Here is a 72,089-nt window from a genome sequence, read left to right as displayed (position 1 = left end):
AATACCATCACAATGGAAGTTAAATTTCACCCTGAACCTTAGAGGGGACGTTCAAACCATACTATTTGCCAAAAATACCTCATGTTTTCCAACCCCATTATGTGTTTGCTTTCACACACAGTCACACATTGCTCAACAGCAGGATATGTTCTGGGAAATGACTTCATTAGGCAATTTCATGATGGTGCAAACATCGTAGAATATATTTACACAAACCTGGATAGCATAACTTATTACACACCTAGGCGTGGTGGTCTAGGCAGGATGAACAAACACAAGCACAAATCAAGCACAAGAGAAGATGAAACAATCAAGGGACACAGTAAACACGAGACAGTAAACTTGTTTGTAAGTAAAAGGGATACACCCTAAAATGGTGATAAAAAGTATACTCTGTTAAGTACATAAATAGTATAGCTGCTTATTATTATTATTATCAAATTCCATGCACTGATCATAATCATATGTGCTGTTTCATATGAGTAGCAGTACAGTTCATTTACACCAGCATCACCACAAACATGTGACTAATGAGTTGCACTTAGCTATTACACAGCTACAGCGCTAGGTGATAGGAAATCTTCAGCTTTATTATAATCTCATGGGACCATCCTCACGTTTGCAGTTGCAGTCTGCATTAATCAAATGTCGTTTGGTGCATCCCAACATGTATTCCTCTTGCAATTTCTAAAAATTTTGCAATGGGGTAGGAGAAGTTACTGGCCAGTCCCAGAGGCTTATGTCTTTCTGAATAGACTTGAAAACTGTTTTAAGTTTTGTTTTCCAAAAGTACAGGAAATAGTGTTGCATTTATTTATTACAAGGAGTTATCTTTATATTCTATCAGGGTTATATTTCAGTCCTTGAAAGCGTATTGCATTATAGAGACGCTTTTGTGAAAAGAGAAAGCTTTGAAGGATGCCAAGGGTTATCTTGGCAAAAATCCATAGTAAACAACAGAGCCGGAGCTCTAAGAGATCACAATATATAGCTGCCTGGATAGATGACCCTGGAAGAGGAGACCCAGTTCTGCATCTGATAGCTGTGTGTGTGTTTGTGTGCACGCTTGCACTTTTAATAGAAAAGTTTTGCTTGCGATTTCACATTAGTAAGTTAATAGTGATTGACTAGGACCTTAAATTAGGAAGTAGTGTAATGAGAAATTGTATCCATCCCATGAGGATGCTTCTCTTAGGAAAAAACAAAAACAAAAATAGATAAACTATAATTCTGCCTTGTCTTCCAGAAAATAGCAAATTCAACATTGAGTTTCTGTTATGTGGTGTAAATAAAGTTTAAATTTTAAAAAAAAGTCACTGATCATTTACTATATGACAATGTGCTATTCCTGTGAACTCACTTTGTCCATGATCATCATTAATTCTCATATTCAGTGGTTTAACTGAGTTTTTCTTTGCAATAGACCACGCCCACTATCAAGGAGTCAAGGAGAGAAAGAATCTATGGCCATTTTGCAATCCACCAGACCATATTTTAATCAGTTCTATTACTTAGTTTATTCATACACATTAAAAAAGATTGCATGGAATGTGACATTCTACTAGCTACTACTCTGCCTCAACAAGGTCAAAGTTAATGTAGCAAGGAGAATAACATGGAAAGGAGAGAAGACAAAGCCCATAGCCATTTATTTCACCTCTTATAGTAAATCTGGTGGTCTGGTCAAAGACTGCATGGACAAATGGGAGAAGGTTTTTAAATATCCAAAGTTCAAATCTGGGAATACTTAGAGTTCATTTTCTCAGAAAAGAAATTCTTGTACTTTTGCTAGGTTCAAAGAATATTTAGGTAAATTCTTCCAGTAAAGCTGTTTGCTTTTATCTCTTATGTCCAATTTTTTTCTACTAATAATGAAGCAATAAGAGGAAACTTGGAGCTCATCCAACCCTTTCATTTCAAAGATTTAAAACATCTAACACCCAAGCTAAATTATTCACCCCAAATCACATGGCTACAAAACAGTAAACAATGTCTAGAACTGTTTTACCAGGAGTTCCTAGAACATCACATTTCAGTGATTGATAAACATTACTTGAATGACTTGAATAAAGTTGAACTTCTTTGCTACACTGATGAGCAGAGAAATATATTTCTGTGAAGATGGTAACAGTATATTTCCGGGGAAAGTGGAAAACAGAGGAGGCTGTACTTACAGCCAGAGTAGAGGTCTTCTACCTTCAGCAAGAAAGTGGTTTGATTTGGTTTGGTGTTAGGAGGGGAAAGCAAGGTGCTCTGTCAGGTGCTTTAAGTTTTTGTTCTCTAGGATGCAAATTAGAGATTCCATTCAGCTTGAAATAGAAGATGGCGGTAAGGAAATGGACCTTTGTCCACTGCCAGGCATCACTGATCTATAACGTTCAAGGTCCTGGCACCACAATTCTCTGAGGTTGAGCCTAGAACTGGCACCAGCTCTCACAGCAGCAGGTAAATAAATCCATTCATGCAGTCCTTTGGTCTACATATGCATGCTCTTTCCGTCTCCCAGTAACAGTCAAACCAGGAGAGAAGGCTATTACATTCACCCGAGAAAACCAGCATTTGGATAATCAGCAGGTGATCAGAGATTTTTTTAATCATTGATTTTTCATTCAAGGTCTGTCATTGTTTTGTCCTGTATTTTGGCTGAGATTATCTCTGAAGACAAAAGATGGAAAGAATCGAATTCATATTACACTGTGGGATTTCTTCCAGTTAGCATAAATAAGCAATGAGAATAATAACAAAGCATTTAAATAACAAAGAAATAAGTCCTTGTCATTTTCCTTAATTCACAGTAGTACTACTAAATTCTGTGCAAGATATTTTATTGATTAACTCAGTGAAGTAGGCACTAGAAATTAGTTGTGCAGGGGAAAATATCTGATTTAGGAAAAATTATATTCACGTTCATTTTAAACCTCAAAGGGTGACTGGTAATGAAAAATTGAGGCCTTAAGCTTCTGATTAAAATTGATTTAGGAGTGGACTTATCCAAAGCCAAGGAAATGCAGAAATCCTCATTATCTCTCTCATGTGGTTGTTCCCCAATTAATTAATTAACCCTAATTGTTCCACATAATCCTCCTGTGGTGGAGGAACCTGGTGGAGTTACCATCATCTTAATGAGAAGGAACACGAGGCAATGGGATGTGAAATGATCTCTTAGGACACAGAGGGAGTCTATGCTGGATCGCAGGACAGGATGCAGAAGGCTGGAAAGCATCCTCTCCTGCACACAGAAAGGCTTCTCACAGATCAGCAGGTGGATGCTCTTTAATTTTTTTTTTTTTTTTTGGTTTTAATTGACATGCCATAATTTTTCCTATTTATGGAGTTTAGTGTGACATCTCAATACATGTACACATTGTCTAATGACCAGATCAGGGTAATTGGCACATTCGTCATCACAAACACTTAAAATTGCTTTGTGTTGGCAACATTCAGAATCATTTTGTGTTAGTCAATTGTTTGTCACCATGAGCAAAATACCTGACTAGAATAACTTAGAGGAGGAAAAGTTTATTTTGGGCTTGCAGGTTGAGAGATCCCATTGCATGACTGTCTGTCTCCATTGCTGTGGGTCTAAAGTGAGGCAGAATATCATGGCAGAAAGGCATGGAGGAGCAAAGCTGCTCAGCTCTTGGCTTCTGGGAAGCAGAGAGAGTAAGCAAGGAGTCAAGAACAAGAATAAAGGCACATTCGCCATGACCTCCTTCCTCCAACCACACCCTACCTGCCCACAGTACAGTGGTACTTCCAAATTATTAATCCATCAAATGGACTAATCCACTGATTAGTTGCACCTCTCATAATCTGATCATTTAGCCTCTGCATTGTCTCACACATGTGCTCTCGGGAAACATCTCGTTTAAACCATAGCACCTATCTACTTGGTATTTCAAACTGTAGTTAATTTATCATCAACCAGTTATTCTACAGTGTTACAGAACATTAAAAGCTATTCCTCCTTCTAACTGCACCCTAGTACCCATTAATCATCTTCTCTCCATCCCTCTTCCCCCAAGACTCTTCCCTGATTCTGGTAACCTCTTCTAATTGCTACTGCTAGGAGGTCAACTTTTTAGCTTCCACATACAAACAAGAACATGTGATATTTGTCTTTCTGAGCCCAAACTCAGTCTTTTCAACTTAAGGCAGGAGGAAATTAGACTGCACCAAATTATCTACCGGTTTTCAAGACAAACAGCCACAATGCCATCTAAGAATCATATTTCCAAATATTGAATATTTACAAAGGTCTTCAAAGGGAGAGAAAAACATGGACACACACGCATACACACACACACACACACACACACAGAATGATCTTTATCTTCTTATGACTGACTGCATCAAGCCATTTATTTCCTTGCCTTCTAAAGGAATCTAGAAAATTAAAGTTCAAAACATATTTTCAAAGCATTATGCAGGCGATGCACTGAGGGTGCTCAGCCACGTTCACAAATACTCTTTTTAAACATTTTTAAATGGTTCTTCCAAGCTGTCTTGAGGGATTGAACTAAATGAATGCATTGGTGAATCTAATACACTACTGGGTCCTAAAGCTCTTTATTTCAAGATTAAGGAGACGGAGAGAAAATATACTCAGAATAAATTCAGAAAACTGGAAGGAGTAGGTGCTCTTAATAAGTTGGCAGATAGAGCATAAAATCCTATCCAAAGAGCAGGAGCAACAGGGCTCTGCACTGTTATCCTCATTCACATTCATGGAGGAATAAATCAACAGCATTTGAAGTGCCGGAGAGCAAGTGTGAACGTGACAAGCCCTGAAGGAGCCATCGAAGGCATGAAGTCAGCTTTGTGTGGCAGGGTTGCTGGAATCCAGTTTATTTATTTTTGAACGGTTCAGAAAAGGGACACACACACACACACACACACACACACACACACACAAATATACAGTATAAGCAGATATTTCTTTTTCAGAGTGTTTGACAGATACTCTGGGCAATTGGATGCTACTGCTTCTCTTGGTCCACAAGAGCCAAGATGGCACTGTAGCTGGTAAACTGTGGGATAGCAAACTGTGGGCAGATTGCTTCAGTGTTGTTCCTCTACTGTACCCCATGGGTTCTCAGGGTTTAGACCTTGAAAACTTCCCCCTTTGTGTGAGTATGATGTTGCTGAAGAAAGCTTTCAGCTCCAGTTTAGAGGTATAAAGTTAAAGTTCCATGACGCTGGTAGAGGAATCCAACAGTCTTCCCAGCTGAATTGTGCATCCCATCTCCCAATCATATGTTGAAGCCCTAATGCCCTGTGCCTCAGAATGTGTCTGGTGGTGGTTTTAGAGATGAAGTTTCTGAAGAGGTAAGTTACAGTGAAGATGTTGGGGTGGGCTCAAATCCAATCAGACAGGTGTCCTTATAAGAAGAGATGATTAGACACACAGAGGGAGACCACAGGCATGGGCATGTGAAGGAAAGACCCTGTGAGAACACCACAGGAAGGTGGACACCTGCAAGCCAAGGAAAGTGGCTTCAGAGAAAACCAAACCTGCTGACACCTCGCCTCCAAAACTACAAGAACTAAGAGAAACTGAGCTGTGAGAAAATAATTTCTGTTGTTCAAGCCATGCATTCTGTGATATTTTGTTATAGCAGCCCTAGCAAACTAATACATGTTCCTGACCCTGTCTGCTGTTTAGCAAGCATCTAGAATTGAACACACTTCTTATATCTATGCAATCACAGCTCAAGAATATTTGGTGGATGAATGAATGGCTATTCCTCTCCTTCACAGTTTCCTCATTTTCTAAATTAGGCATGGTCATCCTATCTCCATCACAGGGTTATAGTTGGAAGTAACAATAAAGAATTTAGAATGTTAGCAGGCATATGGTAAACACCATTTAAAAAGTTTGTTCTTATGATTTCTACTATGAATCTTTATAATAGTTTTCATTTTTTGGTGGTTTTATAGGCAGTGATCCTTTAACCAGGCAGTGAGGCATGTTCTTGAGTGCTGTATTTTACTTCATGCTGTTCCACAGGCCCTGGGCAATTCTTCTCTAATACACTGAACTGGTTTGCTCACCAGAAAATCACAGAAATCAGAAATGAATGAAGTTGGCGCTATCACATCTGGCTCACTCTTTAACAGCTAGATTAGTTTGTTTTACGATTGGTCCAGGGATGGGAATAGAGGGTGGAAGGAGAGAACTGATAGTCTTTACCTTCTTCTGTGTCTCACTCCTGGAAACCCAATTAATGCATTGGACTCAGAGCTGGCAGGACTTGGACTTGGATGTACTTCAGGTTGAGAAGGAGAAAGGCCAAATTTCCACAACAAAGCTCTAAGTATCGTGAGCAGGAGAAAATTTGTGAATTTTGTTTTAAAAACTCTTTTGCGATGGACCAGATTTTATTTCTTGCTTAAAAATTTCCTTAGCTTCATGTGATAACCCATGTCCCTCAGAAGTAATCTTTCATGCTATAAGACCCAAATAAAGGGCACAGAGCCAACTTCTCTGCTCTCTCTATCTCATGATTTTGGAGCCAGCCTGCTGCATGCTCCATTAATCTCGCAAACCACTCTCAGAGTTGGGTTGTGCCCAAACTTGTTTCCAATTTTAACCTGTCTGCCTTCTGTGAGACTTTGTTATCAAACTATCCCAGAGTGCCCCAGGGTCCTTTGGTGTCCCTTGTGTCTGTTCCATTTCCTCATTGCATTATTTATTAATCTGGGGTTTTCTTGTTAGTAATATATGCATTTTCCCATATCTCCCATCCCCTGTAGGTCAGGAGCTCGTGGAGAGCTTGCTGGATATCGCTTGTGCATCCTATGACCTGCACCCCCCTCTGAGTAGAGAGTGCTTCATGAAGAAATGACGGGATGGGAGTAGCTGGTCCATCTCCACCTTCCATCCTGTCTGTAATACCTTTTTTCTTTAATTTCTCTCTTTGATTATTTTTCCTGAGTAGTGTAGTACATCAAAATTGACAATTATGCCAGTGAGAAGGAAGGCAGAAAGTGAGAATGTTTAGAAAATTTTTAGTTTTGAAATGCCATGTACCACCAGAAACAGCAAAACTGGAGGGCTTAGTTATTAAGCCTGAGGAAGACACCATACAAAAGATGTGTGAGCTTACAGCAGTGGCTGTACCAGGGAAAGTTAAAACAGAAACCAGTGGAGGAAGAGAAATACAGGCACTTTTCCCAACCAGCTATCACCCTGAAAGCAAAGGGTACCAGCTTAGAGAGCTGTGGACAGGGGACAGGAAAAAAGTGAATGTAGAAGAAATTTAGAAAGTACAGCTGCAGCACTAGCCTCCTGGCCTTTTACTCCTTGGTAAAGGATGCTCTGCCCTGCGACCCATTGATTGCCCCCAGGACTTGGGACACACAGGTGATTGTGAGCTCCAGAACAGAGGGCCAGCTTCCCCATGGGCCCTTCCCAGGCAACTGGAATTTCCTACAATGGCCTAACATCTTTTTTAAAATGTGATTTTATTAGAATATTAAAATCATAGGATATTTAGAGCTGTAAGTGGTTTTAGAGATTTTCTCGAGTCTAAAATCCCCTTTCACAAGTGCCCAGTAACACAAGGGAATGTGAGGATAGGTGATTGCCTACAGATGCCAGCTAGAGCTTGTCAATCTTGCATTTGTTTTCAAGTAAGCTTTTTATTAAAGTACGACATACTCAGATGAAAATGCACAAACCATGAGCATATAGCTCACTCGTTTCACAAAGTAAAGACATTGTACCAGGCAACCAGAACTCAGATTAATAATAGAAAATTCCCATCATCCCAGAAGCCCTCATGTGCATCCTTTCCCTACCCAGCAAGGCAGAGTTATCATGATTTCTAATAGGACAGACAAGCTTCACCTGTTTTCAAACTTACATTAAATTAAGCCATACAGTAAGATTAACTTTATGCTTTGCTCCTGTCACTCAACAATATATGAGATTCATCCATGTTGTTTGCATGTGAAAACAGTTTGTACTTTTCCATTGTTGTCCTGTAATATTACATTCAATGAATACACTACAATATTCAATTTCTTTGTCTATTATACTGTTTATGGACCTATGAGTAGTTTCCAGTTTGGGTTTATCATGCATATTGCCTTGAACATTCTAGTGAATTTTTTTTGTTGTCTTAATATATACATAGGATTTCTGTTGAGTATATATCTCAGAGTGGGGTTTCTGGATCACAAAATATGCCTATGTGCAGCTTGGGTAGATAAGTTCAAATAGTTTACACAGTGGTTATACAAATCAGAGGTGCACACCAGAGACTCAGAAGGCTGAGGCAGGATGATTTCAAGTATGAGGCCAGCCTCAGCAATTTAGTGAGAACCTGTCTCAAAATAAAAATAAAAAGAAAGAACTGGGGTGTATTTCACTGGTAGAGTGTCACTGGGTTCAATCCCTAGTAACCCCCAACCCCACTGTGGAAAGAAAGAAATTTAGGAAACAAATATGGACCAAGGACCAAGCTCAAAGAAAACTCACCACGGAACACAAATCATTCCCTAAGTACAAAGAAGAGAGAGATGGGAGAGCACAGGTGCTGGGGGTGGGGGAAGAAGCTTCAGAAACTGCTGCTGGGCCTCTAAGGGTAAGATGTTTGCAGGTGGAATAATCTAGAATATGTCATAGCATTTTCTGTCATGCACATTCCCATGTGTAACACTAAACAAATATTTTAATGTTGACAATGACCTAAATTTCCAACTTGGTCACACAGGATCAGAAACACAAGTTACGTCGACCAGCTCACTAAAGGTTTCAGAGAGTTAGTGCCACCCTTTGATGTTTCAGACTTTCCTCTTCTCTCTCGTGGTGGCTGTTTTTTTTAGTTGTTTACACCCAAAGAGTGAAATAGGCTTTGAAATTAGGGGAGGTTTAAAACACGGTTTGTATGCTGTCATCTTCTGTTTAGAGTAGAGAAATGGATTCAACAAAATTTACTTTCTACTTCTGATTGCAAGATATTGAAATAAATCTCTTCGTTTCTTGTAGGCAATTAGAAGAAATGTTATACAATTAAGTATCACTAGAAAGGTCTTTATACTCCATTTAACTTAGTGGGTATCTTTTTAATCTCTTATGTAGGAAATACGAGAGAGAATGCACCTTGCATTCAAATATTAACTTTCACATTTTGTCTTTAGAAAACAAAACCTCGGGTAACATCTCCTATTAAGAAACTACATCTCCCAGCCTTGTTTGTAACTTAGCAAACCCATGCAACCAAGTTTGGGCCAAAGGGATGTAGTACAAGTATACTTCGAAGTCTACCTAAAAGGCAGTGAATGAAGTCTTCCTCATTCATTCCTGTAGCCTGAGATATGGCTGAAATTCCAGCAGCCACCTTGGACTGCTGGGATCTTTTGAATGAAAACATAAAATCAAAGCAAGAAAATAGGTAACCAAAATGGAAGAATTTGTGAAACTTCCTGGGACTGTTGATCCTCACTTGTCATTTACATAAGAAAGCTTTATGAATTTCAACTACTGCCAATGAGTCATTTTGTTCACAGTTGAACACATCTCCCACTGATGCAGATGATAGAACTATATAATCCATAGTTTCCCAGTCTGCAGTTGGAGGCTGATGGGCAGGTCCTGATGTGTTTATCTCTCCAGGGGTTTCCCAGTGGAGAATCCCATGGGAATTGCACCTCCCCCTGCACTACTCACGAATGACACTATTGGTTCAGTTCTACTTATTTTCTCTTCCCTCAGTTCTAGATGGCTCTCTCCTTACAAAAAGATTGCAAACTTTGTTATGACCTCCATATCAGAGACATCCATGACAGAAAAGGATTGAGCACCTTGAGAAGATTCAGGATTGTGCTGACTCAATGTCCCCACCCAGAAACATGTTAAAGCCATTTTCCTCTAGAAAGCCCACATGTCAGATTATATTTTCCAAAAGTGGTCACAAGAATATCTCTGGTCCCACATGAACTTCCAGAAAATTTTCATTTCCCCCACCTACCTGCCTTTGAACCCTAGGAGTTCTTTGTGACCCTCCCAATCAATAGAGGACACCAGAAGAGATCCCATGTGGTTTTTTCAAGACTGGGTCATGAAAGGCCATACAACTTCTGTCTGATGCTTTCTCTAACTCTGAGTTGCTATGTAAGAAGTCTGCTGCTTAAAATCATCATGCTGGGAAGACCACACAAACATAGAAAGAGATGTCTCAATATCCAGATGCTCCAGTCCTGCAGCCGTTTGGGGTTTGGCAGCCTAGATGCCAGACATAGGAGTGAGGAAGTTCTCAAGACAATCAGAATTCCAGCCACTGTCTTAAACAAGAGACCCTGAGCGCGAACTACTTAGCTGAGTGCAGTCAATGCTCAAAACTATGAGAGATAATAATAACATGTTTTGGTTTAGATATGAGGTGTCCTCCAAAACTCATGTATGAGACAATGCACAAAAGTTTGAAGGTGAAATGATCCTAAATAACCTAATAAGTGCAACCCACTTGAATGAATTAGCTAGGCTAATCTATTACCTGTAGGCAGGTCGGTTGTAACTGGAGTAGGTAGGTCACTGGGGCATGCCTCAGGTCAGGGCTCTGAGATGCATTCATTTCTGCCCCACATTCAATGCTTAGATCCATACAGAAATGTCTCTAGTAGGTGATCCTTCCCATTGCACTTGACCTCCTCCTGTGACACAGACTCAACTGCCCATGAAACAGCCTGGAAAGTTTCAAACTGCTTTCAAAGCTGGAATTCTGTCACTTCTCTGTGACTTCTACTTCTTGGTCTTAGCTTAGACTTCTGGACCCATGCATCCAGCCAGTTTCTAACTCTACAAGTAATCTTTACCCTTCCTTGCTGCTTGTGAACTTCTGATTCTGTAAGTGCTAAAGCATTGTTTGGGGTGGGGTGGGGTAGGGATAGGTTACTAATGTCGTCCTGAGCCCCACTGAGATGCTACAAGTGTGAGGGAATTATGAAGCCAAAAAAAATTGCAGAGAAGTCTTCGGTGGGATGTAACATAACAGAAGGTAAAAACAAGATACAAAATTAGAATTGTGATTATGTAAAATAAACATATAAAATAGATTGCAAGGAAATACCTCCTGATAGAAAAATTATATTTAAAGGGTGATTTTTCCTCCTGATTTTCATAACTTTTTATATTACAGATGGAGTTAAATTGCTTATATAAAATGCACTTGAGAACTTCTAACGAGGAAAATGGTGCTTGTGGTTGAAGGAAGGTGGAGATACTAATGAAGGAGGATTTCTAGAGAAAAGGCTTGCCACTTATGACACACTTAAATCGTCAAGAACTCTCCCCCTATCCAAAACAACATAAAACCTATTGTATTTAATGCCCAGTTCACCTGCTTGAGCTTAGATAGTCCAGTTGATCTTTTAGCCAGCTGCCAGCAAATCAGTTTATCCAAAACAACCAAGGTTCACTGTTCACAGACCATTCAGATTTTCTTTCCCCTTTGTCTCATAAATCCTGTATTTGCTTTGGTTCATTGACAGCCCATGGATCATTTCCCCTATAAGGGTCAAGCTGCAAGCAAAAACTAATTAAAAATCTCTGAGTAGTTTCTTTAACATTTTGTTTAGGGTAGAAATAGGAGCAAACCTTCAATGACTCATTTTTTCCAGCATCAAAAATAGAAACAGGTCACCGATATTTATTTAAGTTTATTTCTTATTTCTTTTCAACACTAACATTCTGGTGTGGTCTTCTCATTTCCCCCTGAATATGAACTACATCTTTACCCATCCTGAGAGGTTTTCTCTTTGGTATTTATAATATAATTAATATTCGATCATACCATGCAGAGTCTGAGAAGATATACACGTATTGGAATGTAGAAATATAATTTGTAAAAAAAACATCAGAATCAGACATATATATTCTCTGCAGAGGACTCTGTAATGAAGCAATAGCTAGGGGACATTCCCCCTGGTGTAAATAACATGTTTGCAGCATCTCTAAGAACTTCATGGAGCCTTGCTCAGACTGAGAAGAAAGTGGAATTACCCAGCTTGCTAAGGTTGGAGTTACCCTGAGAGAGACTGGGGTGGAAGCAGATATTAAAGCAGGAGGTATGTGGGTGGGAAAGGCAGGGCACACACTGCACTCTGACAGAAGGTGGTGGTCCTCAAGTCTCAGAAAAGTAGACATGCCTGAGAAGTTTGTCCCAAAGGCTGTGGATCTGAGAAAGGTATAGCTCAGAAGAAAGCCCTTGAGGCTTTAACGACCCAAGCTCAAATTCTCCCACTTCTCTGTACTTCACAGAGCCAAGGCGTGTATCATTTTGAGCATTTCATAAATTTTGGATAGTAACACTTTTTAAGTGTCTTCTTTCTTCAACAAGCTTGTAACACTTAGGACAGCAGAGGACAAAGATACATACCTGTGGTTTCCACAATATAAAGAATGTGTTTATCATATATATTTATTTTTAATTATATATTTATATATTACATTTTCACATATATTTAATATACTATATTTTAATATTTTATTACATATTATACTTAATATATAATTTAATGTATTTAATCCTTGTGCTCTTTTAGTCAATTACTACTTTGGGAAAAAAATGGAAACCACTATTTCTAGCACCTCTATGTGCCAAAGATGTACTAGTTTCTTTCCTATAATTTATCTCATCACATCGATAAAAAACAAACAAACAAACAGGTGTTTTCTGACAGTATTACCGTTAGACAAATAAGGCTAGAGAAATCCTGGCTCTGCACCCTGTGTTAAGAATCCGCCTTAGATCATTGTCTAGCCACAACCCACCCAGTAACAAGGGTCAAGCAGATATAACCACTGGGACCTGCATCTGTTCTCTTACTAGATATGTTCTGAATTTGGTCTTGTCTTAATGGTTCTGAGTCTTATTTCAGGACCATCCTTTTCACTCCTAGGGGCAGGCTTTGATTGAATAGTAGCCTGTAGGTCACTTTCTTAGGGCAGGGACCAGTTAAGGGGACAGTGAATTGAATTGAGCTTGGACTTACCAACTGGGTTTTCCATATGCTTTCTTGTGAAGTTCCTGGAGTTTGGAATAGAGAAGAGAAGGGCCGGGAGAAGGTTGGGGTAGCACACTAGTCTCCCCTTGTACTCTGCATGGGGCTGCTTGTATTAAGGGTAGTTCTGAGTTTGTTTTTACTTCCTCCATTTTACAGAGGGAAAAGCTGAATCAGGGAGATCAAGTATCTTGACACACCTAAAAAGTGGAAAAAATTTTTACTTACTGTAGTAAGAAAGAAATAATGTAAATGATAATGATATGAAATCGGCTATGCAGAAAGCTATCAGTCCAATGTAGCTTTTAGAATGATTGACCTATCTAATTGTTGTTTGGCTGATAAACAGGATAAATACTAGCAGCATCATTGGAAAAGCGTGAAATAATGCCTTTCACTAAAGACCCCAGTAGATAAGACTACAGAGGATGAGAAAGCCTTCTTTGGTCTTCCACTTTTATGTATTTGTATATTAATTTATAAACTGGGAGTTGACAGTCAATGAACAGGAATGTCACTACCTATCTATATGTACCAATTCAAATATCATATTAAAAAGAATCACATACTCTGTACAAAGGGCCCTATTATCAGGCTAAAACCAAAGCTTTGCTATTGGGATTTAGGTTATGTAAGTGCAAAAAGGAAACTTGAAGGGGCCTTTAAGACCAGTAACTCATTTTCTGATAAAGGTGCCAAGGCCCACAAAGGGTAAGCTAATTGTTTAGTTCACATAGTTAGTATCATAAAACAGGGCCTCGACTTCAGAGGTATACTGCAGCTAGTCTGTATTAGCTTGACAGAGCCAATATTTAATTTTTTCATGAGCTTTTCAAGTCAGCAGATCACTATGGGAGTATTTACACCACAGGAACTGGCAAACTCTACAAATCAGGGCTTTCTTCCCCTCTGGTACCCATGGAGAACTGGTTATTCAACTTTCACCAGCACCCCATTGGCCATGAATTTTCTTACCTCCTACATCTTGAGAGATTGAAAGTAGGTTTGCACTCCACACTTTTTTCTCTGTTCTCACCAGTTATTCTGTGTTTGTCACTTGACAGGGTACAGTACCCAAAATATCTGCCAGATTTTCCTTCTGGAACCTTCAGACTTGCCTATCCAACTATCTGCTTGATCTCTCTGACTTGACATCTCACAGTCAGCTGAAACTTAACCTATGTAAAATGAAACCCTTTATTCCCAATTGCTTCCTTTAACTTGCCCCTGCTTCTACAGCGTCCACTACTATTTCCCAGGTATTTGCCCTGGGGTGCTCGAAGGTATTCTTGATTATTCCCATCTCCTCCTCATATTGAGTGTTGAATTGTGTCCCCCCCCCCAAAAAAAAAAAATACTGTGAATATGACCTTATTCGAAAATAGAGTCTTGCAAACGCAATCAACATGAGATCATATTGGAGTAGGGTAGATCCCTAATCCAATAGGACTAGTGTCTTTATAAAAAAGGGGAGAAGACACACAAAAACAGTCACATGGGGAGAATTCCGTACAGTGACAGAGACAGAGATTGAACATAGATCTACAAGTCAAAGGATGTCAGATTTCCAGCAACTACCAGAAGCCAAGAGAAAGGCATGGAACATATTCTCCCCTACTGCTTTCACAGAGGGGGCAGGGATAGCCCTGCTGATGGTTTGGTCTCCAAAACTGTTAAGAGAATAAATTTGTATTGTTTTTTAAACCCCCAGTTTGTGGTGGTTTTTTACAGGAACCTCAGAAACTAATAGACCTCACAACCCTCTCCCCTCCATGTTCAATACACCAAAAGGGATTGTCAGTTATGGTTCTAAACAGAACTCTAATCTGTCCACTTCTCTGCTGCCACATAGATTCAGGCACCCTCATCTCCAGCTTGGACTGCAATAATTTCCTAACTGTTCCAGACTTGAGCCCACAATCCATTCAGAAAGACCCATATAAAACACCAGATCATATTGTCCCTGCTTAAAAAACTGATTTTTATTACTCTCAGTATTGCATTCAAATGTCTTAACATGGTTTGCAAGATGCTACCAGACCTTTGAAATCTCACCTCAGAAAATCAAAGTCTCCCTCTCACATTTTGGGATCTAGGTACACTGGTCTTCTTCTCTTCCTCCACTTCCTCCTCCTCCTCCCTTCTTCTGCTTCTTCAAATTTAGCAAATTCCTTTCCATTTTAGCACCTTTTCAGGAAGTTCCTATACTCCACAAAATTCCTTCTACCTACTATTGTTCTATCAGCTCCTTCTTACCTTTATCTCTATGAATTCCCTCCTTCCACCATAAACAGCATCTCCCTTTCCAGAGCTGTCTACCATAGGAATTTGCCATTCCCATATCAAGAAATGGAGTCTGATTTCCTTCCCTTTGAATCTAGGCTGGCTTCCTAACTTACTTGTAACCAAAGGACTTGCTGAAAATTTTGCCATGTGACATCTCACATTAGGTCCCCAAAGTCACAAAGCTTTCACTTAATTTTCTTGGGATGCATGATCTGGGGAAACATGGACACTCTGTAAGAAATTCAGCTACCCTTAGACCACCAGGCTGGAGATACCATAAATGGGTGCTATAGTTGACAGCTCCATCTTAGCTAGGTCTTTCAGCCATTCCTACCACCAAACTGTGAGTTAACTGTTTGTATCCTCTAAGGCCATCCCATCCACCAGCTGAGTCCCACTAAGTGATTTTAGTCACTCCAAAGAGTAGAAGAACTACCCAGTCACACCCTTTCCTAAATTTCTGATCCACAGTATCTATTAGACAAAATTCAACAGGTTTTATTTTAGACCATTAAATGTTGGGGTAATTTGTAATGCAGCAGTAGTCATGGGGACATCTCTATAGTAGTTATTCACATCTCACAAACATTCACTCATTGTTCTGATCTCCATGAGATCAGAAGCTCTGTGAAAGCAGCAATTATGTCTGTCTTGTAGGTGCTCAATTAAAAAAACATCCCACAGTTTCAGTATAGCAAAGTTGGACTACTTAAAGCCAAAGACTTCTGGGACACCTTATGTTGAACGAAGGAAAGAATGAGCTCTTTCAGTTCTGGCCACTCATAATGGAATCTGACATTTGCAATTTCAGTCACAAAGAAATAACTTGGAACTAATTTCTTCCATTCTTCTAAACTGACCAGTCTTATACAGAATCTTCAACTGAGATGACAAAATGTATTAAAAGTTACATTAATATCTTTCAGGAGCTGAAGTAATTTGATACATTAAAGGTCAGAATGTAGCTTCATATGAAAGCTGAAAAGAGACTATGATTAAAGGGAGACTATCCAATATCAATAAAACACCATACTCTTTCTTGTTTTTCCACCATCAATTTTAATAAACTCATTAACCCATGTGATGATGTTTCTGCCAGTGGATATTATAGAAACTTACAATAGTTAAACTGCCCCACATTCACCTTAAACAAAATAGAATGGGAAGTTTCAGCCTCATTTACATAATTGTTTTGGATTCCCTAGACAGAAATAATTTTCAGGGTTGTCTTGTCCGAACATAATCTGCAATTCAAACTAGAGGTTTCAGAATTTTTTCATTCAGTTTCTTTATGATAAGAATCCAACCTGTCTCTTGAGGTTAAATCTTTCCTGAAATGTTTTATACATAGCCTGGTCTTTTGTTGTAAGATGATTCTGACCAACCTAAAATTAGAGTGTGAACATGATATTTCTTTATTTCTTCCAAACCTATCTCTAAGACATGTGAAAATGACACCAACCAGATTTTCTTCTCATCTATGCCTTAATGTATTTTCTTATATAGTCATCTTATACTGATGACTGTACACGTATGACAGTTCAACTTTACATTTTTTGACTTTATGATGTTGTTAAACATCACACAACCACTGTTTCTCACTTTCAGTATAATATTCAATAACTTAAATTAGACAATACTCTATGACTTTTCCCAATTATAGGATAAACTAAGAGTTCTGAACCCAATTAAGGCAGGGTAGGCTAAGCTGCGATGTGATAGGTTATGCACATTAAACAGTTTTTTCATTTATATTTTCAACTTAAGATGGGTCTATTGGGACATAAGTCAAGGAGTATCTATATAGTTGCTCAATACATATGGAATTAAATTAATAAAGTTTGCTCAAAATGGATCATACAGTTACAAATTGATTACCTTGATTTCCCCTTCAAAATGTGAGTCACCTCAGATATATAACTTCTTATGTTCTAAAAAACAGTCTGTAGTTGTAAAATAGCTTGCATACAATTCATTTGAACTTTCTAAGAATTATTTCTCAGAGGTGGTTTTAGTTATTGTATAAAGTTGGGATGGGTTAAGCTATGCTGCATTAACAAATACCTCTCAAATACCAGTTATTTGTCACTTATGTTACATGACCAATTTGACCTGGTGCTTGGGGGCCTAGAGAAGTAAGGGAGGCCTATAACACTTATAGTCAATCACTCAGGGACCTAAGTTTGACATAGGTTCCATGTTGGGATATGTTTCCAAGATCACAAAGACAGGAAACAGGGTTGTTGGCAAACTGCACTGGCTCTTAACACTTCTGCCTGGAAGTGCTACATATCTCTTGTTCTCACACTTTATTAGGCAAAGAACATATAGGGCAGTGCCAATTTTCAAAGGTTGTAAGGCATTTAAGACCCTCCACAAGCCTGAAAAAAAAAAATCGAATAATTTTGCAGAACCTTAATGAATATCACAAATTAAAAAGTGACCCAGGACCTCACAATCATTTGTTGAAAGGGAAAAAAATTCCAGAATTTCTTACTCTTACCTAAGATTTATTTCCAATTATCTAGTAGAAGGCTCCAGATAAATATCATCTCTTTTGAAATAGTTGATTTGGGTTTGTGTAAGAAAATAGTTGCTATGATTTAGATGAGGCTTGTTCCTTCCAAAACCTATGTGGAAACCCAGTTCCCATTGAAGGAGTGTTGAGAGTTAGGATCTTTGGCCAACTTCTATTGGGTAATGAAGGCTCTGGATGAATCCATTCTTGGATTAATGAATTAATGGGTTATCATTGTAGTGGCTTTGTTATAAACAAGAGCTGTAGCACACACTTCCTGTGTTTCACTGTGAGTTGCCTTCCACCACACTGTGATGCAACAAGAAGGCCCTGACCAGATGCTGACTGGATTCCAGTGGCATGTTCTTGAACTTTGTAGCCTCCAGAATAGTGATTCAAATAAACTTCTATTCTTTATAAACTACATAATCTTATATTTGCATTGGGAAATGGGTTAAGACAATAGTGTTCCATCTCTGACAGTATCTCTGTGCTTCTAGGACTATTTTGTAACATCTACTGATCATTCTTCAAGAGAAATCCTTAGGATCTTGGTACTCAAACTGTAGTAGAGGACCAACAGCATCAGCATCACCTGGAAACTTGCTATAAAGGCAGTTTTTCAGGCCCACCCCAGACCTAATAAATAAAAATTTGATTTTAGGGGGGTTTCAAGATGGTGGACTAGAGGGTGGCTGCATTTCATGTGGCTCCAGGACTCAAGATTCAAAAGAGGAGATACTGAGAGACTTGGGACCAACTCAAAGCAGCCGGTTGAGTCTCTACCATTGGGGAGGTGTCCCGGATGGGGCGGTAGTCCCGGAATGCAGGGAACGTTGTGAAGTAGACTGCCCGAGGAGACACCCCTCCCCCAGCTGAAGCAGTGAACTCGGACAACTGGGAGCATTGTAGATGAGGCCTCTCAGCACAGTGCTTGGACTCGGAGCAACCACTGGGGCTCCAGGCAGCTGCCCAGAGGAGGAGCTGCGAGGAAAGCTGTTTGGACAAAGAGCGACTGCTCCTGAATGCCGGGGCCTGCCCAGAGGAGGAGGAGGAGAACAGCAGGTTGCTTGGACTTGGAGTGACTGCACCAGAGTTCCAGGCGGCTGCTCAGAGGAGGAGGTGAGTGGTGAGTTGTTTGGACTCAAAGAGACTGCTCCTGAACACTGGGGGGCTGCCTGGAGGAGGAGCGTGGTGGGTCACTTGGTCTTGGAGTGGCCGCACCAGAGCTCCGGACAGCTGCCCGGAGGAGGCGTGAAGCGGGTATCTTGGACTCAGAGCAACCGCCCCTGAACACCCCAGGGGGCTACCCGGAGGAGGAGGAGGAATGGGGCGGGACACTTGGACTCCGAGTGACTGCCCAGGGCTACAGGCGGCTGTCCGGAGGAAGAGGTGTGTGGCGGGTCTCTGGGACTCAGATGCGATTGTACAGGGCTCCAGATGGCTGCTCAGAGGAGGGGCCGCATAGCCAGGCGATTAGGTGCAGAGCAGGGTCCCAGGACCTAGGAGGCTTCTTGGTGGAAGAGCCGCACAGAGACACGCTTAGGGGTGGAGCGAAGGTTCCAGGAATGCGGGCAGATTCTCTGAGGAGGGGCAGCCTAAGGAGATTCATCTGCAAAGGGTGAGGCTCCCAGGCCCAGGAGGTAGGGCCGGGCCTCTGGGAATTTTGCAGAGGAAGGCAGCCCAGCCCAGGCGGTAGCTGTAAATTGAGGGGAACCTCTAGGAGGGGAACTGACCAGCGAGACCTCCCCACCAGGTGAGTCTTCCGTGCCGGGTGAGGTTTCCACAAAAGGACGGTAAAACCAGAGACTCAGGCCCAAACAGGCCTTGCCTCAGCCCGCAGCCTAGGTCCCCTTTGGATGACCATTGGTCAACAAGTGGAGGCACCTCTGCCCACCTGCAGGGAATATACCCCACCTGAAGGCCACCACCCCTAGAGAGGCAGCTTCCTTGTGGAGCACCGCACTATTAACTTCCTCCAAGACTTCAGGCTACTGAAGGCTAAGAGGGGATATACTAGAAATCTTCAGGGACATTATAAGTCAATAGAGGAAATCTGCAATATCTCAGCGGTCCACTGATACCTGAACAATATGAGAAAAAAAGGGAAGAAAATGCCCCAAACAAATCTAGATGTTACATCAATAAAACCCAATGACAGCATGGCAGAAGAAATGACAGAAAAGGAGTTCAGAATGTACATAATTAAAATGATCAGGGAAGTAAATGATGAGATGAAAGAGCAAATGCAGGCACTGAATCATGAGATGAAAGAGCAAATGTAGGCACTGAATGATCGCACCAATCGACAGTTAAAAGAGCAAATACAGGAAGCAAAAGATCATTTCAATAAAGAGTTAGAGATATTGAAAAAAAACAAACAGAAATTCTTGACATGAAGGAAACAATAAACCAAATTAAGAATTCCATAGAAAGCATATCCAATAGGATAGAACACCTGGAAGACAGAACTTCAGACATTGAAGACAAAATATTTAACCTTGAAAACAAAATTGAACAAACAGAGAAGATGGTAAGAAATCATGAACAGAATCTACAAGAATTATGGGATATCATGAAAAGGCCAAATTTAAGAATTATTGGGATTGAGGAAGGTTTAGAGAAACAAACCAAAGAATGAACAATCTATTCAATGAAATAATATCAGAACATTTTCCAAATCTGAAGAATGAAATGGAAAATCAAGTTCAAGAGGCTTATAGGACTCCAAATACACAAAATTACAACAGACCCACACCAAGGCACATTATAATGAAAATACTTAACAAACAAAATAAAGACAGAATTATAAAGGCTGTGAGAGAAAAGAACCAAATTACATTCAGGGGGAAACCAATACAGATATCAGCAGATTTTTCAATCCAGACCCTAAAAGCTAGAAGGGCCTGGAACAACATTTTTCAAGCCCTGAAAGAAAATGGATGCCAACCAAGAATCTTATACCCAGCAAAACTTAACTTCAAATTTGACGATGAAATAAAATCCTTCCATGATAAACAAAAGCTAAAAGAATTTACAAAAAGAAAGCCAGCATTACAGAACATTCTCAGCAAAATATTCCATGAGGAAGAGATGAAAAACAAAGAAGCAAATCAGCAAAGGGAGGAATTATCCTAAAGGAATTGTCAAATAAAGGAGGAACCAAGTCATGTCAAATAAATAAATAAATAAATAAATAAAATTTAAAAAATGACCCAAATGACCGGGAATACAAATCATATCTCAATAATAACCCTGAATGTTAATGGTCTGAATTCATCAATCAAAAGACATAGACTGGCAGATTGAATTAAAAAGAAAGATCCAACAATATGTTGCCTACAAGAGACTCACCTCATAGAAAAAGATACCCATAGACTAAAGGTGAAAGGATGGGGAAAAAATACCATGCACATGGATTCGGCAAAAAAGCTGGAGTATCCATCCTCATTTCAGATAATGTGAACTTCAAGCCAAAGTTAGTCAGAATGGATAAAGAAGGACATTTCATACTGCTTAAGGGAAGCATAAATCAGCAAGATATAACAATCATAAACATCTATGCCCCAAACAGTGGCTAATCTATGTATGTCAAACAAATCCTTCTCAATTTCGGAAACCAAATAGATCATAACACAATAATACTAGGTGATTTTAACACGCCTCTCTCCCCACTGGACAGATCTTCCAAAAAAAAAAAATTGAACAAAGAAACCGTAGATCTCAATAACACAATCAATAATTTAGATGTAACAGACATTTATGGAATATACTATCCAACCAAGAGCAAATATACTTTCTTCTCAGCAGCACATGGATCCTTCTCTAAAATAGACCATATATTATGCCACAAAGCTAATGTTAGCAAATAGAAGATACAGACACTACCTTATATTCTATCAGATCATAATGGATTGAAGTTAGAAATAAATGAAAGAGTAAAAAATAGAAACTACTCCAACACCTGGAGATTAAACAATATGCTATTATATGATGAATGGATAACAGAAGATATTAGGAAGGAAATTAAAAAATTCTTAGAGGTAAATGAGAACAAAGAAACATCATATCAAAATCTCTGGGACACTATGAAAGCAATACTTAGAGGGAAATTTATTTCATGGAGTGCATTTAATAAAAGAAGTAAAACTCAACAAATAAATGACCTAACACTACAGCTCAAAGCCCTAGAAAAAGAACAGACCAGCACCAAAAGTAGTAGAAGACAGGAAATAGTTAAACTCAGAGCTGAAGTCAACAAAACTGAAACAAAAGAAACAATACAAAAAACTGACTAAATAGTTGGTTCTTCGAAAAAATAAACAAAATTGATAAACCTTCAGCCACACTAACAAAGAGAAGACGAGAGAAAACCCAAATCACTAAAATTCAGAATGAACAAGGAAATATCACAACAGACACGATTGAAAAACAAAACATAATTAGAAGCTATTTTGAAAATCTATACTCCAACAAAATAGAAAATTTCAAAGACATCAACAGGTTTCTAGAGACATATGAATTGCCTAAACTGAACGAGAAGGACATACCCAATTTAAATAGACCAATTTCAAGTGCTGAAATAGAAGAAGTCATCAAAAGCCTACCAACAAAGAAAAGTCCGGGACCAGATGGGTTCTCAGCCGAGTTCTACAAAACCTTTAAAGAAGAGCTCATTCCAATACTTCTCAAAGTATTCCATAAAATAGAAGAGGAGGGAACCCTCCCAAACTCATTCTATGAAGCCAATATCACACTGATACCTAAACCAGACAGAGACATATCGAGAAAAGAAAATTTCACACCAATATCCTTAATGAACATCGACGCAAAAATTCTCAACAAAATTTTAGCAAATCGCATACAAAAACATATTAAAAAGATAGTGCACCATGATCAAGTGGGCTTCATCCCAGGTATGCAAGGTTGGTTCAACATCAGGAAATCAATAAACGTAATTCACCATATTAATAGACCTAAAGTCAAGAAGCACATGATTATTTCAATAGATGCAGAAAAAGCATTTGATAAAATACAGCACCCCTTCATGCTCAAAACAGTAGAAAAAATAGGGATAGTGGGAACATTCCTTAACATTTTAAAGGCCATTTATGCTAAGCCCATGGCTAATATCATTCTAAATGGTGAAAAACTGAAAGCATTCCCCCTAAAAACTGGAATAAGGCAGGGATGCCCTCTTTCACCACTTCTATTCAATATCGTCCTTGAAACTCTAGCCAGAGCAATTAGACAGACCAAAGAAATTAAAGGGATACGAATAGGAAAAGAAGAACTCAAACTATCCCTATTTGCTGATGATATGATTATATACTTAGAGGAACCAGGAAATTCCACCAGAAAACTTTTAGAACTCATAAATGAATTCAGTAAAGTAGCAGGATATAAGATCAATGCACATAAATCTAATGCATTTTTATACATAAGTGATGAATCTTTGGAAAGAATAATTAGGAAAACTACCCCATTCACAATAGCCTCGAAAAAAAAATAAAATAATTGGGAATCAATCTCACAAAAGAGGTGAAAGACCTCTACAATGAGAACTACAGAACACTAAAGAAAGAAATTAAAGAAAACCTTAGAAGATGGAAAGAGCTCCCATGTTCTTGGTCACGCAGAACTAATATTGTCAAAATGGCCATACTACCTAAAGTGCTATACAGATTCAATGCAATTCCAATTAAAATCCCAATGACGTACCTTACAGAAATAGAGCAAGCAATTATGAAATTCATCTGGAAGAATAAGAAACCCAGAATACCTAAAGCAATCCTTAGCAGGAAGAGTGAAACGGGGTATCGCAATACCAGATCTTCAACTCTACTACAAAGTAATAGTAACAAAAACGGCATGGTATTGGTACCAAAATAGAAAGGTAGATCAATGGTACAGAGTAGAGGACACGGACACAAACCCAAATAAATACAATTTTCTCATACTAGACAAAGGGGTCAAAAATATGCAATGGAGAAAACATAGCCTCTTCAACAAATGGTGCTGGGAGAATTGGAAATCCATATGTAACAGAATGAAACTAAACCCATATCTCTCACCATGCACGAAACTAAACTCAAAATGGATTAAGGACCTTGGAATCAGACCAGAGACCCTGCAGATTATAGAAGAAAAAGTAGGTCCAGATCTTCAACATGTCGGCTTACGACCAGACTTCCTCAACAGGACTCCCATAGCACAAGAAATAAAAGCAAGAATCAATAACTGGGATAGATTCAAACTAAATAGCTTTCTCTCAGCAAAGGAAACTATCAGCAATGCGAAGAAAGCCTACAGAGTGGGAGAAAATCTTTGCCACTCATACTTCAGATAGAGCACTCATCTCCAGAATCTATAAAGAACTCAAAAAACTCTACACCAAGAATACAAATAATCCAATCAACAAATGGGCTAAGGAAATGAATAGACACTTCACAGAAGAAGATCTACAAGCAATCAACAAACATATGGAAAAATGTTCAACATCTCTAGTAATAAGAGAAATGCAAATCAAAACTACACTAAGATTCCATCTCACCCCAATTAGAATGGCAATTATCAAGAATACAAGCAACAATAGGTTTTGGCGAGGATGTGGGGAGAAAGGTACACTCATACATTGCTGGTGGGGCTGCAAATTAGTGCAGCCATTCTGGAAAGCAGTGTGGAGATTCCTTAGAAAACTTGGAATGGACCCACCATTTGACCCAGCTATCTCACTCCTCGGCCTGTACCCAAAGGACTTAAAATCAGCATACTACAGAGATACAGCCACATCAATGTTCATAGCTGCTCAATTCACAATAGGCAGATTGTGGAACCAACCTAGATGTCCTTCAATTGATGAATGGATAAAGAAACTGTGATATATATATATATATATATGTGTGTGTGTGTGTGTGTGTGTATATATATGTATATATATGTATATGTATATATATATATAACTGTGATATATATATGTGATGGAATATTACTCAGCCATAAAGAATGATAAAATTATGGCATTTGCAGGCAAATGGATGAAACTGGAGAATATCATGCTAAGTGAGATAAGCCAATCTCAGAAAACCAAAGGACGAATGATATCGCTAGTAAGTGGATGATGACACCTAATGGGGGGAGAGAGGGGTTAGTGTTAGGGTTAGAGTTAGGGTTTGGGAGGGGGCATGAATGGAGGAAGGAAGGACTGTATAGAGGGAAAAGAGGGGTGGGATGGGTGGGGGGAAGGGAAAAAATAACAGAATGAATCAAACAACATTACCCTATGTAAATTTATGATTACACAAATGGTATGCCTTTACGACATGTACAAACAGAGAAACAACATGTATCCCATTTGTTTACAAAAAAAAAACCTGCACAATGAAAAAAAAAAAAAAAAAAAAAAAAAAGTGGGAAGTCGCTGGGCATACTTGTGCACACCAGTGATCCCAGCAGCTCCAGAGGCTGAAGCCGGAGGATCCCAAGTTTGAGGTCAGCCTCGGCTACTTAGCAAAGCCTTAAGCAATTTAGTGAGATCCTGTCTCAAAAGAAAAAAAGAAAAAGGGCCTGGGATGTGACTCAGTGGTAAAGTGCCCCTGAGTTCAATCCCCAGGACCTGCCCTGCTCAACACACACACAAATGAAGTGGGGAAGTGCTGGTAGGAAATCGCTACCCTAATAAAGCAGACAGTTAAAAAGGACTTCAGAATCAGAACCGAGGGTGAAAATGCTAAAGATCGCCGAAGCATAAAGCAAGGTTCCTTACTACAGCCTCCAGGGTCATAGTCCAAATCTGAGTCCCAACTCCACACTCACAAGTCCTGCACTCACAAGTCACGGCAAGCCCAAAACTAAAATTTCCTTTTTATAATAAACCATGCCAAGGATACTGAATATTCATCTCCAAAAGTGAAACAATGAAAAACAGTTTATTTTGGTTTCTACTGGTCAGTGCTAAGAAGAGACAAATTAATAATTCACATTAGATCACTGTATCTGGAATACAATATATACAATTTGTATATATATATATATATATATATATATATATATATATATAAAGCTCTTTAGTTTTCACCAAAAGGTTGACACAATCCATCTTTGAAAAGTGAATAAACTAAGAGATATATTTAACAATGTTAAAAAAAATTTGATTTTAACAAAATCTTTAGGTGAACCACATGTACATTAACATTTGAAAAGCAGTGGATTAGAACTTCTGGGGAATATCCATGAAATAATATGTCATGGTTGAAATTACACAAATGGTGCCCAAGGTTTAAAAAAAGGTTTTCTTCTTTAAATTTGAATTTTCAAATAGTCAGAGGGCTTAAGATTAAAAGAAAATTAGAGTGATGAATCATAGGAGAAGCAAAACATGCTGTACTTCAGAATTTTATCTGTATAACTCTTGCTCGTTAGGCAACTCTCCTGGGAATGGCATCTTATTTTTCTAGTCTCCAAGGGAATGTCAGGTGTGTAATGTTACTTCAGCTGAATTCCAGGGAGAATAATACTATACTGAGCACAACCTACATATTTCACAATACTAAGTGGTCGGAAGTTGTCTTTGGAGTGGTTATAAGGTCCTCAAAGGCAAATTTCTGTTTCAAACTTTGTGAAATTAACACATTTTCAGAGACTTTCTCAGATTCCACCTTTTCTGGGGGGGAGAAAGTTTTATTTTGGTGTACATGAATGACACTCTACTATTAACATTAACACAGTAGTATTAACACAGTAGTATTAACATGAACACAGTAGTATTCATCAGAGGTAACATTCATTTGCTTTTGTTTCTGTTTTACTGTCTCCAAAAACAATGATGTGCTCACAAAGAATAAAACAGTAAGACTGAAGTGAAATGAAAAGAAATTAATTGCACAAAATTATTTGCTCCCTAAATGGGAGTTGCTTTTTAGGAAGTTTTAGCCAACATAATTCCAGTCACCCGGGAAAATGCAAACCTGATTTGGTGCTCAACAATAATGCTTAGAATTGTTTAATGCTTGTTGTGAAAATAATTTCACTCTACATAAATTTCTTAATGTAATCACCACCTGGGGAGAGAAGGAAGATACAAACAAATTGCCATACATTTGGTGGCTCTATCTAACATAAATAAGACAAAATATATCCACCATGGTTTTATGATGCATTTTCATTTATACGAGGCCCCTTCTCAAAACTACTGCAGCAAGATACTGAGAACATTTAATGAGAAACATAAAACACGTGCAGATAAGGTAGGAAAATGTATGTGTATTTGAAGTCACTAAGAGACACCTCAGTTATCATCCTTATAATTCAAATGTCTTGACACAGTTTTATTCCTACCTGGTTGTAGTAATTTTTCTGTTGCCCCTAAAATAAGCAAGTTTTATCATTAGCAGGTACATGAAACATGGATAGGGTGGTTATTACCCTGCTTCTGGGTTTAGTTCGATAAAAAGCCTGTTTTGCAGGAAGGTAAATCATGTTGCCTATCTAAAATATGAGTTTAAACTGAGTAGAATACTAGGGAAACTCATTGCTCTTCTTTTACTTTTAAAAATGTGAATTTTTGTCATCTGATACCTGGTTTGACCTTCAAAAGGTCAGATATTATAGAGGATTTGGTTATAGAAGAATGCTAATTGTTTTACAGTACATTTGACCAGAATTTGGATACTACAATGTTAACATTGTAGAATTATATGATCAGATGATGCAAGGCTTCTCACAGGACCAGTAAAGCTCTCTCTTCCCTTCATTCCCTTCCATTCCTGCTTTGAATTACTGGTTTCTCAAAATCATTCAGGAAACCACTGAAGACTGTTAATAGAGTATTGGTAAACCCAGAATGACTACCCAAGGATAGGAAAATGCACTGGCTCTTTTTAGAGAAACCTGGAACACGGCATGCAGACCACTGCCACTGAATTGGCATCAGATGATTTTCTTCTCACAGTAATGAATAGAAGCCATTAATTCGGTTGTTAATGGAACACAGTACGCAGTCTATCTTCAAGTCTCTCAGTTCCTGTGGTGTTTTCTTCCAAGCTGGTGTGGCTTTGCATGGGTCTAGGTATCCTCTTTTCATAGTTAAAGAACTCTTGACTGGATTTATTTATTTATTTATTTATTCATTGATTTATGGTGCTGCATTGAACCTAGGGCCTCATGCATGCTAGGCAGGCACTCTGCAGTGAGCTACATCCCTGGCTCCTGGCTGGATCCATTTATTTAAAAAAATTTTTTATGAAGAAAATAGGTTTATGTCACTCATAGTTTTGGAGGCTTAAGTCCAAGATTGGGTGGCCCATTTGTCAGTCCTCTAGTGAGGGCCTTATGAAGGAGGCATTGCATGGTGGGTTGTTTTTTGTTTGTTGGTTGGTTGGTTTTATTTTCTTGGTGGTACTGGGGATTGAATCCAAGGCCTTACCCATGCTAGGAAGTGCTCTACCACTAGTTTATATTCCTAGCCCTTCCCCCACTTTTTTTTTTTAAATACTGTAGCAGTTTACCATTGAGCTATATCCTCAGTCCTTTTAATTTTGAGACAGGGTTCTTACTAAGTTGCCAAGGATGACCTTGGACTTTTGATCCTCCTGCCTCAGCCTACTGAATTTCTGGGATTACAGACGAACCACTGCCACTGGCCTCAGTCTTTTTTATTTTGAGGCAAGGCCTCACTAAATTGTCTAGGCTGGCCTTGAACTTGTGATCCTTCTGTCTTGGACTCCCAAGTAGCTGGGATTATAAGAATGTCCCACAGTTCCTGGATAGGCTCACTCTTTTATAACAGCCTACTCTAAAAAGAACTTATTCTTCTAGACTGGCATTAATACCTACAATGACTTAATCACCTCCCAGTAGGCTCCATCTTTTAAAGGTTCCACCACTTCCCAACATCACCACACTGAGGACCAACTTCCAACAATCCTTAGGAGACACACTCTAACCACATCCAAACCAGAACACACAGAATCTGCTTTTCTCACAGGATGGCCTCTCACAGTTTCTATCTAATCTCACATTCTAGTTTGAGAAGGTGAATTAGGTAGGGAAAAAGGGGTTGCTTCCTTTCAGAACGAATCAATTTAGTCTCAGAATCTTGTCTGCTGAAAAGAAATTATTCAACAAGTACACTGGCAGAAGCTGGTTGTATTTGGTGTGTGTGGCAGGGTCTGTCCCACCAGCCCTCATTACCCTTGAATACAATACAAAATGCTCCTGGAAGACACAAAAGCAAAAGATTTTACAACTGTGTGGTTTTTGGCTTCCTAATAGGCAGTGCTGGTGCACAAGAGGGGCTCCAGTCTGCAACCTGTGTCTTAGCAGAGCAGTCCTGAGGAACAGAGGTGAAGAGTGAGCAAGAGGTTATTAGATCTGAATGAAGGTGGTGTGGGGGGTGACACACAGGATGCCTGCAGGGCCCCCGTGGCCTCAAAGTTGTAGCAGTAAAGAGGCTTCCTTGGGGACTGGAGGTCATGCAGAGGTCTCCTGGGACACCTACTCACAGAGAAGAGGCCTTAAACGATGGCTTCCAATGGGCTGGGCATTGGCCCCTGAACTCTGACTTGACTCTTCCTGTAAGCTCCTTCCCCAGCTCTGCACCCCATACCCTGTTCCTACCACAGGTTTCTGCCTGCCCAGTTTCTGAATCCTAAAGCCGTGGGGATGAACCACAGAACCAAAACGGGCCAGAACCCTGAAGAATCCGACCCAGTTCTAAGAGGTACCTGAAACACCTAGATTCATTTATATAATACAGTTAGAGTTTATTTCCAGAAATGTAGTTTAGCCATTCTCATTAATATCAATTAATTCATTCTCAGATGCCTGTACTAGTGAGTAGGGTAGCGTGTCCTTTGTTACTCTATATTCCCTTGTAATTTGTTAAGGATACACTCATAAGTCTTTAACTGAGGTAAGATTATTTATATTTCCAAGTTTTATGATAAAAATGCTTTTCTGTCATCCTTTAATATTATTTTATATCCTCATGTGCCTCTTAATGATATATTTGCTTTAGTGTTACCGAATTTTCCATGAAGGAGCTTTCATTCATTCAAGACACATTTATTATCACTTTTCTAATTACTGAGGCTACTTGAGTGAGCAAAGTAGACAAAAATCCCTACCCTCAAGATACTCACTTAATTTTCCAGTTGCATCTTTAGATGATCTTTCAAATAAAAATCTCCAGCTGGTGAAATCAACTCATTTGGTCCCCCTACGTCCAAGTCATAGCTAGCATTTAGTAATAACATTTATGAACCATTTATTTTATGTCTGGAAAAAGGATAATACACTTTGCAGTAAGCTCATTTAATCCTCACAATAACTAGAAGGAGGCATTATTAAGATGATTATTTTACAGGTGAAGAAAGTGAATGTCAGAGAGATTAAGAGAGGGACACCTGATAAGATTCCTTTGGCTGTCAAACACCTTTTCATATTCCAGGTGATGCTTTACACGCATATGAAGAATGCATGAAAGAATGAATGAATGAATGTACTTTTTGGACTTACCATTCATAACATAAATACTAACTCCTTGAGTTACTCCAGAAAGATCTAGGCACTTTGTGAGGGAAAGGAGTAGTAAGAGTGATAGGGAATTAGTGGGTTTTGATTTTGTTTTTGAGTGAGTTTAGGCAGCTGATCTTATCATGACTGGGTACCCCAGAGCTGAGGTGTGGTTGCCTTATCTTGTAATGGGCAGAGATACCAATTCTCTTTGCTTTGGGTCTCAAACTGGGTTGCCTCGGAGATTTAAAACCAGTAGAAGTTTTGGAGAAGAGATCCCTCAGAGCCCCAGGAATGGGAGGAGATCTGGAGAAGGAACACTACGGGTGATGTTAAACAAACCGTGATGTACCAAAGGTCACAGAGGAGCCACCTGACCGGGTAGTCTTGCATGAGAAATTGCCTGTAAAACCAGATAGGATTTGAAAAGATGGAAGGCACCACTGTCTGGGGTAAAACCTTTAAAGGTTTGGTAAAGGAAATGAATCACTTTTCTTCCTTTTTCCCTTACAGTATGGCCCCACGACCCAGTTAAATTCCGGACAATCTCTCCTTCCCTTCCCCATTCTTCCTTCCCGCCAGCTCCTTCTTCCCTTAAACCGCCAGGTATACGCATGCGCAGAGAGATTCTTGGTTGTGTCGGCCGGAGATTTGGCGGCATCGATCGACTCCGAGCTCGGCTTCTTGACTTGTCGGCGCTCGATTGAGGAGCGCGGATCGTCATTTCCGGCCTCTGCCTCTGCTTCCGGCTTTTGCTTCTTAGGGAGCACGTCGTAGGCCTCAGGTGGGTTGGAACGGCTGGTACTTCGCCGTTGCGTTTGCAGAGGGAGCTGGTGCGATTCTTCGCTGTTTGAAGTGAAGCAGACGAGGCGCAAAGGTAGGTTCCGGACGCCTCTGACCACGGCTTCGCAGAGGAGTGGGGGTGAGGAAGGGATCAAGACTAACGGGCTGGCAACGAGGCCTTTCGAATTTAGGAGCCTCGTCTTTAGTGGGACTGGTTGGGGCTTAGAATTTTGTGTCGGCTCCTTTGGGCCTCGGGCCCGGGCCTTTGGCAAACGTGGCGGTGTTTGGAGGGGCGGGAAGCTTGCTCTAGCGAAGTAAAGAATAATGACTACCTCTGTGCTGGCGTTAGGCGTTTGCTTATAGTTCACCGTGCACCTTCAGGTGACTTTCAGCGGCTCTCTTGGATTGCGGGGGCGGTGGGTAGCATTTTCAAGTTCCACTGCACTAGTCCAGCCCACCATGAAGCCTTGCAGGAGATACTGCAAGAACCTCCGCTCTGGTCTCCCCTCCTTCATTTTGACTTCTGTCACTTCCTACTGGTTGTCTACTTCGTAACCCCCAACCCTTCTCCAGGTTTCACTTTAGGGGGTTGCGATTCTGTGAGAGGCTTACCTTTCATTGTTTTCTGCACAAGTGCGGACCCCGTTAGTTTCTTCCCTCGTAAGTCATCATGTGACATTCACATACAGTGTGTGCATCGTAATATTTATGAGATAAAGGAATATGTGGGACACAGAGGAAATAAAACATGTTCAACAATTTTTCTGCTAAAAACAATGTCGAATATGATGTTAAATATGAATATGAAATAATGTGGCGAGTGTGAAAGAAAAGTACGGAAAAAAAGAAGGCAAGGGATAAATGCTCAGGCTTATTAGGTATGTTACATTTGGCGAGACCCCCTAACTTGCAATGGCTGGTAATAGTAGCTACTTTAGGTGCTTTTCCATGATGCAGGATTTCTGTTGGTTAAGTGCTGTTACCTTCCCCGTTTTACAGATGAGGATCTGAGAGATTAAGGAACTTGACCTAAGTGAAATAGCTAGTTAGACGCATAGACAGGGTTTGAGTTCAGATCTGGTTGGTATTAGAATCTGAGCTTTTAACCATCATGTGACACGCTTCTCTCTGAACTCCATTACTTAACATTGGTTAGAGATTACCTTGGAGTCAACCTTGGTGATGATGTATATAAATAAAATAGGTGTGAAAGTGCTTTATAAGTGTACATGTGAAGGACTTTGCATCTGCCCTGATGATACTTACTAGATATATGTTTGCCAGGTTTTTTTGTCATTTTTCTTCATATCTAAATTTTTAAATCATTAAAAAAGAAGTTCTATCAGGCAGGTGAAAAGACTATCATATGTCATAAATTGAAGGTAAATATGAAAGTATTACCTTGAATAAAACGATGTTATTAGAATATGGCTATGTACTGGTGATCCACCAAATTTCTAATTATTTATTTATTTTGTGCTACTGGGGATTGAACCCAGGGGTGCTCTATCACTGGGTTATATTCCCCAGCGAAAGTTGCTGAAGCTAATCTGGAACTTATGATCCTCTTTGTCTCAATGACTGGAGTAACTGGAATTGCAGACGTGTGCTACCACATCTGGCTTGTTCTACCAAGTTTTGAACTTGAGAACTATTGTTTTGCCTAAAAAGGATTACTAGCAAGCACTAGGAAGGAATTAAAGTCTACTGCCAACTGACATTTTCTGACATTTGGGATTGAAAGAATTGAAAAATTAATAACCCTGTGTTATGTCCTTATGCCACACTCCTTGTTAATAACAGATTATTTATTGTTTCTAGGCTACTTGAAGAATCTGACCCAAACATGGATATCAGACCAAATCATACAATTTATATCAACAATATGAATGACAAAATTAAAAAAGAAGGTATGTACTTTTTAAAATATTTGTTCATGACTAAAAATGTGTTAATTGGGTGCAGTGGTGCATGCATGGAATTCCAGCAACTAGGGAGGCTGAGGAAGGATCACAAGTTTGAGGCCAACCTCAGCAATTTAGCAAAGCCTAAGCAACTTGGTGAGACCTTGTCTCAAAATTCCTGGTATCCTATCCTCCCCCTCAAAAACAAAAACAAAATAAAATAAAATGTATTTATTGCTAAGCACAGTGAAACATGCCTGTAATCCCAATGACTAGGAAGGCTGAGGCAGGTGAATCTCAAGTTCAAGACCAACCTTGGCAACTTAGAGAGACCTGGTCTCAAAAAAATAAAAAGGTCTGGTGATGTAGCTCAGTGATAGAGTGCCCCTGGGTTCAATGCCCAACACCACTCCCTGCCCAAACGTATTTATTCACTACTGTTTAAGGGTTATACAGCTCCAGAACTTCTCATCTCGTCATTTTTTCTTAGTGCCTGAAATAATTCTTTATTCCATTTTGTGTAAGGAATTTAAAACTTTCTAAAAGTAGAAATCGGTAGAGACTGACAGTGTGTGAGATCCGGTTTTACTCATAATAGTCTCAAAACTTTAAAATTAGGTAGCCAGTGGGAATAATATGTGTTTTTATTAAAATAGCTGAATAAATAAATGAATAGTGGAGTACTCAAGACAATGCCATTTTATGAAGAATTTTGTCATTGTTTCATACACAAGTAACTTGTTTTTCCTCTTATTTGAACAGAATTGAAGAGATCTCTATATGCCCTTTTTTCTCAGTTTGGGCATGTGGTAGATATAGTGGCTTTAAAGACAATGAAGATGAGAGGGCAGGCCTTTGTTATATTTAAGGAACTGGGCTCATCCACAAATGCTTTGAGACAGTTACAAGGATTTCCATTTTATGGTAAACCAATGGTAAGCTAATCTTACTATTTTTACTTTAATCACTTTAAGAGAGATTAATGGTATAGTAGACTTGTAAATATAAACTTGAAACTGTGGATATTGCTTTCTGCTTTTAATGGTGCATGTTAGAGGAAATTTGGGGCTATTTTAGGTTATTTTTATAGAAATTTACTAGTAGAGTCATACATTCTTAATTTATACCAGTTTAAATGGGTAGAACCAAAATACATTGAGACATAAAGCAGTTTAAAAAATGATGACTGTACAGGTGACATTCTTATCTTTAAAAAACCAGAATTAATAATAAGTCAGAAGACTTTAAAAGAAACTTCTGTTTTAAATTTGTAAAACAACACAAAACAAAAATTGTGGTTCAAAAAGGAAATCCAGTCTGAAGTTTCAGCAAATACTATAGGGAAGTACTACTTATGAGAAGCTATGCAGTATAGAAAGGACAGCGCCTTAAGGAAAAGTCATAGATTTAAACTGACAGGTTTTATGAGTAAAATGAGTGGAAATGAAATAACTATGCATGAAGTGCTTAAAACTTTAAAAGAATGACAGTGAGATTCACATGTGTCTGATGGCTAAACATTGGATTGTGGGATAGCCAGAGTGGGAGTAGGGAACTCAATTAGGAAATTCCTGTTCAAGCCAGAGGAGGTAGAGGATTGGGTAATGGTAGAGTAAAAAGCAAGGGTCCTACAGGGGTAACTTTACTACCTTGGATATTGATTCCAAACTGATTTTCCTCTGGAATTAGAATACGGTGTGAAGGGGTTTTGGAAGAGAGAATCAAGGCCTAGGGTTTAGAGGATCTCGGTCCTCATTCTGTCTTTACCATTGACAGTTTCTGTGCCTGTATTCAGTTTTAAAGTGTAATCAGGTTGGATTTTCTTTATTCTAAAAAGGTATTAACAAAAGCTCTAAAGGACTGGATAAACACTTTTGGCTCTGTGGGTCACATACAGTTTTGTTTCCTATTCTTTTGAGTATGTGTTTTTACCAACCCTTTAAAATCGTATTTAAAAAATTCTTAAATCACAAGCCATATCAAAAGAGGCTGTGGACTGGATTGGCCCACAGACTGTGGTGTAGACCACTGATCTCATCCCTTTATTTCACTGATGAAGAATCAGGTACAGAAATATTATTCAGGTTATATTAATAAAACTAGAGGCAGCATTAGAACATAAAAACATCTCCTAACACCTAGTATTGTGTTTTTGGTGTGTTTTTTTGTTTGGTTTGGTTTTTTTCCCTATGCTCGGAGTTAAACTTTCTGTAAAGGGTCTGATAGTAAATAATATGACTTTGCTAGCCAGGTGATCTTTGTTGCAGCTATTCATGGAACTCTGCTATTTTAACAAGAAAAGCAGCAGGAGATGATATGAAAATGAATGGGTATGGATATGTTCAACATTAGCAAGACATAATTTATAAAAACAGGTAGTGTTAACTGTGGACCCATAGTTTGAGGACCCCTGTTCTGCATCATGCTATTCCCTGAGTTTGAGTAAATTCTCATTTTCTGAAACCAGCTGATCTTTTTTATTTGTATGAAGAAATAGCCTAATTGAGTTCTCAGTTGGTAGGCACATTAGACTGCCTTTTCCCTGAGTGGAGATGACTTTTGAGTATGCCTGTTTACTCAGATACAGGAAAGGTGGACATCATTTGCTGTGTTTGGCACCATCCTCATATTGCCAACTAATTGTTTAATATCATTGGGAAATGCCTATTTATATGATTTTATATGAAGGCATTTTGGAGGTCCATTTTCTGCCTTCAGGAAAGTAGCAAGTCTGCTGTATTTCTAGAAGAGGAGGAATAAAATTCTTTGAACTGTCTCATTTATGTTTCTTTAAGTGCTTTTAGTTGCTCTTCTTTTTTAACCTCAATATATTAGAATAAATGAAGAAAATTTGCTCTTACTTGTAACTCTGAACAAAATTATTCTCTGATTCAGGGACATTTCTTTACTTAATTCCAAAAATACCATCTTTATCTGTCATGAAACCTTTGGGATAAATGTAAATCTTGGCCTTCTCTGTCTCTGTGTTACAAATGAATTTCTCTCTGTTATGGGTATTTAGTCTAGGCAGGGTTTCTCAACATTTGATGTTTTGAACCAAATAATTGTTGTAAGGGGCTTTCCTGTTCATTGTAGGGTGTTTTGCAGCATCCCTGACCTCTACCCACCAGATGCCAGGAGCATAACAACCAGCAGTGTCTCCAGATAATGCAGCTGTCTCTGGCAGGCAAAATTACCTTTGGTTGAAAATCACTGGTTTAGACCAGCCAGCTAAGAACTTTTACTGAGATAATATATTTTCACAGCTGACAGTATCATAAGGACAGACAAATCAGGTCACCTAAGGTCTGTTTAGGTCAGGGACAAGGTTGAAAACCTGAGGGAATTGGGAGAACATATTTGGGATCAGGTTAGAATTTAGTGTGAGCTGTCAGCCTGTCTGCTTTGGTTAGATCATGATGAAAAGACTAGCAGAGCTGCTTGCAGGAAAAAGTACAGCTAGAACTAAGGAGGTTCAACAGCCCAGCCCATGCAGAAAAGGCCTGGGGTTCTAAAGTGTGTTGCTAGGCCACCTTTCACCTTTTTTCTTTACCACATTCATCTCCAGCTGAAATTAAGGAAAAATAATTGCTTTTTGACATAGTCTTTTTTTTTTTTTTCTCTCTTCAGACTGAGATGAAATTCTTATATACAAGCTTATTTTAGATAGTAATTTGTAGGACTGTGTTTGATGTGATCAGAGAGATAGTTACTCTTTGAGCTCCAGAGTAGAAGTGTTTGCTTGAAATGGAAGTTGGAGTTTGCAGGTAATTGTACCCTAGATAACAGTTTAGTTCATTATAAAAAATCTCTGAATAGTTTGTTGGTGTTGAATTAGCTGTGTGGTGATCCTATAGGCCAGTGCCATGTTAAATGTTGTTTACCATGCCCGTAGCATAGCCATCCCCTTTGTGCTTGTTAAAATGCAGAATCTCTGATCTCTCCCAAGCTTACTGCATCAGAACCTACTTTTACAATTTTTCCAGGCAATTAATTTGCACACTATAGTTGAAATGCCATCCTAGACTAGTGTTTTGAGTGCTTCTGTGTCCTCAAAGGCACCTTGGTTCCTGCTGGCTCTGACATGGTAAGAATGAAGCAGTTGGCCCAGCCTGAGCAGCTGTAATGCTATCCATTTGTTTCCTCTTGAAGAATTTTAAATTTAAGTTGATGCTGCTGTCAAAACCATTTTATTTAAAAACAATAGATACCCAGAGAACTTAAAATCAGCATACTACAGTGATGCAGTCACATCAGTGTTTATAGCAGCTCAGCTCACAAAAACCAAACTATGGAACCAACCTAGGTGTCCTTCAACAGATGAATGCATACTCAGCCCTAAAGAAGAAATTGTGGCATTTGCTGCTAAATGGATGGAGTTGGAGAATATCATGCTAAGTGAAATAAGCCAATCCCAAAAAAACAAAGGCCACCTATTTTCTCTGATATGCGGATGCTAATTCACAATACAAGGGGTGGCACTAGGGAAGAATAAAAGTTACTTTAGATTAGGTAGAGGGGAGTGAAGTGAGAGGAAGGGGTATGGGTATAGGAAGGACAGTAGAGTGAAACAGACATCATTACATCATGTACATATATGACTGCATGACCAATGTGATCCTATAATATGTACAATCATAAAAATAAGAAATTATACTCCATTTATGTATGACTTATCAAAATGCATAAACACATTCTGTCATGTATAACTAATTAGAACAAAAAAAGAAAAAAAAAAAAAAAAAAACACAGTAGATTCAATTGGGCTTGGTGGTGCACACCTATAATCCAGCCACTCAGAAGGCTGAAGATCACCAGCTCAAGACCAGCTTAGGTAATTTAGTGAGACCCTGTCTCAAAAAGTGGTACAGATGCAGCTCAGTGGTAGAGTGCCCCTGAGTTCAAGCTCCAGTGTGGGTGGTGGGAATGTGAGGGGGAGCCCCACTTTGAAAGGGAAGTCATTCTCAGTTTTTAGTACTTTAACCATTAGCGCTAACAATTTTAGATGACACAAAGGCTGGTTTGATACATGTGGATCCTTCTACTGAGAGTGGCTGGTATGAGGTAGGTAAGTTTCTAAATTAGTTTTCTGTTACCAGATGTAGAGAAGCAAAGGTGCAGATGTTTCAAAATCTGGTTTTTCCCATTTGAAAATGTATAGTTTTTCTTTGAATATACACAGTTGAATCTTTGACTTACTCGTAAATCATAGACCATACTATATTTCCATTTGGCACTCAGTGTATTTTGATGATTTCCTAGGGACGTGTTTAAGATTCTCTTATACTGTATTTATGTAATGGGATTTGAAACATTAACGACTAGTGTTAAGCAGCCTTCAGCATAATGAGATGTAATCTGTTTTCATCAATTAAAACAGCGAATCCAGTATGCAAAAACAGATTCTGATATAATATCTAAAATGCGAGGCACTTTTGCTGACAAAGAAAAGAAAAAAGAAAAGAAAAAAGCCAAAACTGTGGAACAGACTGCAACAACTGCAAACAAAAAGCCTGGTCAGGTAAGGTAGAATAAAAGCTCATTTTTTTTTTGGTGTCAAAAACTTGATAGAAAAGCCAGATGCGATGGCCACACCTGTAATCCCAATGACTTGGGAGGCTGAGGCAGGAGGACTGCAAGTTAGAAGCCAGTTTCAGCAGTTTGGCAAGGCCCTAAGCAGCTTAGCATGACCCTTCTCAAAATAAAAAATTTTAAAAAGGACTGGGGATGTAGCTCAATGATAAAGTACCCCTGGGTTAAATCTGTCATAGCCCACCCACCCTTGTCCCCTGAAAAAAAAAATTTTTTTGATGGATTCCTATCATGGACAGGAGGGATCATGTCCTATCATGTCCTATCATGGACAAGAGGGATAGGAGGCATGTATTTGTTATATATATGTGTGTGTTTAAAAAATGGAATTTTAAGAAGTTGAAATGACTTAAGCTCTAAAATTCCAGTATTTACATTTAAGGAGTAAATTAAAATATAAGTCTTTTCATGTGGACATTTAGAAATTTTTTTTTAGTTTACATGAAATTTAATTACGTTTTTCTTCAAAACATGTTAATATCTCTTGGCTTATTTCTCAAGTTCTTTGCCTGTGAATAGTACTGTGGATATTATCTTTAATCATGAGTAGTCCTCTCAAAGCTTTCTTTGCATAATTTGGAAATACAAAATCTAATTTGAAATACCAGATAAAAGTGAAACTACTATCCAAAAAGTAGTTACTTCCAGATTGAAATTGGTTAGAAATCAGTTTCAATAACTACAATGCTTGTATGGAGTTAGTTTTTGTTTTTTTTTTTTTTTTTTTTTTTTTTAGTAAATTTTTAAGTAAGTCAAGTTCTCATTTTTCTCTCTTATGTATTTCTCCATAATTTTAAAGTTTAGAAGTTACATTTTATCATATAGTCCTTAAAATTTAGGGATAAACTTTTCAAAAATAACAGATAAATACGTGAATATTTGAGTCAGAATAAAAATGTAGGTTCTTAAAGTAAAATCAAATGGAGTAACAACTCTTTAAATGTTATTTTTATGTTGTTATAAATGCCTTTTGAAAAGTTTACCTGTTTCCCTATTTCTTTTGTTTAGGGAATACCAAATTCAGCTAATACGCAAGGAAATTCAACACCAAATCCTCAGGTAATATTTTTTCCATGTGGTGCTTTCTTTAAAATAAAATCATAATCATAACAATAACTTGCATGTTCAAAACCAAAATCATTCTGCCTATAATATATAATATGTTAAGTTGTATGCTACTTTAAGAAACTCACTCCTTAAAACATTTTAAATTCATTGAAGAGGAAGAAAACAAAGCCTCATTTCCTGTAATGAAGCAGTGACAGAACCAAAATGACAGATTTGAAACTCAGGTCTGGGAGCAAACATTTTTGTTTTCTGTGTAGCATGTAGCCACAGCTTCACAGACATCTGTCTCAGAATAACTAGAAAGATGAGGGGTCTTCCATTCCACTTGACTGAAACACTCACTCATAGACTCACTCTTTGGGCAGTGTTCCTTTGCTGTTAGCCTTGCTCTGACTTCCTCAGCACACATATTTCCAGCTTATTTTTTCAAGGCTCCTGTGAGATATTGTCCTTGCCAAATCTCCCCACTACATGCTTCCAAAAGAAAGCCTCAGTCAGGTGCTAATGGTTTCATATTTGCTTCTTCATATTTGAGAATCTGGCAAGGTCCTTAGATCCAGATAATTCTCTTACCATTGAGTTTTGTCTCCTTTAATTTTTGGTTCTTAGCATTTTCTTGTAATATCTGCTTATATTCTTTGAACTCCTTCATTATTTATATTCCAGTTCACAAATACCAGCATTTAATTTGTTAAACCTTGAGTTGCTCACTAATTGTTCTTTACATTTGGTTTTTCTCTTCCATGAAACTAGCCTGAAGATAGACTTTTTATATTTAGGATCCTTTTCCTATAGTTTTTCATAACCTCAGGGTAGGATAGCAAATAGTTCAGTAGCTAATGACATGCTTGTTTCTATTTATTTGTGTGTAATTAGAGACTCTCTGTGCTTCATTTAGTTCCAAATAAAATTTTTAAAGTACTTTAAAAATCACCAAGATTTGTTTCTTAGTGGTAATCTTTTTAGTTCCAAATTTTTTTATATATAGGGAAGTGGTAATGCTCGAGAAATTGAAAATCTGAGCATTATCTGAGTAGGTAACTAGCCAAGAAGGTGTGACATTACAGCTTTCTTTAGTTTTATTAGGGTCTTTCAATTATGTACTCTGGGTGCCGAAATTCTCCAAATATGACTGACCTCAGATGCTTAAAGCATAAATATTGCCTTAATTATTATTAATTAAGTATTTAAAACCTTTAATTATATTGCATTGTTTCAAATTTGGGGTGTCTTAATTTGAATGTCTATGTCTTTAAGTTGCTGTTAGATTTATATTTATTTTTCCAGTGCCTTGTTTTTTGGCTTCATTGTTTGGTGTAAGATTTCACAAGCCTATATAAACTGGAGTACAGCTGACTCAAGTTTAGGTTTTCATGTAAGAATCAAATTGCTCTCAGTGCTGTGTATACTTATAAGCTAACCTTGCTTTTTTTTTCTTTTTTTTCCCCCTTAAATAGGTCCCTGATTACCCTCCAAACTATATTTTGTTCCTTAATAATTTACCAGAAGAGACTAATGAGATGATGTTATCCATGCTGTTTAATCAGTAAGTTTTCTCATAAACAAACCTCCTGACAGGACAAATAGCACTTCCGTGGGTTGAATCCATTTGTCATGCCATAGCAGCAATTCCTTACAGGTTCATTTGGTTTGGTCTAGCATTAATCATGGATTGAAGCCAGTCTACAGATTTAACAAATAAAAATCTAAATTTCATCTAATGTTTGAATTATTAGTGCTGACTGATGAGTAAAACAAAAAGTATAGCTTTGACACAATGGTGGAAATAAAATTAGCATAGATTTTTTTTCAGTTCTTAATTTTTTAATTTTTTTGTGGTGCTAGGGACTGAACCCAGGACATAGTGTGTGCAAGGCAAGTGCTGTACCACTGAACTACGTGCTCAGCTCAATTTTTGCCGTTCTTTTATGGCATTTAATTATATTTTAAGCCTTTCCATCCTACTCAGGAGTCTCGTTTCGGTGCTATATGATTATACTTTTCTAGACCCTTGTCAGTAAATTGCTTATATTTTAAACAGAAAGCAGATATTTATGTATTTGCCTGCCTATGTGAATTGTTTTTATTCTTTCTAGATTCCCTGGTTTTAAGGAAGTACGTCTGGTACCTGGAAGGCATGACATTGCTTTTGTTGAATTTGAAAATGATGGGCAGGCTGGAGCTGCCAGGGATGCTTTACAAGGGTTTAAGATCACACCATCCCACGCTATGAAGATCACCTATGCTAAGAAATAACATTTGGAATAGTCATCTTTAATGGACTTGGTATTATTTATGATGTTTGTTTTGATAACATTTGGTCAGGTCATTTTAATGATTGGAGGTTGTGGAGAAGTGAAAGTGAAATTTTTGTGAAAGACTTAAAAATTCATCTACTCTTTCACTCTTGGTGAACTATGAAATGTGAAGGCCTTAATTTTGTACAATAAACTTCTCTTTGTTTTCTATACATATAATGCTTTGTTTATTCGCCCATTAACCTATCATCAGATGCTTATTCTAGTCTAGAACACATTTTAAATCATAGAAAACTGCATTGACATGTTTATCTCTTGATATTTTGGAACAGCTAATGATACAGCAACATTGAACCATTTTAACAAAAGTCAGACAGAGAATAGCAGCTAGTAAATGACTTATCTTGATAGTTAAAATGAACATCCTGGGTATTAGAAGAAAATGAGACCTGAGCAGGATCTAAATTTGCTCTTTGCATCATTCAAAGAAATGATCAGAGTATTTTGCTGGTAGTAGGGATTTCATGAATGGTGTCATTCAGTATTTAATTGGATAAAGGCCATTTGGGAGTAACGGTGCTTACTGTTATCTAGGAAACAGAAGAAAAGGGACTGCTGACTTCAAATTTTGCATTTTTTTTTCTCTTTTCTCTTGAGTCAGGACTGTTCCTAAGGAATACTGCTTGGTTAAGATCTAGTCTCATTCAGAGATCTCCAGGGGAAGATTTTTATAATCTATAATCTTCTTTAGTACTGATTGACAAAGAGTTTACAGTGTTAATCTTTTCTACCTCTGTAATGCTTAAATACCAATGTTCAGATATTTCCAAAACTCATTTTCTTTAGCATTTTATATTGAGTCCCCTGCTTAAAATCTTGGTTATCTTTAGAAGAGGACAACTTTTTTGCAAGTATTGCACATATTAAACAGTATTATATTTTGGTGTTCCTACTTTAATATTTTCTTAAATAAGACTTCCCCTTATCACTTAGAATTTGTATTGTATACTTGTGGAAAGGCCAGTTTTAGTCTTAGGTAGACATAGCTTATTATTGTGTCACTTTTATACATTAAGAGGCAAAATAATTTTTTATTCCTTAAGCTCATGTACTTTGGTAAAATAAATCAACAGTGATTTACTAGAAAAAGGACCATCTTGGATGTTATGGCAATTTCAATTGTTATTAAGTGTTCTTACATCACTGTGTTTGTTTCAGAACAGAAATATTTCATAGCCTGGTTCTAAGCTGTGGACCATTCTTTAAGTTGCTGTATCAGAGGAAGTAGAAAGGCTACGGTCACTTGGGTGGTGTGAGAATGAGAAAGTGGGGGAGAGGATAATAGGAGAGGATTGTGTAGGCTTTGTAAGGCATCATTTATATTCTAGTGAAACTGAGAGAAGATTTTAAAATTGAGTTACAATTCACTTACAGTAAAAGTCACCCATTTTAGTGTGCCATTCGATGACTTTGGACAATTGTATATAGTCATGTAATAATCATAATCAGGATGCAGAGCATTCCATCATCCAGAGATGTTTCCTCGTGCTCCTTTGCAGTGAATAATTCTTCCCACTCTGCTTTCTGCCCCAGTAGCTCTGCCCTGTTCAGAATGCTTTTGAGATGCATAGGTATTGTTGCATGAATCAGCATTTTGTTCCCTCAATGGATGGACATTTGTCTTCTTTCCAGTTTATTTACATAACAAGTCTGTGTGGCTGTATGTTGTGTTAGATCTTGATCAGAAGAGTGATACTGATTTACATTTTAATTTTTAAATTTTTGATAAAATTTCCAAATATGTAAAAGTTACAGAAATAGAACTTCCATAAACACTTTAAGATTACCCAATTGTTAACATTTCTGAACATTTGAGAATATGGTAACCTCTTAATTACTCCTTATTAAACTTCAGTGTATTTCCTAAGTAAAAGACTACTGTCTCACAAAACTGCAATACAATTATGAAAATCAAAGCAACATCAATTCCATATTGTTATCTGATCCAAATTTTGCTGATAAACTAATAACTGTCCAAGAATTCTATCCATAGTAATGTTGCATGTAGTTACCATGTCTCTTTTGTTAATTCCTCAGCCTGTCCTGATTTTTCATAATCTAACCTTATAGAGATTATCTATCTTTGAATGTATCTATGTAATTATGGTAAAAACATGAATTTATAGTGATAAGTTATGATCCAACAGCTGAGTTTATCTAGCTTTCCCCATTTCCTTAAGTGTAACCATCTTCATCATTTCCATTAACCTCAGTGTATTAACATTTTGCTCAAATATCTCATGAGTAATCAAATTCTAGAAAGGAAAGCTTCAAGAGGGAGGAAAGGGAAAAGAAGATTCGATCAAACTAGGATCTTTTGGTCCTATCGTACCCATCTTTGGAATGCATTTCAAGTAATAATTGGGGAGGCAAGATGGTATATAATACAATGGATCTCAACTTTGTGTATTAAAATCATCTGGAAGACATTTTCAACTATACTTGCCCAATGTATATCCCAGATAACTAATCACAATATCTAGGAGTGAAACTCAGCCCAATGTATTTTAAATTTCTGGGGTGATTACAGCATGAGCCAAGGTTAAGAACTAACAAAGCAGATTACTTTTATGAAGGAGGTTATAATAATTAGGTCATTAGCTCAAGTAGTATTTTCAAAAGCAGTGTATATAGTGTAAAGAAATTTGTAAGAGGCATACATTTCCATTTTAAACTTAAAGGCTTATAGAATTTTCTGTTTGAATATTTAACAAGCTTTTTGTTTCTTGAAACTGTATCCAGTGAAGGCTAATAAAAAACGGTGAAGCCCTGGCTAAAGTTTTTACTGTATTCGATTTGCCCTGGAGCAGTGCTTCTCAAACTTTAATGTGCATATCTGAATCACTTGAGACTCTTGCTAAGGTTGTACTGGGTTGGGGGAGCAAAATGGGAAGGTTCAGATTCAGATTTAATAAGTCTGGGGTGAGGTCTGAGTTTTTATTTCTATAAAGTGATGTCTAGAGTTAAGGTCTGGGGAGCATACCGATGACAAAGGGCAGAATCTCAGGGTCTCTGTCATAATAATTTGTTTAGTGAGTTTTAATTTAAGAAAATCTACGGATTTTCCAAAGAGGTGAAAATGTATTTGTGTATATATACATACGTAAGTACACAATTTCAGAGATCATGCATTCATGAATATTCAGTGAATGCTTATTTTTTATGTACCAAGTTTTTTTGGGTGCTAGAGTGACCAACAAGAGAAACAAGTTTCCTGCCTCAGGACTTTCATGGAAGGCCGAGACAAATCGCCAAGTAAATAAACCAGGCACGTCAGTAGTAATACGTGCTTTTTGACAGTGTAGCACAGTTTGGTGATACTGGCATACAGATGGTTTTGTTAAATGTCTGTCTGGGGACATATCTTGGCTGGAAACCTGAATACTAGTATCTGGAGAGAAAATCATCCCAGGCAATAAGCTTAGAGATCCTGAAGCATAAATGAGTTTAGCATTTTCAAAAGAGAGTAATCTATGACAGAAACAGCAAGTGAGGGAGAGATGGGAGATGAAACCTGAAAGGTACAGGGGCTGGATCCTACAGGGCCTTGGAAGCCACAGCAAGGAGGCTGCTTCTACCCTCTCTATTTGCCTAAGCTTATCCTTAGACCCTAAAGGAATAAAGAACCTCTATTTTAACAATTCTCCAGACTGAGAATCTATGTGGAAGCTAAAGGAGGAAGATGTCATTGGAAGATGAAAAGTGCCCAGTGTATATCTGAAAATTCAGAGGAAGTAGGTGAGCAAGTTCCAGACCAAACTTTTGTTGGACCTCCAGTGACCACAGTTCCTTGAGACAGCTGCTAGGCACATCTGCTCGCTGTGTTATTGCAAGTTCAAGTTCTTATTTGCAAGCAAATTTCTACCTAACAGCATCTAGTCTCCATCCTGACTTTGCCCACTGCAGATGCCTTCTAGGCCCTCCCAGAGTGAGCCTAAGTCTTGGCATTTCTTTTATTTATTTTTTCACTCTCAAAAGACCAATCAAAACGTCACGTGAAGTCACCTGTAATTCCAGAGGCTCAGGAGGTTGAGAGAGGAGGATTGAAAGTTCTAGGCTAACCTTAGCAACTTAGAATCTGTCTCAAAATAAAAAATAAAAAGGGCTGGGCACATGGCTCAGTGGTAAAGTGTCCCTGGGTTGAATTCCCAGTACCAAAACAAAAGAGCAAAGCAAAGAAAAAGCAACCCGAACAAAAACCATTTCATGTTAGCATAACTTTATTTGTTAAGTTGTGATAGCTTGAGTGTGGCTTTGTCATATTACTGTGCTTTGGAGGCCTGTACATGGTATAGCAATCCGTTTATGCAGTTCCATTTCTTAGAGTGTCTCTTAACAGCAATTGTCTTTTAACTCTCCCATGTTGAGGGCTGGTTTGAGACTATAACAGTTTATAAAACAGCTGCCTTATCAGGAATAAGATTTAATCAATGTTTCAGTTTTCCCAAAGATACTTTTATGCTCCTACATTATAGGAAGGAAAAATGCACCAACATTGTTTTCAAAAATAGTTTCTAATTTACCCTTTCCTTGACACGAAGCAGGAAATAGAGAATTTAAAATCCCAATCCAAATTTGACAGCATTAGTCAGCTTTTCTTTCCTGTGACCAAATACCTGACAAGAACAATTTAGAGGAAGAAAAGTTTGTTTTGGCTGTGGTTTCAGAGGTTTCAGTCCACGGGTCATCTGACTCCATTGGTCTGCACCAGAGGTAAGGTGGGACGTCGTGGTGGAAGGACATGGCAGAGGAAAGCTCCTTACTTCCCAGCAGCAAGGAAGCGGGGGAGGGGAAGAAAGGGAAGGGGAAGGGAGGGGGAGGATGAACCCTTCCACGGCAAGTCCCCCAGTGATCCATCTCCTCCAACCATGCTCCACCTACCTACAGTTACTGCCCAGTAGTCCATTCAAATTATTACTCCATCATGTATTTATTCATGGATGGAATTACATCCCTCACAATCCAATAAGTCCCTAAATGCTCCACCTCTGAACCTTGCTGCATTAGGGACCATGCTTTCAACCCACAAACTTTTGGAGGAGGAACATTTTAGATCCAAATCATAGCATAGCAATAAGTGGAAACAGCACTGGCCCACAATTGTTCTATGTGACCTTGAGATAGGGAGGTTAGTAAAGGGTATTTGGCTATTGGGGGCCTCAGCTTCCTGGTCCATAATGAAGGTATTGAATAAAAGAAGTTTCCAAATCAGGGCCAACTATATTCTGTCCTACCCCAGAAATAATACACACACATACACACATATTCAAATACAACAAACCCTTTCACATACAAACAGAACAATAAAACTATCACACATATACACATACGTATTCATATATGTATCTCAATGAAACCACTTTATTATTTATATTTTGCTTTACTAATTTATCCCTTGGAAAATGATTTTGCACAAAATTATTTAGTACTATGAATTCTTATCCCTCATTTTGTGAGTTGATCATATCTGGGGGTGAAGGGATGAGTCCTGCTCTGAAACCCCATCAACTAAGTCAGAGAGGGCATCCTGACGGAGATCTCTATTCAAGAAACAATGGATGGGGGCAGAGAGCCACCTTAATAGAAACTTTTTGTCTTTGTATCCTAATACTAAGTAACCTTGGGACCTGGACCTTCTTTAATTCACTGCTGTATTTCTAGTGCCTAGAACAGTGCCTGGCACATAATAAGTGCTCAGTAAATATTTGTTGAATAGATGGAGTTCTGTATTGGTGCTTCAAATTTGGTGTCTTCTAGTAGTGTTCCTCTCCATGGGAAAGAGGCCCAGAAGCAGGGAAGTGGGAGTAACATAAACTTAACTTTACACATGTCTTTATGACCTGTGAGCATTTTGATATTAAATTTTGAAAGCCTTAGAGGAGGTTGCTGTAGTTTGGATCTTGAATGTCCCTCAAAATCTGTTAAAGGCTTGTCCTCAGGATAGCCCTATTGAAAGGTGGTAGCACCATTGAGGGGCTGGGCCTAGTGGGAGGTCCTCAGGTGTTAGGAGTCTCCCCTTGAAGGACACTGTGGTTCCTGCCCTCTTCCTCTTCATTTTCTGCTTCCTGACCGTGGGGTAAGCAGTTTTGCTCTGCCATGGTGTGCTGCCTTGCCACAGGTCCAAGGCGATGGGACCAAGTGATCTTGAACTGAAACCTCCCAAACTGAAAGCCAAAATAAACCTCATTTCCTTATAAGTTGATTATCTCAGTCATTTGTTATTATATCAGCTAATGGAAAAATAACATACACAGAAGTAAAGAAATTATGTGACCCCATTTCCCCCAAGCCACACATCTCTTCCTTTTCCCTTTGGTAGGGGCTGGGTATATGTAATAATCTATGTCTGGACCAGGAGGAGCATGACTTAAGAATCTTATCAGAAAGGATTTGTAAATGTAAGAAAACTTTACTTATCTGTTATGTAACTTCAGATTTTTATTAATCGGATTTGCTTGAATCAAAATTATTTGTACTAGGAACTGTAGCTCAGTGGTAGAACCCTTGGTTAGCATGTGTGAGGCACTGGGTTCAATTCTCAGCACCACATATAAATGAAATAAGGTCCATCAACAACTAAAAAAAAAAAGAAAACTTAAAAAATTGTACTAAGGATATAGCTCTCACATTTTCAACAGATTTCTATAGCATATCTTTGCTCAAACTGAAAGAATATGAGGGTTGACCTAAAAAATAAAAAATAAAAATCTAGTTTAAAATTTTCATAGTCCTTTCAACAATGTCCTGTTGATTGATGCAATAAATCACAGCCAATGTGACTTTAACAATGGTGCATGATTCTGGATATCATTTGTGTGTAAAAATGATATGGAATTTGGCTCTCTTTGGAATATCAAATGTTAAATAGCTCCTGGAGTCCAGTAGCCTGTTATGAAAGTGGAGGTTGTGTGTGGGGGGGGTGGGGGTAGGGTGGAGGACCTTCCTATTGGACAAGGGTATTTGCCCAAAGATCTGGTTTTCACATAAAAGACAGGAACCACTGAAGTCAGTCCCCACTTCCAGTCATAGAGGCCAGTCAAAACAGCAAGAAAGGAAGATGGCAAGAATACTGTTACTTCTCTTCATGGGTCTTGTGGCTATCTATGCTGGGCATGGAGTATTTATGGACAGACTTGCTTCCAAGAAGCTGTGTGCAGATGACGAGTGTGTCTGTAAGGAGTTTTTTTTTTTTTTTTTTTTAATGCTTTTCATTATCTTTCTATTATATAATTGACAATATATCCACTAACAGCACAAAATTGAATTATACTTCTAAGTGAATCTTCTTTAATGTCTGTGTTATCAGCATTGCATGTCCTAGTCTGTACGCTTGGTGTCTGGCTATGTGGAATTCACTTGGCTAAGATTTTGTTGCAGCTCTAATATTTTGGTTTGCTTACTCTGCTGGAGTTGAACCCAGTTGCAAACTGAGAGGTGTTAGTCACTCTGATTTTGTAGGTTTTTAAATTTTTAAAAAATACTTTGCCTTTTAACTGTTATAAAATGTAGTCAATTCAATTTTTTTTTTTTCTTCCAGATACTATTTCTCTGGCTAGAGCTCAAGAAGATTATAATGCCCCAGACTGTAGATTCATTAATGTTAAAAAAGGGCAGCAAATCTACGTTTACTCAAAGCTGGTGAAAGAAAATGAAGCTGGAGAATTTTGGGCTGGCAGTGTAAGATAAGATTATTAAAAACATACACACATCTTTGCACATTTTACTCTTAATTTTTCAATTACTGTCTGCTTAAAACTAACTGTTAAAAACAATGTGGAGATTGTAAATGCAAATGCAAAAATTCAGGTGTACTGCTATTATTGCATTTTAAAGAAACAAAGGTGATTTCATAACAAAACCAAAGGCAGCTTAATGTGATGTTTTGGCAAGAATAAAACCATAAACATTGGGACTCAAACATCCAAAAGAGTTTGAATCTCATTAAAAAATGTCTGAGAGAATTTGCCAAGTGAAAGGTATGTGTGTTGGCAGTCAGTCTAAGTTTAAATATTCTTTTAGGGAACATTAGTACCCTCTTTTATTTCAAAGAATCTGCTTTCTTCAGTTAAAACACACAGGGCCAGACCCAAGGGAAGGATGAAGCAGGGTTGTTTTATATCTTGGTTGGCAATCCCAATAGGGCTAAGGTAATGAACAATTAGATCGAAACGCATTCAAGTATCCTTTCATTTGAATTGTTAAAAATTGAGAAATAGACATCCTTTAAAACAAAAGTGTCAGTAAATGCTTTACAAAATTGATGACTTTATTATTGTTTTTTTATGGATTCCAAAAAGATTTCAGGCAAGTTTCAAGATTGCATCAAATCAAGTCATGCTAAGTAATGAAACAAGGCAAACTGGGCCCAAAAGAATAGATATACATCTCATATAGGTTAACTTAGCTGTTGTAAATGAAGTTCAAAATTTGAGTTCTCTGGAAACCAGAGTGAAAGGGAAGTGCTGGTAGTTACAAAATTCTCTTTATCAGCAAAAAGGATACCTTCAGGTTTCTCAAAAGACCCTCATGTCAATTTTGCCCTAATTGATTCTCTTTGGGGTACTCAGGTTTATGGTGATCATCAGGATGAGATGGGAATCGTGGGTTATTTCCCTAGCAACTTGGTGAAGGAGCAACGCGTGTACCAGGAAGCCACCAAGGAAGTTCCCACCACGGTAAGCATCTCAGAAGTGACCATCGGATGTCTAAGATCTTAGGGTAATATAGGCTGGTGCTAAATATGCATCATGCAGCCTACAAGATAAGTAGAAAAAGCCCTCTAGTTCCAACCAATGCCGACTAGCCAGAAATAGTGAGGTTTGGGGGAACATTTAAATCAACTAATATTGAAGATTAGTGCAATTTCTCCTGCAATTCCCTAGCCCCCTTGGGTTTTTTTTTGTTTGTTTGTTTTTGTTTTTAGTTTATTATTTTTGTTTTAACTTTATTTTTTCAGTATTATTGGGGATATAACTGACCAGTAACAATTGTATATATTTAAGGTGTAAAACTTGATGTTTTGATATACATATGCATGGTGAAACTAGCATCACAATCAAGCTAGTTAACATCTGTTACCTCACTAGTTACTTTGGTGTGTATGTGTGTGTATTTAAAGCACTTAAGATCTACTTTCTTAGCAAATTTCAAGCATACAATACAGTACTCACAGTACTCCTTTGTTTTATATGTGAGTCACTGAAAGGATTTTCATGTCATAAAAAAAGAAACTAAAATAATATTAACTGATTCTTACTGATGGTTTACATATTTGTATGACAGTTTGGGGGAAAAATCAGCATCTGTTTTTGATAAATCATTCTAGAAAAATCTTTTAATGCCTTATTTTTGTGACAAATAGACTTAAGTATGAAGTACATTCATACTCTTCCTAGTGCCCTGGGGTCTGGTAAACTCATGGCAGAAATAAAAGATTTTTTTCTGAGCTGATTTGCAAGGTGGTTGTTTTGAAGAGATTTTTCCTAAAGCTAATTACTGTGCTTCATACATTGCCCAACATACACAAATACCACTCACTTGTCAGTGCTTCTTAGCATTAAGCTTCATCTGTCAAAGAACCATAAATTAAAAGTTTATCTGAGGACTTTCATGTTAAGTAGCTTTCAACTTAAAGTGATAATTATTTTATAATCTTTGGGGTTTGGCCTTTATTTCTTTTAAATTCAGATTTCTCTTTGATTGGATATGATTTTTAAAAAGAACCTATATCTATCTTCTGGCCCAGCCTGCTCAGTTCAATCTTTTCTTTCTCTCTCTTTTTCTTCCAGGATATTGACTTCTTCTGTGAATAAAAATAAGCTAAAACTTCAGATAAAAAGGAAACACTAAAAATGAAGAAAAAAGCCAAAATAACCAAGAAATGCCTGTCTCTAATTTCTGGATTTTGTTTCAAGAGTTGATTACATTACAGGAGGGGCTGGGGCTTAGGTCTGGAGATGGAGTAAAAGATTTTCAACCTAGCCTGTTTACTGTTGGCCTGGTCTTTCCACAAACAGGAAGGAGCAGGGCAATGCTTGACTCAAATGGATAAATTGAAACAGAAGAATTAATTTCTGCCTAGAGAGCCTTCTTTTACACGCAAATGCACGTAGAAGATGATTTATTTGTAGTTATTTCTAGATAGTAATTCTTCCCAGCTCTTTGACTCCCTGAACATAAACTTGGTGAGTCCTAGGTTTTACCTTTAGACATAATGTTTTCTAGTGATTTGTTTCTCTGGCCAGGTGGAGTACTAAGAATATACCTAAAGGGGCTACAATATTAAGGAGTATTCTAGTATTATTATTTTTAATATTTGATAACTTTGGATGTGAAGTTGTTGGGAGTTTAAAAAAAAAGAGGTTTTGGACTCAGATGTTTGAAATATGTCTCTGAACTTTTAAAATAGTTTCACAAATTACTTCACTTGAATAATTTTACCTTCTAAATGATCAACTTAATCTCCCTCCAAATTTAAATAAGAAGGAAACAGAAGAGAACGTTTAGGGCAAATCAGAGTTTTGGGCCAGGGTCATTTTTCAGTTGTGTTCTTTGAGTGAATATCATTTTACCAAGTTTTTATAGAGGTCATTCAGTAAAAATAGTCTAAAAAAGAAAAGAAAAAGAGAGAGAGAAGAAAAAAGAAAAAACTAAAAATGCCCATAGTTTACATGACTCTAGCTAAATTCATTCATGTGTATGTAGTATGAGAGGGAAGTTTATGGAAATACTTTGTGTGTGCATTACTGGGGATCAAATACAGGACCTCAAGTTTGTTGGGCCATTGGTTTTCCACTAAGCCACATTCCCAGTCTTTTGGATGTTCTCTCTCTCTCTCACTCTTTCTCTCTCTCTTTTTTCTTCAGTATGGGAGATTGAACCCAAGGGCACATTACAACTGAGTTACATCTGCAGCCCTATTTTATTTTTTAATTTTGAGGCAGGGTCTCCCAGGATCTAAGTTGCTTAGAGCCTTGCTTAGTTGCTGAGAATGAACTTGAACTTGCAATCCTCCTGCCTCAGCCTCCTGAATCACAAGAATTGCAGGTGTGCACCACTGCATCTGGCTTTACTACACTTTTAGTGGAACAGTTTCCCCTTATAGCGCTCTCACTGATGTTATTCAAGCTTCCATTCATCAAAAGACACAGCCAAAAAATGTCTATGGACTGCTTCTCTACTTCTATTTCAATTATCTGGGGGGGGGGGGGGGTTACCAGGATTGAACTTAGGGCACTCAACCATTGAGCCACATCCCTAGTCATATTTTGTATTTTATTTAGAGCAAGGTCTCATTGATTTACTTAGCACTTCACTTTTGCTGAAGCTGTCTTTGAACTTGAGATCCTCCTGCCTCAGCTTCCTGAGCCACTGGGATTATAGGTGTGTGCCACCTGCCCATTTCCATTTTTAATTTCTTCTTTCTGTGCAAATTCCTGTAGTCAAGTATGATGTGTCAATTATATCTGATGGGGGTATACAGATTTTGTGGTCCTGAAAGACCCACAAGATTTTCTATAGTTAGCTGGAAATCTGCACTGTAATTGTATATCACTAATGTAATTTTAATTTACTCATGAATTTTTGTTTGTCCATATGTAATTTAAATCTACTCTGCTTAAAAAGGAAAGTTTCTGGGATTTTTAAAAAATTAACATTTGACCTTGGGGTATATAGACTATTTGGGGGGGGCGGGTTGGGAATGGAGTTGCTTTTCAGTTTTCTATGGTCCAGTTATCCCACAAGTGTGAAGAAGGAAACAGAAGAGAATGTTTAGGGCAAATCAGAATTTTGGGTCAGGGTCATTTTTCAGTTGTGTTCTTTGAGTGAATATCATTTTACCAAGTTTTTATAGAGGTCATTCAGTAAAAATAATCTAAAAAAGAAAAGAGAGAGAGAGAGAAAAAAAAAAGAAAAAACTAGAAACGCCCATAGTTTACATGACTCTAGCTAAATTCATTTCATGAAAGTTTCCTGATGTCATCTGGCAACTAGGACTCACAGCATAATTTTAAGGTAAAAGATAATAATCCTACGTCTGTTTCTTTCTGCATCTCACTTGCTGGCTTCCCAGTCTGACACCCCTTTACCCCTTGGGACATCCCACGCTCTCATTGTACCTCAGGCCTCCATTCTCACTCCCATGCTTAGGGCTTCTGCATCAGAATTCCCACCTTGCTGCAATAACATGCTGGATAATTTACTGATTAAAAAGAAATCATAATTACTGATTCAGACCATCTGGAATTTCTAAATCAAAGATATTTGTGACACTTTCCAGACTATATACTTCTGCAATTTTATTTTCTATCAAAATCACATTATCTGAAAAATTCCAAAGTCATTCCAGGAGCAACTTGGTGACATGGTATGGAGTGTATGAGTACGATTTTGATTCCAAGTCCCAGTTCTGCCCACGGTCCTTTTTTTGGCACCAATGTGTCAGTTAACTACATCCCGCCACACTTTATGAGAATTCACATATTAGATACTATGCAAAATTTCCTTACCCGTGAGATCTACAGCCAGGTGGGTGTTGGCATGCAAGGTCATCACATCTAGGCTCAACGAAGTAGGATGATTTCCCATGCGTATACCCATCCTGGAAAAAGTATAAACAGCAACACCTTTGGGGAAACTGACCTCAAAATGGGAGTGTCCCACCAGAGTGTGAGTGCCTTGGGTTTCCATAGCTGATGGCACTTATGGCGACTGTAGTGCTGTGAACTACTCTTTTTACAGTGTTGCAAGTTCAAATCTCTGGCTACATACAGTGACAGCCTGGTGACCACCAGGAAGAGAGGACACCTCCACTGACCCCAGCAGCAGGTATCCACCTGACGGTGGAGGCACAGTGGCTTCTACTCCTCCAAATGAATATGCATGCGTGTGAGACGCATACAAACCGGCAGTCAGTTTATTCTGTCCAGATGATTAGATGTTGGGTACACCTTTTTATGTTAAATAATCCTATAAATAATACAAGTAATTTGAGGAAGCTCCATTGAATTGGTTCCCCCAAATTATGTCAAAATCAGCAGAATACATGTCATGTAATGTAGATCATCGTAGGTCTCTTTGGCCTTATTCTACACTGTGAAGAATAATGGCCAAGTCTTCTATTTTTTGTGACCGCCCTCTAGTTTCCCAATTCACTCATTTACAAAGTGAGAATAATAATACCTTTGGGTGTAATAATAACTAACTTTGGGCATAATTATGAAGATTAAGTTAAATGAGACACTGTATGTAAAAATCACCCAGTGGAGTGCATAATACACAGTAGGTATTTAATTAAATGGTACTGAGATTAAATAAAAAGTGACAAAGCTTTAAGCGTTTTTAAGACCTCTGAAAAACTATAGCTTTTAAAAAGTGAATTAAAGTATATCTTGGCTCAGTGCGGTGGCACATGCCTATAATCCCAGGGGCTTGGGAGGCTGAGGTAGGAGTATTGTGAGTTCAAAGCCAGCTTCAACAAAAGCAAGGCACTAAGTAGCTCAGTGAGACCCTGTCTTTAAATAAAATACAAAATAAGGCCCAGTGGTAGAGCGCTCCTGAGTTCTATTCCCAGTACCTGCCTCCGCAAAAAAGTATACTTTGAGCATCTTCTCCTTCCAGAACACTCATGTCATTTCTCATAGATTTTTCAGAGATTGTCTACGAGGCATGTTGCAAATACTTAGCACAATGATATAGAGAACACACGCACGCACACAAGCACAGGCACATGTCTACAGGTGAGTGTGACAAGTGTTATTCTTCAAATCTGGGGTGGTACATATTTCCTGACTTCATTATCATATAAGAGAAGTGTCTGGTGCTTTGTCAAATAGATTTTTTTTTTTTAAAGCCTTGGGGAAAGAGAACAAACCAGGGAAGTACTGTTCTTTCATAAGTTCCCTGTGTTCTTTATCCTCTCCTTCTCCCTCTCCAGGGTTCTAGTAATGTTGCAAGCAGCAGGGGCGTCCCGGCTCACCCTGCTGCTCCATGCCTAGCCAACAGTGACTTCACCTGACTTTAGTAAGTCCTCTGAGTACTTGTCCTTGGGATGACCAATAAATAAGTGATCAGGGTCTTTTTGAAGAAAACCTTTATTCTGCAGAAACTATTAGCATTGACCTAATTAACAGGTCTTTAGATCTGCAGAATACCTCATTTTCAAGGTACTGACTTTTGAATTTCCTGCTATTTCCTGGGAACAAGCATTTAGCAAACGAAAAAAAAAAGGCAATTTAAAGCAGGCTTTGGTAATCTGCGAAGACACTGTGAACTCATTCCTGAAGATTAGGTAGCATATTCCTACGGTAATAACCTTCTTTGTTGAAAAGTTGCCTCTTCTTCAAGGGGCGAGTGGTTGGGACAGCTGCTTTTGCTTTTTTGCAAAGCTGTATGAGGTAAATCACAAATCTGAAATCCCCATCAAATATGAAGATTAGAAACCTATCCTTTAAATTCCTAACTGTGAATTCAAACGACCCTTTCCAAATCAGGTTTAGCAAGGGTTTTTTCGGACTTGCTATGTGAAATAGCAAAGTGCAACAGTGTAGCTGAAGCAATTGTCAGAAATGGCAATTTACAAGTAGACTTTTATCAGAAACATCCTGGTGATGGCAGGTCTCATATCACCTCCCACTCCCAAAATGCTTTTGTGAAGACACTATTTGCATGAAAATTTTCTGAGTCACAGTTGATTTAATTCAGTGTTCATAATGAACAAGGAGAATAAATCCAGCAGCAGTTTGGGGGAAGTAAGGTTTTAGAAAAGCCCTGTACATTCATAAGTCGAGAAGAAAGATGATTTTAAGAGTGTCAGTCTCTTTAGCGCGCCACCCATTCCTGACCTTAGATAAATGTGGCCCATTATTTCTTCTCATGTTTATCGGCAGAGGGGGTGTGTATGCCTTCTTGGATCAGATTCAAGGCAGGAAAACAGTAAGCTCGATCATGTAGTATTTAAACAAATCCCAGGAGGGGGTAAGTATTTCAGCTCTGAGTGGAGAGAAGAAATAGGAGCAAGCATGAAGAAAATCTCATTCCTTCAACCACCAACCTCATCTATTTGAAATCAGTAAGGAAAGAGAGAGCGAGAGAGAGAGAGAGAGAGAGAGAGAAAGAAATAACTGCAACCTATAATACTCCTTGTCCTCCCTTCAAATACGATTTCAGGCCTTTGATGTCTTCTAAGTTGCCTCACCTGCAAATATCATGGCATATCAGCAATTTAATCAGGAAAATGATGTATTGATCCATAGACTTTATATAATGTGCCCTCTATATAATCTAACCCATTATGAACTAAGACAGGGAACGTTCCCCAACTCCTGATTTAAATATTTTTCTAATGAAAATTACTTTTCTGTCGCATGTGAACAATGGCTTTAATCATTTTTCTCAAGCGTACGACATGCTTAAGTCAGCGTGCTCTGCAGGTAAAAGATGAGGTGGTGCTACCAACATCTCACTATCTTTCCCACCTCCTTCTTCTCTTCCCTTCCCTCCCACTTGCCTATTTGCTTCAGCATGTGAATTTTATCAGGTCAAATGAATCAGTCAAGATGGGAAAGCTAATTTGTTTGAGTGATGCTATATGTCAAGCTGGGGGAAAAGAAGATGCCAATACTCCCTTTTGGATTTCCACCAATCAAAGGTAGAAATACTGCATCATGGCCACTGTGCCCACCCAGCCCCCCTCACTGGGCCACTGGTCATTTATGGTTTATTGCTTCTCTTCTTGCTCTCCTTCTCTGCACCTCATGACTCCAAAATGATTTAAGGAATTTTAAAAATCAGCTTCTAGATCTTTCCCTAGGTTTTAAGTTATAGTATTAGTCCTGCCACACATGGATTAGCAGACAAAACTGAAGCATTAACTCCTGAGAGCCACGAGCAGACACACTTCAGTTGATGCTCAGTGGACAGAAGCCTGTGAGGGCCCAGGAGTAGCCTTACATGCCAATCTGTCCTGCAGGAAAAGGCCAGGGAATGCGGGAACACTAGGTGAGATGTGTTTCCAAATCCCACTGTTACCTGTGGCAGCTAGACAGGTGGTCATGGGGAAAAGAAATCAACCTTTGTGAGCACCAATGGCAGACCAGTGTGTTAGATCAGATTCTCCAGAAGCAGACCCTGAGATGGGGATTTATGTACAGTGACTTATCAAAGAATAACTCCCAGGGGAAGGAGATGAAGGAGAGAGGAACAGAAAGGTAAGGAAAGGGAGAGGACCTAAGCCAGACCAGGTCTTATGGTCACTGGCTTCTATCTTGACTCTGCAGGGAACTCTGGTATGTGGTAAGTTAGGCCTCAGAGTCACCCAGACCTGGGGCAAGAAAGTTGAGCTTTCCTCTGACCTGTCAGTCATTGCTCTGGTCCAAATGTATCCTCCAAATTTCATGTGTTAGAAAGTTAATCCAAAGTCATATGTTAACGGTATTTGAATGGTGGGGCTATAGGGAGGTGATTAGGCCATAAGGGCTCTGCTTTCATGAATGGATTATTCTATTCATGGATTAATAGATAAATGGATTGTCCCAGGAGTGACTTTGTTATAAAAGCCAGCTCTCTCTGGAACATTTGTTCTGTCTCTCCACGTAACACCTTTTGCCATGGTATGATATAAGTAGAATCTCGCCAGATGCCAGCATCATGTTCTTGGTCTCCCCAGCCTCTAGAACCATGAAAAGAATAAACCTCTATTCTTTATAAATTACCCAGCCTCAGGCACTTAGTTATAGAGATAGAAAATAGACTGAGACAGTCACTGACTAAGTGTTGCAGTGGAGGAGTATCATTCTGAGATGGTTTTGCATATAGGCAAAGTGTTCTCAGGTAGACTGTAGATGCTGGAGATTGCAAAAAAAGGCCATTGGATTCCAGGAGATACATGAAGACATGAAAATGGCCTTCAGGGCACTTGGGTGTTACACTGATTTTACCTGCAACAGCTGATTCCATACAAGGTGTTTTCATTTCATTTCATCCTCACACAATCTCTGAACATGCACAAATCCATGTCACATCCTTTGTGGGTAGGAAAGCTAATCTAGCCTCAGATTTCCATCTTGATTTGCTTCTGTAGACCATGAAATTTTCTGATATGCAAGTTAGCTGTGAGAAACTTTGGTAGGACTAGAGTGACCTCCAGTGGCTAGATTGGATCGGGTGTACAGAGAGACATTTCTAAACTGGTGTGTCTTTAGCAGCATTCAGAATCATTACTCGTAGGGTCACCTTCTCAGAGGGATTTCCATCCACCCCCACCCACACACACCATCTTAAAGTCAGCTTGACATCTGGCATAGGTAGAGCTAATGATATGCCTTTATTGCTGATCTTATAATAAATATAACTAATTCAAAATTTCACAAATGAGGGAAAGTCAACATTTTACTTTCAGACCCGTTTTGCATGTTTGCTTTTGATATGGAGCCCTGCAGAGTTTATAATTTGTTTTAGTTGATTTCATTCATTTATAGAAAACCAGCAATAGCACCTTGTGCTCAGAGAGTAGAAGCTTGTCTAGAAAACAATTAGCACAACTTCTAGCCTCCTCCAGGGTGCCTTGGGTTAGCTGGAAGGCATAGGACTTGATGTCTCAAGTCATTCGCTTGGTAAAGTGTGGAGACAGGGATCTGAAGCCTGATTGTCTGGCTTCACAATCACAGGCCATCCAGGACACTCTGCTAGAATCTGATTAAAGGAAAATACGTCTGGGTATCCACTTCATCTAACAGAAAGTTTCTCCCCTGGAGGCTATTTTGACCGCTAACTGCACTGTTGCCCCTGCCGGGGACAACAGCAAGTCTAGAGACATGCTGGTTGTCCCAACTGAAGGGGGCACCACCAGCATGGAGAGGGGAGAGGCCAGGGAGGCTGCTAGACGTCCAACAATGCACAAGACAGCCCCCCACCCACTGAGAACGCTCCAGACCCAAATACGAAAGCTGCCAAGGTTGAGAAGCCCTGCGCCCTACTTTAAGAGGTGATATTCATCAACAGATGAGTTTTGAAAGAATGACTAAAGCAAGGAAGGCCTACGCAATTATCCAACTGGATGTTTGTTTTCCAAGTCCAGTTTGGGGTGTTTTTGTTCTGTAAGGAGCCATTAGGTAGAGCTGGTACCTGAAAGATAGGTTTGTGCAGGTTCATCCTGGCTTGTATATCACCATGCCAGTCAGAGCCCAACACAGACAGAACTGCCCTCTGCAACCAGCTACTCACAAGACAGCACCAGCCTCCTCCTTTCTCCATGATTTTAAACGTGTTCCTTTTTGCTTCATGCCCTACTTGTGCACATCCTTGCTCCTGAGATTTAACATCTTGCCAAACGTCCCCCATCAGCTCCAGGAGGGCTCTGAGCTTGAGAAGGCTGACGCGTGATGGGGTTGAGAAGATTATTTGCATTTCTTCTGGAGTCCATTTTTCATCTCCTCTAGAAGATTGCTTAATTGCTTTTCAAACAGCGATCACATCCTCCTCACTTTACAGCATCTTCTTGATGATCACAGTGTCCTATTATTCTTCAAATAAAAATAGCTCTGCCTTACCCCTCCATAATGTATGCACTGTCGATTTCAATAGCACCAGCTGTCTCTGCCCGACATGGATCTCTGTTTTCCTTTATTTCCCCTCCTCTGCTATTGTCATCCCATTTAACCTTTCTTGGGAGAGCTTCCTAGGCCCATGATTGTATTTATAGAATCTCTGTGCATTTGTGGATACAATTAAAATTTAAACATTGCACACTGAGCCCAATGTTGACACTTCTCATTTCTTAGAAGAAGAATTTACTTAAACATTAATGACTAAATGTGCAAGGTATTTTCAGAGCATAACTCAGTTCTGAGAAGGGGAGAAAGATATCCATCAGTTCTCATCCGTAAGCATTGTGGATTTAAAAGAGATATGTCATCAGAGTCCTAATGCTGCATTTGAAATGTGTTGCTTCTTCTCATACTCAGAGCATACATGGATATATATACTTGAATGAAACCTGAACTTATTTATTACTCTAGCCTGCCTTGTTATTTTTCACAGTTTGAATAAGACCTTGCATGAATTTTAAAAGTTGCTATTAAATTTAAATTTAAAAGATGTAAAACATCTTTCCCTCATGTGATATTGTACTGAGTTTTTCAGAAAGGAAGCTTTGAGCCACAGGAAAGCAAAAAATGGACAAAAAATATATACCAAGAATTAGAAGTTAGGTTTGGGTATTCCTGTGCAATCTCCTCTCCTGAGACTTATGATAAAGGAACATCCACAGGGTGAAAGAACCAAATGAGTTGTAAATATCATCTTGATCAGCCTTTAGGCAAGCATCCAATAGGCTCATCTTCCAATATGGGACTTCTGTGATATAGGAGGATCTGGAGAATGTGGCTCAGACTGGGAAGTCTGCATGAGATTTTCTACTTCCTATTTCCTTGAATCTAGGTCACCTGGTCTGTGGAATGGGATTCAACTAGCCATGTGGACCAATGCCGGATCCTCTTGCATACTGATGGAAAAGATAGATCCAGAGAGAAGAGTGGGTGCTATGATACCTGGTCCACATCATCTGCATCTTTGCCCTACGGAATTTTGGGTCATTGGAGTTCACTTTTTCATGGTAGTCTGGAGATGTTAGGGAATTAACGCCCCCCAGGATCCCTTAAGCAATGATTGGCAGGGTTGGTGTAGCACACCCCACCTGGGGAGGGGATGCCTTTCAGGTGTGTGGTCTTCACTATCTCCCAGAAGTCCCAAGTGAGACCGAGCTCCAGGGTCCCCCAAAGATAACTTTCTCAATGTCACTCCCACCCTCTGTGACTTTCTTCTCTTCCTCCTTCCTTTTGCCACTTTCCTACTAATGTTCCTAGGATTAACCTTCCAAACAAATTGCTTCTTGCTTCAGGGTCAACTTCTTGGAGGAGCCAAGGACAAAACTATGCCTGGCTCTGTCCCTACCAGGCAAGTTCTGCCCAGGGGTATTAGAACGAAACAGGGTGGGGGAAAAATACTTAGCACTCCAAGGCACAAGAGGAGACATGGTCATGTCTTCTAAGCTCTATGAACCCCAACCTACTTGTAGGACTTGGCCCATTGAGTGTCTCAGATTCTGACCAACAAGATGTGCAATTCTGTCTCCACCTGGGAAGAGATATATGAAGGCCAGGTGGCAGAAGAGTTAGGATTTTCCCCTAGGTTCCCACCTCCTCCTACTCCTCCCCTCCTAAGTCAAAGAAAAAAGCTAAAACAAGATTTCTTTCCCCAACAGTTCAGGTTCATCCCAAGCTATTCCCTTGGTAGAAGGCGAATGCTCCAAGCATTTGGTCAGAATTTTCTGCAAGCCCCATTGCTGCAGGAAGACAGAATAGGATTTGTCTCTATTCCATATTCAAACCTTCTTACCATTCCAGCCACCCATTGCTTTCAGATTCATCACATAGGACTTACTATTCAAACACGACAGTTCTTTAATTCCTCCACTGCCTGCTAGGAACACGACTCGGAGCTGTGAAAGACTTGTAGCGCAGCCTTTTGGGTGTACTTTATTAAAAGGTAAGATTATACTTGAAGCAAAGGTTAGGCAAACATTTGCTCAGTGCCTCAGAACTCAACAGAAAGGGAGTATTTTCTCAAGTCGGGAAGCTGCAGAAAATGGCTGCCAGTGTAAGAAAGGTCTTTACTTAAAGGTCAAACCAAAATATAATGGGAAAAGATTTTTAAAAACTTGAAATAAGGCCCGCCCCCCCCCTTTTTTTTTAAAAGAGAGAGTGATTCCAAGTAGACATTTGCTTCTTTTTTCCAACTTTCAAAAATTCATACGTCAGTCTTCAGACAAAATTATTCTCAAGTGCAAATATATAATTGAAGGAGTGCCAATAAATTGATTCTTGGTGCAGTCTCTAATTTAAACAGGAGGAGAGTTAGTAAGCATTTGGAGGTGCCATCCTCTCCTTAACCAGCAAGATTCAACCAAATGCCCTGCATTTTGTGGCACCTCTTTTTTGGGGGGCAGCTCGAAGCCCCAGATAACCAGGTCTGGTCCTGTGTGCTATCATTTCATATATTCCTCTTTCTTTCCATCTTTCTCTTTTTCTCCCTCACTCCTCTCTATTTCTCTTTACCTTCCTTCCTTTCTTTCTACTATGTTAAACCCAGGGCTGTTTTACCACAAAGCTCTATCCCCAGCCCCTTTTAATTTTTCTTTTCAGGCAGGGTCTTGCTAAGTTGCCGAGGGTCTCACTAATTTCCTGAAGCTGGCCTCAAACTTGTGGTCCTCCTGCCTCAGCCTCTCAAGTTATGGGATAACAGGTGTGCACCACCTTACTGAGCTAGAGCTGCAAGTCTTGAACCTTTTTCAGGGCCAGAAACTTTACACTTCATAGTTGTGATTTGTGTAGAACCTTTCTGCCAGAGGAAGGAATCACAGAGCCTGGGAGGGACATGGGGACAAGTACCTAGGTTTGGAAAGCTCAATTTTCCTAAAGATCCATGCGTAGGAGGCCACCCATACTTTGAGCAGCCTCCAGGCAATACTCATTCCATGACCAAACAAATGAAGAGGTGAGGATGCTTTTTGGTTATTTCCCAAGCCCTAGGCTATGTGCCCTCTAAGTTCCAGCACTTTATCTCCTTTTCTCTTTCCCATCTGACTTAATAAAACCCTCTCAGAAACTTGTTTGAATGTGTTACATGGTATTAAAACGACACCGTGATATAGGTGGATTTGATGGATGGTTTTGCCTCTGTGAGATTTGTAGCAGGTCGTTCCCTTCTCTAGGATTCATTGGTACCAGTTGTAAACATCGTAAAACGCTGCTTTACTTGTTAAATAGTCACTGCCTTGAAGCCTCGTCCCTCCACATGTGTCCCTTCATTGCCACACCTGCTTCACCAGCTCCTGCCCTGATATCATAAAGACCTCCCAGAGTCACAGGATTAATGCTTGGGCTAACATAAGCCCTCCAGGACTCTGCTTCATTCTGATAGACTGGTGCTCATTCTCTCTAATCCTTATGCACTAATCCAGTGACACTCAGCTGTCCTCATCTTCCTTCTCTCTGGGACTTCTTCAAAGTCTTCAGTTCATTAGTTACTTCCTGATGGCTCAAACTTATTTCCTATATTTTATCCAGCTTTTCTGGTTCTTCTTCGCAAGAGATTTGGTATGCAATAATACGCTCGTCTATCACTACTGGAAACAGGAAGCATTTGTGCACTTCTTCGGTGGGACAGATAAGTCCCTATTTAGCTACTAAGAGTTTGGTTACTTGCAGCCAAATGAATTCCTAACTGATAAGCTTGCTATTACTGGGACCATGCTATACATGTGATCTATGACATGTGTAACTGAAAAGGAGACTGAGAAGCCTGCCTTGATTGGAGGAGAGGAACATAAAAAGCAGACTCTTGAAAAAAGTTAATATTTCAGGATAATTAGAGAAAGATAATTCAGATTTCTTCATTTTGGGAAAAAAAAAAAAAAAGAGCAAGAGATCCATAAAATGTACTAACAGAATGAAAGGATTATTATAGAGAAAACTTTTGAAACTGCTGAGTGGTAATATTTTTAACTCAAGTTAATAACTTGATGGAAACCCAAGAGGGAAGCATTTTGTCTTAGCTTTGCCATTAAGCACAAAGCCTAAACTTTAGGCACATGATTTATAGCCCTCAGAGCTCTGCAGATTTCATTAAAAAGTACTAAATAAAGCCTGACACCTCCCAAGGTGTTCCATAGCCTGGGATATGGAGAGATAAGGGGTCTTTTCCAAGGTCAAACTCTAGGCAGTAGTGAGCCCACAGAAATGATGTTCAATGAGAAATAACAATTAACAACACACACACACACACACACACACACACATACACACGGGTAGTTGCTAAGGAATAATCTACGTCTCTTGCCCTCTAAGACAGGTTGTATTTAAAAAAAAAAAAAAAAAAGGTCTATGAAACCACAAGCACTTACTACAATGGGCACAGATTCTCCTTTATTAAGAAGTGGAGACTCCTCCTTCCCTTTGTCTCTGAGTGGATGTGTGGAGGTGGAGGACATGATGATGCTATATGACCTCCTTTTTTCTTCTTTTTTATTTTTAAATTTTTTTTTGATTCATTGTACACAAATGGGGTATAACTTTTCATTTCTCTGGTTGTACAAGAAGTAGAGTCACACCGTTTGTGTTATCATACATGTACATAGGGTAATGATGTTTGTCTCATTCCATTATCTTTCTTTTTCCCCACCCTCACCCCTCCCCTCATTTCCCTCTACATAATCCATCCTTCCTCCATTCTTCCCTTAACCCCCACCCCTGTTATGTATCATCATCTATTTATTAGAGAAAACATTCAGTCTTTGTTTTTTTGGGATTGGCTTATCTCATTTAGTATGGTATTCTCCAACTCCATTCATTTACCTGCAAATATCATAATTTTATTCTGCTTTATGGCTGAGTAATATTCCATTGTGTATATATATACCACAGTTTCTTTATCCATTCATCTATTGAAGGACATCTAGGTTGGTTCCTAGCTATTGTGAATTGAGCTGCTATAAACATTGATATGACTATGTCACTGTAGTGTGCTGATTTTAAGTCCTTTGGGTACAGGACAAGGAGTGAGATAGCTGGGTCAAATGATGGTTCCATTCCAAGTTTTCTAAGGAATCTTCATACTGCTTTCCACTCATACATTGTTGGTGGGGTTGCAAATTGGTGCAGCCACTGTGGAAAGAAAATGCAACTTTTACTGGCTCTCTTGGAACTGTTGACCTTGGAATCCTGCCACCAGTCACATGGAAAGACCACTATAAATTGTTCTGGCCAAATACCTTGCTGAGGTACTATTTGACATCCAGCATTGACCATCCCTCATCAGTATCAGAGGTAGCAGGTGTGTGAGCACGTGAGGCTTCATTAGATTCCAGTCTCCAGCTTTTGACTGCCTCCATGGACCCTGCAGACAGCAGAAATGAACACTCCCACAGCAATTCCCAATTTGCAAGTTCATGGGCAAAATAAACATTGTTTTAAACTGCTAAATTCAGGAGTGCTTTGTTATGCATCGGTAACTAATTCCCCTTCCCTAGTTCTGTTGTAATGCTTATAAGAATTGCTCATGACAGAAAAGGTACCCGAAGAGACACGTAGTCTACCAAATGCTTTAGTGGTTCAAGTGAAGACATAAAAGTGAAACTCTGGCTCAATAAAGCTTCCGTCTGGCATGAAGCTTTCTCTTGTGTACGTGACTGGCAGAAATACTGAGTGCAGTTCTGTCCCCAACCTATAAATGGTATTGGCATTAGAGTCTGTGTTGATAATTTTATTGAGAAAAAAATAGAAACAAAAGTGAAGGGAAATTTGACAGAGACCAGAAACCGAATCTCCATATCTATATTCTCCTTCTTCCTTTGATAGGGAGTTCCTGAATCTTAAAGCACAGAGAACATTTTGAATAAAGATTCCTGTTGCAGATGCTTGTGATGCTCCAAGCCACTCCCCTGCAGTGCATTAAATCTTGCTGCAGCTGCAGAGGACAGATCCATACACCAAGTGGACATACTCTCTCTGTTTTCTTTTCTGAAGCTGCAGGTAAAGAGGGTGGACACAATCCAGATGAGCAGGGGCAACTGCCCGGGGGACAGCCTGCTGCAATGGGGGATAAAAGGTGATGAATAAATGTCACTGTCTCCCCTTCCTCAAATGAGCAACCTTGTGTTCCACAAGGTCCCTCAGAGAAAACTTGTGAAACTGAACCCCAATTGCCCACAACAGTAAACAGCTCAGTAACACTCCTTTCCTGGCTTTTTTTCTTTTCCTCCCTCACTTTTCCAACTCACCCACTTCTGTAGGCAATTACATTACCCAGCTTCCCTTGCAGCTACATGTGGCTACAAATCTATTCTTCCTGGCCTGTGCCATTACTCCATAAAGCATGATTTCTCTTTTGTTTCTCTTAGTCAACAGTACTAGGGTGTGGCTTCTTAGCACAGAAATTAAGGTTATAAATTCTAGAGTCCAAGAGCCATGTTTCTAGGGTTCAAATCCTGGTTTCCCCACTTACCAGCTTTGGAAGATTGCCTAACTTTGCTGTGTCTCAGTTTCCTCATCTCTAAGAAGAAGATGGTAAAAATAATAGTAATCTGGCTGTAGCTGTGAAGTGAGGACATATATGTAAAGTTAGAAAAGTGTCTGACGGATAATGTTAAACCACAAAAGCACTGTTTTATATTCTTTCTTTCTTCTTCTTCTTTTTTTTTTTTTTTTTTTTTTTGAGAGAAAAAGGAACAAAACAGAAGGTTTGTTTTTTTTTTTTTTTTTTTTTTTTTGTGGTACTGGAGATGGAACTCAGGGGCTTGTGCTTGTGAGGCAAGCACTCTACCCGCTGAGCTATCTCCCCAGCCTGGAACAGGAGGTATTTAAAGAGGTGATTCAAGGACTACTTTCCATGTGTTCTCTGTCTGGAGTTGTCACTCACTCATTAATTTGGAAGACAGTCATTTCTGAGCTCTTCTGGTACCATCCCCAAAGTGTGGATTACTTCCCTTCTATGGTAGGTGTATGCTCAAGGACAGATAACTCTGCCTAGAATGGAGAAGAAAGGTAATTCTGTTTCCCTTGAGATTAGGAGGGGGAGAGATTAGGGAGGAGCAGGGAGAGAGAAAGAGAAAGAAACATGTACATTTAAAAAATAAGTTTCAGGGCAGAGCAGCAAGTGTTATATTCAAAACATGAGGTGGACCACGGTCACATTTCCCACTGTCACTTTCTACATTCTACTTCTATGGAAAAATGGGTGACAGCATCTCCAAACTGCTTCCTGCTGAGAGAGGGTGAGGTTGGGGGAAATGATGGAAGTCCTTGTTCTCTGTCAGGCAGGGTGTGGACTTTTAAGGGTATTCGGTATCAGGGCAGTCCAGCGGTCCGTGTTGGCAGTTGGCAGGCAAACATAGGGCAGAGATCATGCAGTTTCAGGGCCCTTAGAGGAGTTCCCTAATTCCCTGGGGCTTAGCTGACCTTGGAGGACAAGGACCAAAATATTGGCTGCTTTTACTTCCTTTACTTTGGTCTCCAAGGTTTTGGTTTTAAAACATCCAGCAGGCCAGTTTCACCAGTCTTAAAGTGGGAGTAATGGGTTATAACTTCAATGTCTACAATTTTACAGTTACCCCCATTTAATGGGGGTCAGTGTTTGTATTAAAAGCCAGTTTTATATCTTATATGTCCCATAGGTGATGATATTGTCTTAAATTAGCTCAGGTTGTTCTGTTAGAAGTAGTATTTCTGCAAAAACACTGACAGGAAACAGTTACAGTTTTACAAGGAAAACAAAATGAACACTAATTTATTGTTGGTATCTATTTAACCTTTAGAAAGGCCCATATGTCTATCAACTCAATTACATACAAATTTTACTTTCTTTTAAAACTCTTTTACAAACCTAAATACCTTTTACAATTTGCTCGGAACTTGAGTTTTATATTATGTCCCCTGTTTATTCTGAGATAATAGTAATCTTTACAACATAAAAATCTATCTTTTAAAGACGACTTTAAATAAACTTAATTCTAGCTTACTTTGGAGCCATACTAAATAACATGAAGTAGGACAAGAGGCAGAGCCTTAACTCAGGTGAGGCTAGTTTCCTGACAAATATTAAAAAGTGTTTTATTTCTGAATATGATTTTCACCCCCATTAAAAATATCATTCTACAAAGTTCTCATATATTATTCCCTGAGTCTATCTGAATAACAGTAAGCATAATACAACATTACATCTGAAACATAGTCAAACAGAAAAGTTAAGAGAGCTCTTAACTTCTCTTTTGTGGAAAAGATGCAGAATGTTTTCATGTTCCACGTTGCACAAATCAGGCTCTCCTTAATACCTTCCAAAAATACATTTAAATTCCCACCCCAGTGAAATGGGTAACACAAAACTTTTATATATAACTTATTGATAACAGGTTACCTTTTTTCAGTTATGAAATATTAAATAATATAATATACCAACCAAATTTGTTATTTCTATATACATCTGAAAAAGACTATTGCTACAATTTTACATTTTACATTTTAAAAGGCTTGTATACTTAAAGAATATGAATATACAAATAAGTCAGTAATGGTAACTTTGCAATTACACGGATGTCCTCACATTAACTAAGTTTAACTTCTAAAGTAAAATATAGAATCCACAGTGTTTGGTAACAATGATCACAGTTCTGCATGGGTTAGCAGTACTAGCAAAAATTAAAGGCTAGCCTTAAATCTTTTATACATTCAGGAAACAGTATTAGTGATCAGAAATAGACTCAGTGAAAGCAAACAGAAATAAGCCAGGTCCTGTAAATGGCAGTGTGGCCATTTACAGATACAATGTATAAAAGAGAGCACTTTTTTGTTATCTTGCCAGTAAATCCACATAAACTTTCATTTTACAAACTTTTACATAACACTTAGACAAGGCTCAGACAAACATTGTTCTCAGATGTGTCTATGTCTGTCATCACAAAAATTTAGGTTATCAACTGTATTGTAATCTAAAACAACAGTTGCTTATTTAACCAGTTACAAAGTAATCATTTAAGACTTTAGAACAGAGACAAACACTGATTCCTTTAAGACTTAGCTTCCTTAAATAATAGTACCTAACAGACACAAGAAAATTACCTTGATAGATAAGTGCAGACCAATGTTTAGATTCTGCTTCTTATCAGTACATTGAAATTTGAATAACTTTGATGATCTGTGCTAATTATAGGCAATTTAATCATATACACAATTTTTTGAGATTGACCTTCTATAAGCCTTCTGAAACTTAGACATTCTACAACTTGTTTACAGCCTTAGTTTTGTACTCTCTCATCTTAAACTTTAGCGCAAGAGTTTTTACCATATAAAATACTTTCTCATGCAGAAACATTTTTTTACCTTCTAATTTTCCATACTAAAATATATTTCCATATGTATAGCTTTCTTTTCGTTTTCTTTTCTAGTTTTAGGCCCTTTCTTAAATTCATATCCTGAAACAGTCTTTATGAATGTTATCTGTGCATTTAATTTACACAACAAATTTCATCCCAGGAGAATCCGGTACATACAAAAACTGCGCCTTAATTTTTTTTTCTCTCCCAGCTTGCATTTAAGGGTTGGAACACAATGCCATCAACTTGAAGTGACTTCCCCACTGTCAACTGTACCCACAGGCTCCTTTGGGGCCTTTTTATTACACTAGGCATATTGATATGCAATGGAGGAGGCCCTTCCACCCTTTTCTTTAGGCTTCCTTAAAGATCCCTTTGCAGAGGCTGCCAACCAAACACAGGTTTGTTTTAGTTTCTGTTGTTTTCTTTTCTTTTCTGGGTGTAGTTGTTTATCCTGCCTGTCTCCTCGTGCATTCAGTTTTATGGGATATTGTTACAGCAAGAATTGCTCTGCCTCATGATGAATATCCCCTGGCCAAATGGGTCTCCTGTAAGATTTTAAAGGGGAGACCATTCCTGTCCCTAGGTCATAAACTGACAGTGCTGGAACCTACTGCTACATCTTTTGTGGCCAGCTGCCTCCACCCACCATGGGCAAAAGGGACTGGAAGGCAGGACAGAGGTCAGGGTCAGGTCCTCTTTGTCCATTTTTCTACAGCCCAGGCAGCTTTCCTGGGATTTTCTTTTCTTTTTTTTTTTTTTTTTCACCCAGGGCTGGTGTCCTTGACCTACAGTGAGATAATCTGTGACTGCCTGGGGTCAGGCTGAGAAAAGTACTGAGTTTAAAGGATTTAAATATTTTTAACCTTTTCTTCTAGTTTCCTGTTATCCTTGAACACAAGAGGCAGTGACTTTCTGCACCTTCAACTTAGTTCTCAACTCTTCAGACTTCTTATTATGCAACGGCAGAAATGCCTGTACATACAGAATCTCTTCCATATATTTCACCCCTGGCAGATCAGCTCCAACTGCAAGGTTGTATAATAATCCAGAAAACCATTCAAAGGGCAGATTTTGTTACAGTAAAGTGTCTTTCTCTTAGAGAGGCTTATACCCATAGATGGCCCATTTGGCCCGAATCTTTCTTCACAAGGGATCTTTCTTCACTAGAGACTACTTACTGGTAAGGTCCACTTAGCATGGCCCATGTCTTAAAGGGCCAGTAACAGATTAAAACACACACACACACACACACACACACACACACACACACACACACACACCAGAGTGGATCCCTGAAACCATGATTGACATGGGAATCTTTAAAATAGGCAGAACTGCACATACAAATTTCTTCCACTTACTTTACCTCTGACAGATCAAATCCAACTACAAGATTGTACAAAAAAGAAACAGAGACAGATAACCAGAAAGGATCCTCCAAATCATGGCTGACAGACAGGAACATTTAAAACAGCCCATCCATGATCTTTCTCAAGAGATTACCTATAGGATCAATAGCAGTATTTACCCATGTCTTAAAAGAGGCAGTAACAGAAAAACAAAAACAAAAACAAAAAACAAACAAATAAACAAAACCACAGACAGACAACCAGAAGGAATTCCTGAACTCAAGGCCAACAAACAGATGAGAACCTAGAATACACCAGAAGGGAGTAAAATCACTAGGTTCTTGGGTCTTGCTTAACCATGACTCCTACATCAGTGGCACCACAGATGGCCCCACAAAGAGGGACCAGATGTGTGGAATCAAAAGTGTGCATAGTAGGAGACTTAGATGACCAAGGATGTTATGAATTGGAAACTGGGTATTCTAGTTTCCTTTTTCTCAAAGTGGACCAAGATGGAGCAAGCTGTATGGTTCAAGAAAAGGAGGAGGAAGTTCCCCAAAGCAAAAAGAGCTTCTGCAGTTGCTGGGACAGTCTCTCAGTCCCACACTTTACTCACAGGAATAGTTCCTCCAGTTTCACCCAGACAAACTCACCTGTCTCCTAACTCCAGCAGTTGACTCTCAACAAGTTTGCAGCCACCTTGCATCAGCAAGGAAGTGGGGTTGCTTGGAAAGCCAGGTCTACCCAAGAAAGTCAGAGTGGGAGCTGTTCTTGGATCCCATTTCAGGTGCCAGATTTGTTGCTGAAATCTCAGTCCTTGTCTCC

General features: G+C 38.8%; 2 protein-coding genes across 2 annotated transcripts; both read left to right on the top strand.

Moving 5' to 3' along the window:
• The first annotated feature begins 31,045 nt into the window (after positions 1 to 31,045).
• SNRPB2 (small nuclear ribonucleoprotein polypeptide B2) lies at positions 31,046 to 42,142 on the top strand. The gene is made up of 7 exons (XM_079128485.1): positions 31,046 to 31,202; positions 32,930 to 33,018; positions 33,775 to 33,947; positions 38,393 to 38,533; positions 39,613 to 39,663; positions 41,130 to 41,218; positions 41,769 to 42,142. The coding sequence occupies exons 2-7, from the start codon at positions 32,955 to 32,957 to the stop codon at positions 41,926 to 41,928; spliced, it is 678 nt and encodes a 225-aa protein (XP_078984611.1). The 5' UTR covers positions 31,046 to 31,202; positions 32,930 to 32,954; the 3' UTR covers positions 41,929 to 42,142.
• A 6,791-nt stretch (positions 42,143 to 48,933) lies between these two features.
• OTOR (otoraplin) lies at positions 48,934 to 52,363 on the top strand. The gene is made up of 4 exons (XM_079120845.1): positions 48,934 to 49,162; positions 49,528 to 49,667; positions 50,558 to 50,665; positions 51,779 to 52,363. The coding sequence occupies exons 1-4, from the start codon at positions 49,048 to 49,050 to the stop codon at positions 51,800 to 51,802; spliced, it is 387 nt and encodes a 128-aa protein (XP_078976971.1). The 5' UTR covers positions 48,934 to 49,047; the 3' UTR covers positions 51,803 to 52,363.
• The last annotated feature ends 19,726 nt before the right edge of the window (positions 52,364 to 72,089 follow it).

Source organism: Sciurus vulgaris (genome assembly GCF_902686455.1).
Source record: "Sciurus vulgaris genome assembly, chromosome: 2".
Classification (NCBI taxonomy): Eukaryota; Metazoa; Chordata; class Mammalia; order Rodentia; family Sciuridae; genus Sciurus; species Sciurus vulgaris.
This window is presented reverse-complemented; position numbering and strand designations above follow the sequence as displayed.

What these genes read in the sequence shown, in the direction of transcription:
- SNRPB2 (XM_079128485.1), top strand. Translation starts at nt 32,955, where the DNA reads ATGGATATCAGACCAAATCATACAATTTATATCAACAATATGAATGAC. An exon ending in CATTTTATGGTAAACCAATG is followed by an intron (nt 33,948 to 38,392) that starts GTAAGCTAATCT and finishes CAATTAAAACAG; the next exon opens with CGAATCCAGTATGCAAAAAC. An exon ending in ATTCAACACCAAATCCTCAG is followed by an intron (nt 39,664 to 41,129) that starts GTAATATTTTTT and finishes CCCCTTAAATAG; the next exon opens with GTCCCTGATTACCCTCCAAA.
- OTOR (XM_079120845.1), top strand. Translation starts at nt 49,048, where the DNA reads ATGGCAAGAATACTGTTACTTCTCTTCATGGGTCTTGTGGCTATCTAT. An exon ending in GAGAATTTTGGGCTGGCAGT is followed by an intron (nt 49,668 to 50,557) that starts GTAAGATAAGAT and finishes TGGGGTACTCAG; the next exon opens with GTTTATGGTGATCATCAGGA. An exon ending in CCAAGGAAGTTCCCACCACG is followed by an intron (nt 50,666 to 51,778) that starts GTAAGCATCTCA and finishes TTTTTCTTCCAG; the next exon opens with GATATTGACTTCTTCTGTGA.